General features: G+C 46.0%; 2 protein-coding genes across 5 annotated transcripts; both read right to left on the minus strand.

Moving 5' to 3' along the window:
- Nucleotides 1–1,516: 1,516 nt before the first annotated feature.
- On the minus strand, nt 1,517–8,416 carry LOC120602168 (protein TAMALIN). Of its 2 annotated transcripts, XM_039862176.1 has the most exons (8): nt 8,096–8,416; nt 5,977–6,026; nt 4,315–4,369; nt 4,130–4,232; nt 2,903–2,996; nt 2,733–2,799; nt 2,460–2,526; nt 1,517–2,001 (listed from the first exon to the last, which is right to left on the minus strand). In XM_039862176.1, exons 1-8 carry the CDS (start codon nt 8,336–8,338, stop codon nt 1,517–1,519), a joined length of 1,164 nt encoding a protein of 387 aa, XP_039718110.1. In that variant the 5' UTR covers nt 8,339–8,416. The 2 variants fall into 2 exon arrangements, with proteins under 2 accessions (XP_039718110.1, XP_039718111.1); XM_039862177.1 differs by lacking the exons at nt 5,977–6,026; nt 8,096–8,416 and adding an exon at nt 4,699–5,382.
- Nucleotides 8,417–15,555: 7,139 nt separating this feature from the next.
- On the minus strand, nt 15,556–47,748 carry ACVR1B (activin A receptor type 1B). 3 transcript variants are annotated; one of them, XM_039862079.1, is made up of 10 exons: nt 47,589–47,688; nt 44,315–44,422; nt 32,118–32,357; nt 31,037–31,285; nt 27,901–28,131; nt 25,258–25,425; nt 24,075–24,231; nt 22,758–22,882; nt 20,234–20,364; nt 15,556–18,717 (listed from the first exon to the last, which is right to left on the minus strand). In XM_039862079.1, the coding sequence occupies exons 3-10, from the start codon at nt 32,290–32,292 to the stop codon at nt 18,592–18,594; spliced, it is 1,362 nt and encodes a 453-aa protein (XP_039718013.1). In that variant the 5' UTR covers nt 32,293–32,357; nt 44,315–44,422; nt 47,589–47,688; the 3' UTR covers nt 15,556–18,591. The 3 variants fall into 3 exon arrangements, with proteins under 3 accessions (XP_039718013.1, XP_039718011.1, XP_039718012.1); XM_039862077.1 differs by lacking the exon at nt 44,315–44,422 and having other exon boundaries at nt 47,589–47,748; XM_039862078.1 differs by lacking the exon at nt 44,315–44,422 and having other exon boundaries at nt 31,037–31,157; nt 32,077–32,357; nt 47,589–47,748.
- Nucleotides 47,749–71,061: the final 23,313 nt, after the last annotated feature.

The raw sequence follows: 71,061 nt of genomic DNA on the forward strand, positions 1-71,061 counted from the left end.
GGGGCCAGGCAAAAAACAAAACCCATAAAAGTCCAGACTATTTCAGATGGTGATGAGTGGCATGATGAAATGAAACAAAGCTCTCTCACTGCATGGGTGTGACAGTATTTCGGACAGGGTGGCAAGGGCTTTGGGAGGCACAGTTGAGAACTGAAGGACAACCATGAGAAGAGCAAGTTTAGAGACCTCAGAAGTGGTGGATCTGAAGTGTATTGCGTACACCAAGGCCACCGGAGCAGGAGACAAGGAAATGAGTCAGGCAGGGGTCAGATATCCCAGCATAGGAGCTAGAATCTTGTTCTAGGGGTACTGGGAAACGATTGAGGAGTTCTGGAACAATGGAGTGGTCAGTAGATTTGGCCTGTCACAGATTCACTGGATGATGGCTAAGATCTCTACAGGAGACCCCAGACCCCAGGAAGAGAGGGTGCCAAATACGGTTATTTACACAAGGACAGTTAAGAACTTGAGATGAGACTTGTCCACCACCTGGTATGGGTATTTGGGGAGGGAGGCTCAAGATGCACTGAAACAAGAAGCCCAAGTTCTGAAGAGGCGTGGGGCCTCCAGTTCAGGCCCATACATGTATGTTAAAAATCCCCCAGACTATTTCCCCAGCTGCTGGCCCCAAGCAAATAAGATGTAAAATATAGCGTGTGTGTGTGTGTGTGTACACATGTGTGTTGGAGGTGGGGTGTGCATTGGAGTCAGAGCTTGTCTGATCCCAATCCTCCCCCTCAGGCAGTCACCACGCTGACACAGATGCAAAAAAAAATCCATCAATTTTATACAGTTTGTGGTTCAGAAGCAACGATATGCAAAACGGTAGAACAGTCTGCGCTGCCCCCACCCCACCTGGACATGCTCATTCCTACCCCTCAAAGGGCAGAGAACCCAAGACCCCTGCGTGGCAGGACCCGACTTAGTTGTGGACCCCTGGGAGGGGCCAAGCCCTTAGGGGTCAAGGCTGGGAGCAGGGGGACCAGCACCTTAGTCTCCCTCAGGGAACCACTGGTTAACTGGAACAGTGCGCGCGCGCGTGCGCGTGCGTGCGTGTGTGTGCAGGGTGGAAGAATGTCCCCACCATAGGCCATTTCTCCTCAAGGCCAAGGGTGGGGAGCAAATAAAGCTGAGAAGAGGGCTTCTGGAAGAGAGTCCCTCCCAAGAGGAGTTTTCCTGGACACCCCACAAGGCACTACTGACCAGATGTAGGATGGCACGCCCCATCTTTGGCCTCAAGACCCCTCCCAACCAGAGCTCGCCTGGTTTTCCCCTGCACCTGCTCCCACTGTGGTTTAGGGGAGGAATAAAGGGGTCTGAGGCCTGGGTTCCCACTGGGCAGAAATAAGCCAGGAACCTAGCAGGCCAGCTGGGCTGGCAAGGACCCTCACCCGCTGCTCTGGTCTCCTGGGGTCCCCCTAGGCCAGGCGCCTGCCCCGCCCTTCCCCCCGCCCCCTTTTTGCACTAGTTGGAACGAATAAATAAATAGTACCTCCCACCCCTGCCCACCCCTCCCCTACAACTGGCTCTCCTCCTCCTCCAGGGAGCGGTTGAGTCCAGGGATGAACTTGAGCAGCCGCCGGCGGAAGCTGCGGTACTTGGTTTTGCGCAGACCGGGGCCACACAGGGCCTGCTCTCTGGCCTCAGTCCAGAGCGCGCCCGGCGCGCCCCCGCCACCCCCGGGGCCTGCACACCGCACGCTGGCGCTACGGCTCAATCCCGCCCGAGGCCCGGAGATTAGAGCCTCTGCTGGGCCCAGGCCTGACACGCGGGCGGGGGGCGGCGGTGGAGGTACTGGAGGCTCGGCGCCCTCGAAGAAGCACGTGTGGTAGACGGCGTCATCGGGGTCTCCTCCAGACTGCCGCGCGACCCTGCGAGGGCCCCCGGGTGCAGCCAGCAGGGGTCCGAAGGGCAGCGAGTCTGGGAGCAGGCCAGCCCCGTAGAGGCAGGAGCGCACCGACTCCAACGTGTCATAGATACTTGGGTCCTTCACCACGAGGCCTGCCAGAGCGGAAGACACCAAGGAGGGCCATCAGAGGGTATGGCTAGAACTCCGCAACTTTCTATTGACCATCTGTGTGGCCCTGGGGAGGTCACAACCCCGAACCCCACTTCCCTCATCTGTAAAACAGGAATCACACACTCAGATCCTTATGAGGACCTCTTACTACACAAGAGCCACCGAAGGGATTTGAAACAAGCTCTCTGAGCCTTGGTGTTCCCATTTGTGCAACAGAGATGATACTATCTAATACTTACCTTCAGAGGGCTATTGTGAGAATAAACTAAAAATGTGTGTGCATCAGCCCAGGCGGTATTGTACCCCAAGTAGTAGCTCAGAAAACTTTTCTTTACTTTGGAGGGGGTAGTAACCCACTTGCTCTGAGGCGAAAGCATGGCTGAGGTTATGGGGGTATCAGTAGGGGCACAAGTTGCCCTTCATACCCCAATGTACTCACCATGCACCAGCCGCTGCTCCTGCACCATTAGGGACCTGTATTCTCCCCACTTCTCATACAGGGTTTGCTGCAAGAGACACCACCCGCCTCACTGTCAGGAGCCAGCAAGAAACTAGCAGGAGGTGGGTACAGATGGAAGGATAAGGGAGTACACAGAGGAAAACTTAAAGCTAAAAGGAGGTTCAGACAGATAAACGACCCCCCAAAAAAGAGTGGGGCCGGCAGGGGCTTGGGAAGAAGAGGGTGGAGGCTGGAAATTAATGGCTGCTTTACCTTCAGGTACTGCAGACGAGCCTCCAGTTCTGCCTTCCGAATTGATGTCCCATACAGAGTTTCCAGCCTGAGGATGTTGAGGAATCAAAGGCTAAGTGAGCCCCCAGGTGTGGAAACACTGAAACAGGCTGAGCTCATGAGTCTTCAGGGATCACAGCACCTGGACATACCTGAGAACGTTTCCAGATGCCTTAATGATATCAACGATCTCTCGATGCCGGATGCCTTCCACATTTAGGCCGTTGACACTGGCGATGGTGTCCCCTGCCAAGGATAACAGAATTCCAGCTCCTTATCTCAGACAGAAAGGGTAGGGGTAATAACCCCACAGAATACTCCTGAACCTCCTCCCCCCACCACACCGACACACACGCACACACACTCCTCCTGGTTCTGGAGAAACCTTGTCCAGGCCCAGCACCCTAGCTTAGGGAGCAGGGCCCTAATACACCCACACCTACACTCCACCATCACGAAGCTCTGTCCCCAAAGGCTAAGCCCTCACAGCAACCTTGAGCTGCCCCCATAGTTGGTTATTTCAGTCCAGCCCACAGGGTGTCATGAGTCCCAGTCAAGACAGGAAGAGGGCAGGGTCAGTGGCACCAAGCTAAGAACTAACACTGGCCCCAGGCATGAGAGGCCATGATATCCTGTGCCACTGCAGAGCATCCTGACCTCAGGCAGGGCAAGCCACCATCTCTGAGTGTTCATTTTCTATCTGTAAAAAGGAGGTGTGGATCCCAGCTATGGCTACCTTGGGGATCAAGAGGGAGAGTAGATAGGAAACAACTTTGCAAAGTTGCAACATACCACTTGGCTACCAGGGACTAGTGGTAAGTGGACAAGTTGTTGAGGGCTTAGGGAAGAAAATGGTGATAGAACTGGGGGAGTGTAAATTCATGTAGTCTCAGGCTGCCCCTTCCTGGGACTTAGAATTATAGATTTGGCCAATTCCGAAGGTCTCCTACTAGAGACACCATTTCCTCATTAGAGGAAGTAACACAGGTACGCAGAGTTGGGCCAGGTCAGGGCAAGATGGTCGCTGATCGCCAGTATCAGGCAGATCTAATGAAATTGCTCCTTCCCCAACTCCTGCCCATGCTGGATTGCCAGATTGCCAGGAGGAAGCAGAACAGCAGCAGCAACATCTGGCATTTATCAGGCCCTGGCTCTGTGTCCAGGGAACCCCTCATCACATTGTGGTATGAGGACATCTTATCATCCCCATTAACAGATGGGACTGCTCAAGATCACATAGAAAACGGCAAATGTGCCTGGATCCAAAGCCTATCCATTCTTCTTTCTGGCTTTCCCAAAATAAGACGAGAGTACCACTCTGTTTGGGAGGAAGGTCATACCCCCTTCCCAGAGCCTTATGTCCTGGACTCAGGCCCCACCTGGTGTGAGTCCGGCCAGCTGGGCAGGGCTAGACTCATGGACCCGGCAGACAAAAGTCACCATCTCCACGCGCTGCTCTTCTCGGTGGTGAAGGCCGTACGTCTGTAACAGACAAGGGGACTCTCAGCCCTGGGGTGGGGTGCCCTCCCAACCCTTTACTCGCTCTGCATCTAGCTTCTCCCACCTGGATCTCAAAGCCGAAGGTCTGGTTTTCCTCCTTCTCCAAAGTCAGCACTTTCCTGCAGGAGACACAGGAGCCATATTATCAAGGCTGTCAGAATTTAAAAGGGCTTGGCAGTCCCACAACAGCCCCTCCACTGATGCTGGGGTCGGCTCTAGAACATCCAGGCAGGGCTCACTGTCTCCAGTGACAACTCATTCTCATCACAAGTTGCTGAAAATGTCTCTCCCCATACCAAGCTGAAATCAGCTTTATCCAACCACACAGCATTAGTTAATTCAGCCTCCAGGCGAGGAAGGTGATGAGAATGTCTGGCCCCTAGAGCAGTGGGCTAGCTGAATTTTCAGTCAGTTCCTGCTTTGTAGTGGGCCCCAGAGTACCACTTACTGAGTAGCTGAGGCCCCAGATTCAGCCCCATCCTGGAGCCTCTACTCTACAGCCTTGGGGAGAGGGCTGGCCCCACCCCTAGAGGCCAGTCACGAGGCTCAGCCCAGACCACAGCAGCTCCTCCCAGCTGTGGTGGAGCCAGCCCACCAGATGTGAGGGCTGGGGGAGGGGAGCAGGGAGGCCGTTCCTTCCCGCACTGAAGGCCTGCCCACTGGACACAATGGTCTGGAGCTGCTCCAATTCCTCGCCTGCTGGGGGAGCCCAGAGTTTCCTCTGCTCGCCCCCACCCCCTTCCTTCCCTCCCAACCAGAGGCAGAGTTAAAGCAGCCATCAAAGTCCCCTTCAAGTCTCACAGCCTCATAAAGGCCCTGGAGACTCATGTCCCTGGAGTCTCAGCTTGACCCAGATACCCTCCAAATGCTGAGTGGTAACTCAGCCCCAACCTGAGCTCTTCCCTACTTTGAATGCAGGCCTTTCCCCCTGTGTATTGGGGCAGGGAGCAGAGTGATGAAAAATTCTGTCTACCCCAGTGCTTTCCGGTTTTCTGGAAGGGTTAGCAAACTTTTCTGCAAAAGGTCAGATAGTAAATATGTTAGGCTTTCTTCTTTTGGGGGCCCATTCAGCCTCTGTCATATATTGTTCTTTGTTTTTATTTGAACAACCCTTTAGAAATATAAAAACAACTCAGCTCAAGGGTCAAACAGGCCAACTTGGCCAGCAGGCTACAGTCTGCTGATTCATTTTAGAAGAAGCCAGGCCCAAATCAGGATGGGACACGGCAGAGTGAAGCCTAAGGTCAGCACCTGTGTCTGCCCCCACCTCAGATCCTTCCTAAGAGGGACGCCACAGGATTGGACCATGATAGGACTGAGGTTCTGGAGGCAGGGGCAGCCAGATTCAAGTAGCTGGACAGGGCCTGGCTATGGTCTGGGCCCTCAGAGCTTGCTAGGGCTGGGAGGGCTCAGGGCCCTGAAGACTTCTCTCACGTCCTCCACCTCCCAGATCCATATCTCCCCAGAAAGGGGTAACTGTCAGGGACTGGGAGTAGGATGAGGAGCACTTGATGACTCAAAAGTCCCTACCTCCTTTTTCTGCCACCCCCTTCATACAGTCCACACCCCCACGTGCCCCTCACTCCTAGTGAAGGAGACGTGCTAAAAGAGTGGGAGAATGACTCCCCCTGGACTGGGCTGAGATGCCGTGTCATGCCGCCCCTTACCCCCACCTGGGCACCTCACCCTTTAAACCAGGGCAGGGGCTGGGGTGGTGGTGACTCACCGCTGTTGTTCAGGACTCTGGCTGAGATTCTTCCAGCGGAATCCTGAGCCCTAAGTGGGAAGATGGAGAGTTAGGAAGAAGCAGGTGAGAAAGGGGTTGTCCTTGAGCAGATGCTGAGAGTTCTACTCTGGAAGGTCCGTCACCTGGGCTCCAGGCCTGGACCCAGCACTTCATTCCTTGTTGCCTGTCTGTCTGGTCCTAGTTCCACACCTGCTCAGTGCCACTATCAGTATCACTCCGTAGCTTTCTCCTTAGGCTTTATCTCCATAACTGGGTCTTCAGGAACACAAGGGTCCTCCTGGGTTCCAGATGCATGAACCTCTAAGCCCAGGCTGGGAGTGAGGGTGGGGGGTGGGTAGGGGAGTCATTAATCTAGATATAGTGGTAGTTTCCACTCCCAGGGCACATGACTGCAAGGTCTTAGGCCTCTCAGATCCCTAGAGCTGAGGCACAGGGCTCCTCCCAAACGTTCCCAGAGAGGGGCAGGGGCACTTCAGAGACCCCCTGCCGGTCAGGTCTCTCCTAATCTTTCAGCCACAGACAATGACTTGGGGCAGCTGAGGTCAGGGGCCCAGGTCTGGAGGGCTGGCAATTCCAGCCTAAATGTAGAAAGGCAGGGGTCAGAGGAGCCAAGCCACTGTCCCCAAAGTACAGCCTATTTCAGGGACAAACTGTGGGTCCCAGATGCAGGTGATCAGCTGTACCCAGCTCTACCTGGGTCTCTTGACATTACCATATATTTATTGCTTTCTGGGACAAAAAAAAATCTAGATCTCAAATGTGTGCTTAAGTCTCACTAGACTTAAGGAGAGAGATTGGGAGTTCTTTTTATTTTTTTAGGGGACAGGATATGTGACAGAGCTGAGGGTTCCTACCTTTTTAGGGCCTTTGAGAAACTAAGTCTCGCTCCCTAAATTTTGGTCCTGGAAGAAGGCTTGTCCATGTGCCCCAAAGAGCCCAGGGCCTTCCTGGTGGGCGCCCAACCCCTCCCCCGCCCACCACCCCACTCCCCGCCTCCCACCCCCACCCTCACCCCCAGACTGCCCAAGGCTGGGAAGAGAAGGGAACCCTCTTTCTCTAGAACCAAAGATTGGCCTTAGGGGTGGGGACAGCTCCCAAATGGGACCGGGCAGCATAGAGAGAGAGAGAGACCCCTTTGTCTTTCCAACCTATTTTCATAAAATGCAAATTCTCAACAAGCTGTTCATTGTGTGGGGGGGAGCCAAGGGCCAGGGGAGGAGGAGAGGGCTGAGTGAGGAAAGGCCACCAGCCCCCCTCTCTTTAACCTGGGTCTTGTGTTCCCCCTTCTGAGAGCTCGGATCTCCCTCGGGCCAGAGGAAGAGCCCTTGGAGGAAGGGGAGACTCAGAGGGCGGGCGCGGCCCGCATCCTTCCTGCCCTACGGGCGCCTTGCGACCCCTCCCACTGCGTCCGGTCGCGGCTAAAGTTTAGGGAGCGGTGGCCTCGCACTTCGTACCTCAGACGCAGGGCAAGGAGGCAGGCCCCCAGCCCAGGCATCCAAGTGTCCCCTCAGGGGGGCGAGCGATCTCTCCAATGCGGAGCGTCCACCGCCTTCCCTCTCCACCCTAGGCGCTCGGACCTTCCAGTGGTCTGGGCAAGCGGCGGGACCCCAGCCCTTCGCCTCCCGGCTCCAACTGGAAGAGCCCGAGCGAGGAATCCTGGGACCCTCAAGACACCTGGGCACAGGGAGGCGGGGCGCGGGGGCTGCCGGCCAGATGGGCGAGGAGGAGAAGAGGGTGCTGGGGGGTCAGGAGGGAGAGGAGCAGGATGGGGCTGCGGCGTGTGGGGAGCGGAGTGAGAGCCCCAAGACTTGGGTAGCGTGGAGGTGGGGGATGGCCCCGGGTGCAGGAGGCTGCCGCCTTCCGAGGAGAGGGCCGAGGGCACTCAGCAGGTTTCTCAACGTGGCCATGGAGATCAGTGGGCTGGGGAAGAACGAGGGGGACTCGGTGGACTCCGAGTAGAATGTTGTAGGGGTCAGCGGGGGATATTGGGAGTCCGCAGGCACAGGTCGGAGATGTTGCAGGGTTGAGCGGGTCTGGAGAAAGGGGCACCAGGGTACCGAGAGTGGGCGCCGCGGGATTTGGAGAGTGGGGTACTCACCTTTCGGCGAGGCAGGGTGCCCCCGGACACGGCAAGCGCGCGGTACAGCTCAGCGGGGTGATAGTCCTCCAGCGCCGCGTACAGCTCGTCGCCGGGGGGCCCAGGGCTGGCGGCAGCGGCAGGGGGACCCGAGGCCGGGGTCCCTGCCGGAGCGACTTCCGAGTCGGGAGCCCGGGTAGCGGGGTCCCGGGCGGCCGCCGCCTCCTCCTTCTGCTGCAGCTTCCTGAGTCGGCGGAGGGTCATGGCTCTGGCGCCCCTCGAAGGCGGCGATAGCTCCGCGCGGAGGGACTGGCAGTGGCTCGGGGATGCCAGCCGGGCGGGTGGCGGGTCGCCTCCTTTTATAGAATCGAAGAGCTGGGCGGACCCGGGAGGGCAAGAGGGGAGCGGCCTCCCGGGGGCCCCGCCCCAAAAGCGACAGGCCCCACCCCCAGAGGGTTGCTACCCGCCGAACCAGGCTGGGGAAAGCCTCAGGGACCCAGCGCTCCAGGAAGGGAAAACCTAGCGGCGGAGGAGGCAGCCCTGGACGGTGCAGGGGGCGGGGCGGGGGTCTCCGTGATATCTGGGGCTGGGGCGCGGGTGTAGGGTGGGGGGTAGTGTCTGTGAAGGGGCTTGTGCGCGAGATTTGGAAATTTGGTAATGGACAGCTTTGGAGACTCGTGTTGGCATCTGGTGGCAGAGGAACAGGTCATTATAGGCAGGTTTGGAGACCCAGGGGAAGATTCTAGGAGATCCTGGGGGCTGCAGGAGACTTTATGCAAGAGGGGAGAGGCAGCGGGGCAGTGCAGGGGGAGGGGGAGGCCCCTGGAGGGAAGAGATGCCCCTGAACTGAATGTGCAGAAGCCCCCAGGGACTGAGAGGGCCCAGGATTTCCCCTTTATACAGCTACCCTAGCAGAGGTGAAAAAGGCTGCCTCTTCTTCCCAAGTCAAGGGGAAAGGGAAGTGGCAGAAACCCAGAAGGCAGTGTGTTTACTGGCCTTTCCCCTCGGAGGGGCAGGAGTGGTCCCTCTGCGAAAACCCTCTCCTCAGCTCCTGATATTGGAGGTCAGATAACCCCTTTCCCAGAAGACAGATTCTTACCATGGGGTCGACTCATGGAGAAGGGGATATACCTGAGCTGAGAAGGTGCTCAGGGTTGGGGGGTGTGCTCAGCCATTCTTTGACCCTGTGTTAGGGCCCATCCCTAAGGCTGTGTTACTGTGGCTGCCAGGCCATGAGAGAGGTGGGGAAGGCCCAGCTGGAGTCTGTCATCAATGGTGCCTGAATAAGAAGTGAGAGGAGGAAGGGGAAGGCCAGGCCATGTGTCTGAAGAGTGGCTAGCCACCACAGGACGTCAGCACCACAACTGAGGGCTCCAAGTCCCGACATCAGCCACTAAACAGAGGCGTGGGATGCACTGTTCCCAACTGTCCCCTCCTCCCATCTTCCCAAATCTGTTATGCCTTTATAGCTAACATTCATTGAGCATTTACCATGTGCTGTGCACACTGTTCTGTGTGCACATTTACATACACTAATTAGCTCATTTGGTCCTCATAAAAGTATGAAATAGGAATCGTTATCATCTCTTACAGATGAGGAAATTGGGGCCCAGAGAAGTTAAGTAACTTGCTCTAGGCTACTCAGTGGCAGAACTGAGATTCAAACCCAGGCAGCCTGGTTCCAGCGCCTGCAATCTAACAGCGTGATGTTGTCTTCTTCAGTTCTTCATTCAACCGCATTTAAGCCCTGCTCTGTGCCGGGTTCTGGCTAGGCACTGGGGTTCCGGAGGCTCTTGGTCTGGTAGGGAGTAGTATATGTACATGTGCTGTATTAGACACCTGGCATGAAGAGTACAGAGGGGCAGGTGGCCACATCCACTTGGGGCAACCAGGAAAGGCTTTCTGTCTCCTGTCTATCTCATTCACTGGTCTCTCTGTTCCCTTGCTTCCTTGTCTCCTTGATTTTCTGTTTGTCTCTTCCCCACCCCCAGTCCCCCAGTGCTCTAGCCCTACAGGAGGTGTGGGTGGGAGGGGGTGCTTCTCCACCCCTCAGTGATTATACAAGTCCAGATGGCAGGATGCTTTGTTGGGTGGGGGCAGGGGGTGGATTGGGGACTGTTGGGAGAGAAGAGCTAACTCCCTCAGTGCTTTTCTCTCCTCCCACTTCTCCCCTTGGCACCACCAAGTGGCCATCAGCTGAAGGGCCGAGGGGGTGTCGGGTGGGGAAACATGGGACTCTATTGTGAAGCATGAGCACAGATGGACCCCTGGACCGTCTGCTGCCTGCTCCCGACAGACAGCATCTGTGCTGGGGTGGGGTGGGGGTGGGGAGACGAGCGAAGGCAGGAGAGGCACTGGTTTCTATCTTCACTCCCGAGCTGATCCCTGAAGGAACCCACAGAAGAGCATCTTGCACGACCTCTTCTGGGAAGGACCACCACCCTACCTATCCCAGAGGGCTACCTGACGTCTCCTTGCCTGAAACCTGGAGAAGTGGATGCCATGGGTGTCACAGCACCTGTGTTGAGACATTCCTCCTTCGGGCTGAAGTGGAGGCAGACTTGCCCCCAGTATACAGGTCAGTCTGCCTCCCTGCCTCTACCAGAGAAATGAGGGTCACACAAGTTTCTTCCTGCTGCCAAGCAGAGAGCCCCAGAGAGCCCCAGAGTAACGGAGGGCCCAGGAGATGCAATTTCTGTCAGGCTCACTGCATGATTTCCCCAATTACTGGAATTTCGGAGCTGGAAAGGGCCTTGTGGTCCGGAAGGTTACCTTGTAGCCCAAGCCCTCATTTAACGGAGGAGGCAAACTGACGCCAGGAAGGGAAAGATGGTGGCAGAATAGGAACTAGAACCCACTAGATCCCAGGTTTCCTGACTCCAGAAACTGTTTAATTCAGCTGCAGGTAGCTCCCCTGAGAGCCCAGAGACCTGTGCCTGATTCCTCCTCCTGCTCTCCCCAATTTCTCCAGGAAGATGTTGGGGAGCCCAGGATGCCATGGGATGGTGATGCCCTCTGGTGGTTATGAGTCTCTTGGTGGAAAATTTTCAAACCAGATTGAACGGCTGGTGCTGGACTCTACCTGGAATCCCAGCTGGTTTACAGATCTCCTACAACTCACTCCTCTCCTATCCCAGAGGGTCTGTGTGCCCTAGACGCCAAGCTCTCCTTTAATCACTGGGTTCTGGAATCGCACCCGTGTCACAGTTAGGAGGTTGTGTTCGGATCTCAGCCAGTGCTGCCCTGCTGAAGGTGAAATTCATCAGGAGGGCAGACAGGTGGGCTGCCTCAGTGCTGTGACCTCCACACAGCAGACAGTACATGAGGCCCCTAAAGCTTTGCCTTTTCCAACCCCCTCCATGACTTCCTCCTAAGACTGAATTTCGTCTAGCTTCTGTTTTCCTCATCCTATCTTCTGCAGTTCCTTAAAGTTCAGGAAGGTAGAGGGAGCATGCTGCATGTTGCCAGCAACTTCATACTGGGAGACCTCTCCCTCCTTTCTCCTCCCTCTGGGAAGCCTCCTTGCAAAAGCCCAATGGCTCTGGCTCCTTATACATCTACACTCAGCCTGTACCTTATTCCTGAGAGCAAGTCCTTGCCTTTCAGAATGAGCTCCCCAGGTTTGGCTTCCTTTCGCCTCAGCTGCCCTGGCTCCCAGCTCTCAGAATAGGGCTTGGCCGGTGCTGAAGGCACAGACAGCAGGGGCTCAGATAATGGACCAGGCCAAGGTAAATCCTCTTCTCTTTGGCACAAGCCCTTGCGCAGATACCTAACATTTAGCAGTCTCTCATGGAAGAAATGGGGGAGAGCTGGATCTTACCTCTACCGACCTCGTCAAGCTCTAAGGAAGTTGGGGTACTGGGGGAGAGAGTTCCAGAAGCTCAGGACCCTCTGGAATCTCGTTCAATGTCAGAACTCTAGCATAGTAATCTTTATCCCAGAACTGGAAGGAATGACTAGTCTGCCACCCAGGCTCCTCTCTGGGTATTGCAGGGGGAGGTGAGAGGGAGAGGGCCTGGGACTCAGCTGGCTCTCTGGTCAGGAATGAGGGGTTGGGCCCTCAGTTGCATGACACTGAGGGAGGCATGGACAGCCGGTGGGCAGCTGACAGGCAGGGAGTGGTTGTTTTTCTTAATGGCTCCTATTGCTCAATAGTTTCCATGGGATAGTGTCTGTGTGTGGTACTTGGGCCCGCAGGAGCCCAGCAGCAGGGGGAATCCATTACAGCCCAAAGACTGGATTCTAGGGGGTCTGGGAGTAGGAGCAAGGCAGATATGGCAGTTTATTTGTGTTTCACATGGGTGGCCTCTGAGTCTAGTCCCACCTAGAGGCCAGGGATTATCTTGTCTCTTGGGGTGGCAAGGTGTCTTCGGCTTGAACATGTTAGACTGGCGGAAGGAAGGGAGGATTACCTCTCCCCCTTTCCTTACAGCATCCACGCACCACTCCTAAGACAGAGGGTATGAATTACTTCACCCTGCCTCATTTCAGAACAGGTACAGATAGCTAGGACAGAAAAATGAAAGCTCTTAGGGCCCTAGACTCCCCAGATCTCCACCCTCTCAGCAAACACAGCTGCTCTAGTGGTTCATCCTTGGTTCCCTCTCCCAGGGGAGGGGCCGGCGTTGTACACAGGGCTAACATTCTCCCGTTTACTCCAAATTGGTCAGCTCCCCTCTTTCCCTCACCATTTGCATTTGCTCACACCCCAAACCTGTGCATTCCACCGTCTCTCCCTTTCTTCTAGCTGCTCCTACTACCACCATTGCAATTGCCTCCTAACGTGAGCACTGCGATCATCCCCAAATTCACAGGATCGCATCTCTCCCCTGCTTAAAACCCTGCTTTAAATGGACTATTCCCTACATCAGGAATGACAAAAAGGTTTTATGGGACAACTCCATCCACATAAACATGCTGTTGAGAAAATTTTGGGGACCAAGTCCAGACTCAAGAGGAAAAATGACTGTTAGATTAGCACCATCTGGGTTAGCTGTCACGGGGAACTGATGGCATTGGTGGCCCCCAGGATGAAGCCTTGCCTTCTCAGCACGTGACAGCTCCGACAGACTCCCTCGTTGCACCCCTGGCTCCCTTGCTTTAGCCATACTGAATATCTGTGGTTCCTGAATGGTGGCACATTCTTTTTGACTAAAACCCGCTCCTCTCCCCAATCAGCAGGCCAATGGCTACTCCAAAATAGATATCACCTGTCTTGATCCCAACCTCCTGTCTGTGCTGTGTTCCCAGGGCATTCTGTGTCTACCCCTCTCATAGCACCTTTCTCAACCCATTGTAGTTATCTCTTTACTAGTCCATTCCACCAGCTAGGGAACCCCTGGAGGACAGGGACCCATCCTTTATTTCCCTAGGCACCTCATCTGTGCTTCCATGACATGTTATGTATTGCTCTGTAATGGGACTTGCCAAACTCTGACTTGTCCTCTCTGTACTGAAGAGCAGGGACCAGATTGTTCAACTTTGTGTTCTGCCTACTGCTTTACACACTAAGGTTACTCAATAAGCACTTATTATTGAATAATAATCTATTTAGAGCCTAGTCTTTCCAATTGTTTCTTAAATCTTCCTACCCCATTAGCCCCTATCCTTGGCTTCCAAGGAGCATTCCCTGACAGACCCAGGTCTATATGCCATAGTCCTTAAATCCCATCCACCCTGACCATGGGATGCCCACCAACTTTCGGCTGGGTATGGTGCCAGTTGTTTGGTCAAACACCAATCTGGAGGTTGCTGTGAAGGTATGTTTTAGATGTGATTAACATTTAAATCAGCAGAGTTTGAGGAAAGCAGATTATCCTCCCTAACGTGGATGGGCTGGCTTCATCCAATCAGGTGAAAGATTTAAAAGACTGAGGTCCCCTGAGGAAGAAGGAAGTCTACCTCCAGACTGCCTTCAGACACAAGATGCAACATCAGTTCTTCCCTGGCTCTCTAGCTTGTCAGCCTGATTTCTACTTGCCAGCCCCCACAATTGAGTCAGTTCCTTAAAATATGTCTCTATCCACCCATTTTATTGGTTCTCTTTCTCTGGAGAACCCTAACACACCATTCTTGCCTTAATCCAAAGACTTCTCCCCTCCTGCCACCTTCATTCTGCATCCGACATGTTCCTGAGTGTCTCTTGAACACCGTTACTCTCTCTCTTAATTTTGTTTTGGCGATATTTAGCAAGTGTCTTCCAGACTGCAGAGATCAGAAGACACGGCCTAGGGTGACAGAAATTTAAAATGTGTGAAACAAAAACCCAAGTGATAACACCATTTAGATGAATTCAAGTATCCTGTCATGGGCCTTACAAAGGCGAAACACTGTTAGTAATCTTCAAGCAGAGAGCGACCAGCATGCGGGAAGTATGCGGAACCATAGAGACTGGACGCAGAGGCTAAAGACCCACAGTCTGTAATCAGACATCCCAAACCCAAGGTCTTTTCCACTCTTGAGCTACATTTATTTATTAGCAACTTACTTGACTTCTCAAACCCTCAATTTCCTAATCCATAAAGAGAGGATGGTAATGCCCACCTCGTACGCTGTTTTAGAATTAAAAGTTAAAATACGTAAAGCAAATTTTGGCACATTGCTTTAGCACACGGTAAGTTTTTGGTATTTGCTAATATTAACTGAAGAAACTCTAAGCTTTGCCAGATCCATGATAACATGACAGCTGCCTTCAAGTATTTTAAGGGACCTTATATGGAAGAGAGAAAGCGCTCTGAATCGCCTGTGGATAGAAGTCACATGGAGGTTGCCTGGTTCTACATAGGAGCTTTCTACAGAGCAGAGGGCCAGCAGGTGGAAGTTTGTAGTCTTGAGTGTCGCAGCACAGGCCTGCAACCTTGTGGCAGGAATCCTGCGTGGAGTCAAGTGCCTCATGGGTGGTAGATCAGGCGACCTCTAGGGTCCCATCTAAACACAAGATTCTAAGATTCTAGGACTTTAATCCCAGTTCCCTCAGCTTTGAGATTGAGAGGCATTCGCAGCTACCCCCCACAGTGAAAATACCAGAGGACCCACTGGAGACTCTCATATCAAAGTCACCTAAGCATCCCCAAATTCACATTTATACTCTGACATAGGAGGAAGCAAAAATCGAGGCAAGCAAAAACCTGGATAGTTAGGCTGCCTTTAAGACCAAGTGATTTGTGACTAAGCAGGATCAAGACCCTCCTTTGTATAAAGAGAACAATGCTAAAAGACAAAACAAAGCCCAAGAAAAGGTATTCAGTGTCTTCTGATCCCTCTCACATGCCAGGCCCTCCTCTATGAAACACAGAGGAACAGTCGGAGACCCAACTTGAGCAGATCAGCCCCCCTTCTGATGTGACCCGCTGCGTGTTGACAACACACCCCAGCAGGTGGGAGGGTAGAAACACTACCTTAGAACATCTGCCTGTGCCCAACTCCCCCTGACAACAGCTGGGAGCAGTCCACAGATAGAAAAGAGACAGCACCAGAACAGCTCTGTGAATAAAACTTTAATAATGTACAGCAGAAATTGGACAGGCTCATTCTTATATTAAAACAAAAGATTTCCTATATTACAACTTATTTACATTTGCATACTGAAGAGGTAAAGTGTCTAAGTGGCTATTTTACAGTCCTTTCTAATAAAATGTACAAAAACAAACAGAAGTACCGAGAATGCCGTTCGGGGGCCTTGATGGCGACAATAAGAACGGGCTTGGACTTGGTCTGTGAATCCAGAGGTGCAGGTAGCCCTAAGGATCAGGGTTGGCCTCAGGGCCAAACAGCACGCTTCAGGCTGTAGTTTCTCCCCAACTCTCTAACTCCTGGTGTTGAGTGGTGGGGGTGAAGGTGAGAGCTTCCCAAAAAACTGCTCAGTCTTCCCCTGGAGGAGCTGGACTTGTCCGTGGTGAGGACAGGAGGGCCACCTGGGGAGTGGCTAGTGGCTTGGGAATCCCTGGGTTGAGGAGTGTTGGCAGATCCCAGAGGCTGGTTGTGAAAGGGACACAGGAGTCTAATTCCTGTTACCACCTAGAACCCGCCAGGTTCTGCTGCAGGGTGGAGAGGTGGGGGGTCCACAGGGGTGGAGAAAGAAGGTCCCCCTGATGACAATTGGTATTCAAGGGAAAGTAATCAGTAGCCAGTAAATTGGCCCAAAAGGTTAGGGGAAGATCTCCTTTAACACAAGGAAAGAGGCAATACATCAGGAAAATAAATAGGAAGGCCAGGGCATAGGGGAAACATGTAAGCAGGGAGAGGGCTCTCCCCCTCCTCCACAAGCTTTGGCAGAGAATCGCTGGGCTGGAGGCAGGGGTGCTCTGAGGCTGCATCCATAACATGCTCCCCTGGGGGCAGGAGGGGCTCAGAATGAATGCAGTGATTGGGCTCTCATGCCCACCACCGGTCTCTTTGGTGTGTAGGAGGGGCATCCTTGCTCCTTGGTGGTCTTCTATAAGAGCAATCATTCCAGGCTCAAAAGGCTCTCAGAACCAACTACTGTATGAAAACTTCTGGTTCCAAAACAGGCATCCACTAACTTGGATCAGCTCCTTCTTCAGTGCTCCAAGAGTAGGACCCAAGCCTGTCTTGTTCGCAGCTGCACTGGCAGTGCCTGGCGCGACGCCTGGCACCCAGCAGGCACTCAACAAACATTTGTTGAATAAATGCCTGGGGGAGGAGAAGGTGCAACCAGCTGGACAATGCACAAAAAGCTAGGGCCCCAGCACAAAAACCGCTTATAGAATAGGCAGGGTCGGGGGACAAAGCTCAAGAGAGACTAACTCCCGGGGCAAGGAGGAGCTCTCACTGCTGGGTGGGGACAGGCTCAGGTATAAGGACAGACATTTCCAGTGTGATCGAGCTATGTGCGTATGATTGAAGCATTTTTTTGTGTGTGGTTATTTTTGTAGGGATTTCTTTAAAAACAAATAGATTGAGAGGTAATCATCACATAGAGATGGTTTTCCTTTTATAAAAACTTAATATTAAAAAAAGTTAAAATCCAGACCCTCCCAATAAAATTAAAAACAAAACAAAACAAAAACCTAAAACCACTCCAGTTAAAAGTTATGGCTTCAAAGTTATTATATACCTAAGATATGCTGACCAAACCACCACCCACAACCGTGCTTCTAGACATCGTTAAATACTACACTCAGGTTAAATATCAGGTTCAGCTCAGGCTGTTCCCTTTAGAAGGGCCCCTGAAGTGGGTGCAAGCCTTATATCTTCCCTCCACCGTAATCAGATAATCCAGTAAAAGACCCATGCAGATGCCTCCCTCCCACCCCTATTCCCTCCCCATTCTTTGCCCCCCTTTCCTTTCCCCACCCTAAACCTACCACCAAAAATATACACTGCTGTTTCCAGAATCTGGGATATGAAAGACAGATGTGACATTCCAATCTGAGTCCCAAGATCTGGGCTTCAAATTCCTTGGGCCTTCCTTGATGTTGCCGAGTCTGATGCCCTGGGCTGGCTCATTTCCCACGGTTGACACTGACTACAACACCCGAGACTTCCACTAAGATGCTTTCCCTGCCTGCCCTACCCCTCCTTCACATTTGGACCCAAAAGCCTCGCCTGCCATGGACAACTGGGCCAGCTTTGGTTCCGGTCTGAAATGGAGAGGGAGAGCTTTGCTGACATAAGGTGGGCAGAGCAGCCTGCTGGGAAGGGAGGACGACCGTGGCTCAGGGTTCCAGGGAGTGGGGGAAGAAAGGGAGACCTCCGAGAAGGGCACCAGGACACAAGACACTGCTCACTACTGAACAGAGGCACCAGCACGCAGAGACGGCATGACAACCACACCCCTGACCTGCACATGCACCAAAAGCTCAAGCAGGGAAGTACGCACCTATAGACACACACATACACACACATACACACACATACACACACACACACACACACACACACACACACACACGTTTAAGGGCATGGCACGAACCAGGCACAACAGAGGACGCACCTCGGCACATGCACACACGGCTGGACAGACAGGCGGCAGATTTTGCCTCCACTGGCAGTCCCTCCAGATGTCCGTGCGAGGGCGGAGCACGGGGCCCACAGCTGCCTGTGAGAGGGGCTGCACTTCTGGTTCCTCTGGGTCATCTCGATGTGCTGGAGTTGCTCCCTGGAGGAAAATCCTCAGTGCTAGCTAGCACTGGCAACATTCGGCTTCGCCTGGGCCCTCCCAGGCTTCCCCGGCACCACTCCTGGCTATCGGCCAGATGCACTGGGTTTTGCGGGACTTCCCACTACAACCAGTTTGAGTTGTGGCACTGAGTTCTCCATACCATTCGCTCTCAGAGTCTCCATGCCATCAGGAGGTAAATATAAAAGGTGTCTGTGTCTCAAACCCAACGTGAGAGTGAGCAGGTCTCCTGGGCTCTGTCCCTCTTGCAGGCCAGGGCTTCTGACCAGAGGGCTGGGCAGAAACGAGAGGTAGGCCTCCATCGTACGCTCAACATGGCAGCTCTGTGTATAGTCCTTGCTGCGCAGGGTTGTTGTGTAGGGGGAGTGGAACAGGGTTAGATCTTCACATCTTCCTGCACGCTGAGCTGGGAAAGGGTTTTCTTAATACGCAGAGCAGTCAGGCGGGCCGCGCCGTTGGCATACCAACACTCCCGCATCATCTTCCCCATCACTCGTAACGCCTGCACAGAGACCAGAGGGTGTCAATTTGACCCTGCCCTGTGGAAGCCTTTCTGGTCCCTAGGTTCTTCCTCATTTCTCAGTGCAGTCCATCAAAATCTCCTCTCCCCCTAGGAAAATGCTCTGCAACATACTTCTCCCCTTGGCGCACCCTTCCTTAAGGGACAGGTTGTGCAGGCAAAAGGAGAAAGCTGCATCCTGAAGAGGGGAGACCCTCTCTGCAAGAACAGTCGGCCATTCCCCATCATCTGGGTAATCTTGAAAGAAATATCCACAACAGACTGCGATCTGAAAATCATTTCTGTCAGGTTTGATTGTTTACTCATTGTTCTTTTAAAAAGCAGCATATGAACCAGGGATACACCTTGGCAGGTGCACACACTGGCTGTAATCCCACGGTTCGTATGCAGAGACTGGGGGAGGGGCATGGTGAAGAAGTAGGAAAGCAGCCCCTGAAAGCCTGAAAGCATCTTGTCAGGGGCAGAACGCTACACTGCCATTGCCAGGACGACATAGGCGACCACTATGGTAGGGCCAAGAGGTGACATGGAAGGTCACCTATGGACTGTGCTGATTGTTGAGGGCTATAAAGTTCCTCAATTGCTGCCCTAGGCCGGTGGTTTTCAAAATTCTGTGTAACAGTGGAACCTATTTGTCTAAGTTGAATCCCAACATGTAAACAGCACTGACTGAAGAGGGAGTGGGGGAGGGCAGTAAAACCAGCTCTTCCAGTTTCGCACTCATCCTCTGAAGTATACCTAACCTGGGGATTCCAAGGAACATTTTGGAAAGTGCTGCTCTACTAAGCAATGAGAAGGCATCCCCTAAAATGTGAACTAAGTAATTTTGCTCTTCAATGCAGAAACGCCCTCTAGTGGTTATACTCCTTAAAAGCAGAACCCTGAGGGAAAAGGAGGCCCACGTGCACTTAGCCAGGCAAACCCTCTGAAGACTTTAAGAACAATGTTTATTAGGAACCTGTATCATAAATTAGTCCTCATATCAATTCTTTCTACCAAATGTTGTCCCCTTCCCACTTCATCTGCCATCTCTTCCAAATTCAAATTCTCTCCACCCTCCTCTCTTCTGAGTTGTTAGAAAGGCCACCTCTCTCACAGACATGTTCTCGCTAAGTCCAATCCCTTATTCTGTACCCTTCATGGAGGCTTCTTCTTCACTCAGCCATAGTGCTTGGCTCACCCTTGTGGCTCCACAGCCACTTTTCTAGTTAGACAGGTCTATTTGCTCCTGCTCGCTTTTTGTTTCTGTCTCTTGCCCACCTCTCTCATCTGTGCCTGGAGACCAACTCTTTTTCTTCCACTAGTCTGTCCATTCCAAAGGAGACCAGACAGTGCCCAGGACAAGGGACTGTGGCCCCTCAGGGCTTAGTGTGTAACAGCACATAGTGGAATATCATAAGTGACACTCGGCAGTACCCTTGGAGTTGGACCTACTGTCAAGTAAGATAGAGAAATCAGGCAAATGGAAAAGCAGCACCAGGCAGGGGGAGCTTCCTACCTCATAACTCTGCCACCAGTTGGGGATGTTGGGACGTAGCTTCTGGTCGCAAACGACCTTTCGCATTTCCTCAATAGAAGGGTCAGAGGGCACTAAGTCATAATATGGCAGCTGATATTCTTCATGGACTCCTAGGAGAAAAAAAAGTTCACCTGAGTTGCCAATAGAAGGAAGAGATTACTCAAAAGCCAGTGAGAACCACCACACTGTGATCTGCAAATACTACTTCCCACTAAGAGGATCTAGGGCTCTCTGGAGAGCTTGGCTGATCTGGATATAGAGCAAGAAGTACACGAGATTAGCCAGGGACATCTTTTTCATACCAAAACACAAGAAAACTATCAAAGACCACTGAGGTTAAGTCAAAAGGCACTAACTTGAAAAGCTGCCAACTAGCCAAAGATGAGAATATTTAAGCAACAGTAAGACTAACTAATAACTTCAATGAAAATATTTAAAACCCACCAGTTCATAATGATACTAAACAACATCAACAACAAAGAAACCCCCAAAACCTCAGTCACTTTTGTAGGATAACAGAGAACAAACTCATTATTTTGAAAAATAGTAAATAAATAAAAGTCAAGTATTTTTCCTGTCTTTCTTATTTAAATTATACATCTTGGTAACCAGAGACAATTAAGGATAAGTTTCTCTTTCAAGAAATCTAGCTAATACATGAAGATTGACAGAATCATAATATTGGCATTTCTCAATCTTAATAAATTTGGATTTGGACAATGATCATCGATGGCTGTTAACTTCACAAAAAGAGAGACCATTATGCGCCTTGTAACAGAAGGATTGTTTTGGTGGGGTGGGAATATATATACTAGTCTTAAATCTAACTATTATAGGAAACAAGAGAACATATGAACTCCATGAAAAGGCAATCAGCAAAATCTAGACAGGAAAACTTTATAAGACAAATGACTGGATTCTCTAATTAAAAACCGTGGAAGAAAAAAATGGAGGTGAAACTTACAGATTATGAGACTTAAGAGGTACATCAATCAACTGCAATGGATGAACATTATTTGAACTCTGATTCAAACAAACTGTTTTTAAAAAATTTAGGAAAAAATTGGGGAATTCTTAACACTGATGTTAAATGACATCAAGAATTAATGTTCATTTTTTAGTGTGATACGAGTATATTTTTGAGGTCCTTATCTTTTAGACCTACCAAACTGAAATATTTTCCATAATAAAAAGTTAATTTAAAAAATCCAATATAGCTTTCTCATGGCCTTTTCCAGGAAAAACTTGAGCTAATAGGAGAGATTTTTAAACAGAATCTGACTTAGTAATTATCTAAGGGGTAGTTAAGAGCTTAAGCTCTGGCCTCAGTCTGCCAAAGTTTGAATCCTAGTTTCATTAGCTGTGTGACCTTGGACGAACTACCTAATCTCTCTGTGATAAATTTTCTTCAACTGCAAAATGGTGACAGTTATAGAACCCACTTTCCGGGTATAAGTTTGTAACAAAGATTAAATAAGTTTATATATAACAAGTGGTGTTAGCATTATTAATATACACTTAGCCTAAATTTATAATTGATATGAGGAAGAAAAAAATTAACTCATTCAGTTTAAGACCTGTGTGACTAGATTTTTTAAAATCTGTTTTTATATAATGATCAAAATTTAAGATGTATAATTCCATGAATAATACCTGGGTGCCCTCTCCCTAAGTTGGGTCTTTCCAAAAATACCATAAATGGAAAAAGGCAATAATACAGAAAAGGGTTCTGCTGGAAGACTAACCAGTTCTTTTTAATTAATTTAATTTAATCACCTTCCACTGACATGGAATCACTTACATCTACGATAAATGGCTGAGGGCAGGGTTCTTGAACTTGATCACGTGGCAGAATACTTGAAAGTCATTGTAAAATACTGATGTACTAAGCTGATGAAAAAAAATGTTTTCTGCTATATCTGATACTACCTTTCACTGGATTCTGACATGGATGAGCAATTGCAAATTTGGAATTAAATCTTTGGAAGATTTAAGAAAAAAATACAGGAGAAAAAAACTCATTTTGAGAAAATTCTATGCATTAAGCTTTCTCCTAAAAATTGAGAAATTACCACTATTATCCTATCAAGGAAACCCTATGTTCCCCAGGAATGTAGCTTGAGAGCCAGTATGTTAGCATATACTGCCTCCTATGTAAAGGAGACTCCTGTATTAGTCCTGTGCTATTCCCACTCAGGCTTTCTCAACCTCCACAAACCAATAAAAACAATGTGTTAAAAAAAAAAAGCCAACTGAACCTCCAAAATGGTTATCGCAATGTACAACACTATTTTAGAAACTGGTCTAAAGAGTAAACACACCCTTTGCATAACTGCCTCCAAGGTTCCCTTATCTTTGATGAGAACCCTAAGTGTCATGTGCTCTGACACTAGGCATCCAACAGGTTGCAAAAAGAAAGAAGGCAGTAGAACACCAACACCCTCGGTAATCCAGCATCCTGAACTGGGAGGCAGGAGCAAGAGAAGGCAGAAAAGAAAGGTACCTCCAGAATTGCATCTTCGGGCAATCTCCCAATATACAAGTCCAAGGGCATAGATATCAGCACATTTAAAGGAGTCAAAGTGCTTCATGTTAATGGTTTCATCAAGTACTTCAGGGGCCATGTATCTACAACAGCAAAGGAAACATGATCGTGCACAGAAAAAGATGACTTCTCTACTTATTGATTCAGGGGCCCTCTGAATATTGGCAAGCATCACCCCAAGATAGCCCCTTGGCGAGGAGGAAGAGATCAATTCTCTTTATTGCAACTCCCATGTGTTTTGGATTTGAATCTAAATACTTCAGAGTAAGTTTGATGATACTAGGCTACTCTTATTTGTATTGCTACTTTTTAACCATCAAGATTTACTTTTAGCATGTTTTGATTTCTTGGCAAAGGTACTTGTACTGTGGGCCATAGGGCAGTTAGTAGTACATAAAATCTGATTGCTACAAAGGTCTTGGACTTTGTTAAATGTAACCACAGGAATGGGCTGACATTAAATGTCCTTCTGCACTTCTGTTATCTAACCTGATTACAGATATGTGAAAATTCATTCCAGATAGTCATCAATGTACCCCTCAGCTAATTAGTACTACTCTAGCCACTCCCCTCCACGTACACAGTAAGGAAAATCAGGGGATCACCTCAGGCCTCACACTTTGGGGCTTAGGTCATTCATTCAGGTCAAAGGGAAAAAACATGATTCAGTGAAATGCACTGAGATTCAGCAGAAAAACAGACCTCCTGTTCCATCCTATTAAAAGACAATTCCGTTCACAACTCATGAAGTCAATCTGCAATCACAATTCCTTAGTCCTTATTTCACTTCTGTATGAAGTGGGAAGCAGGCCTATAATCCTGGGGGTGCCCTAATCTCCACTCTAGATTACCTCTGCTCTGGCTTGGCAAACCTGCTCTCTAAACCCCAAGCAAAACATGCTTCCTGCCTCCCCGGGGGTCTCTACACAAGCCATCCCTTTGGACAGCAACATTTCCCTCTCCCCACAGGCAAGTCCGGTGCCTATGCGCCCTCCAAATCTTGTTCCAGATTCTCTTTCTCTGCTGCTCTCCACTACCCAACACCACCAACAACTATGTGTATACAGTTCTATGGAGCTGTGCTCTTGGCACTTATATCTGTTAGATGTAACTGTGTAGCTTTCCAGTGTGGGGAGTGGGTGTTCTACTTTCTGCTGTCTTAGAGCAAGGATTACACCTCTTTTTTCTACACCTTCTCCTGTGCAACGGGAAGGGCCACACGTCGACTGCTCGGAACAAGTGTAGGGCACGGACAGAGGCCTAGGGCCTTCCTACCGTTTGGTTCCCACTCTCTGATTTGGAGCAATGTCAATGGTATCAGTGACGGCATCATGACGGACAGCCAGGCCCAGGTCTGCAATGGCGCACATGCCGTTTTTCTTCACCAGGATATTCTTTGACTTTAAGTCTCGATGAGCAATTCCAGGTTTCCCTGGGAGAGAAAAAACAGAGATCTTTAAAGAAAGATAGTAAAATGTGTTAAAAACACAGACTCTGCAGCCTGACTGGGTGGGTTCGAGTGTTGCCTTTGCCACCCACTAACCCTGGAAAAGTGACTTAACCCCTCTGTACTTCGGTCCCCTCAACCATAAAACAAGACTAATGCCAGTACTTACTTCTTGGGAATGCTGTGAGGATTAAATGCACTCATGTAGGTAAGTAAAGAGCTTAGAAAAGCATAGTATTAGCTAATATTACTATTAATACTACTACTACTTGCCTTTCCAGAACTAATATGCTCTAGTATTGAATTGTTGAGGAATTCAAAGAAAAGTTGCTGCCTTGGCAATTAATAGGGATTGCTAATATCACCACAGAGGCTGGGAACAGGCCCAAACTTTAATGGCTGGTTTTCTGTCATGACCAGCAAGTGCTGTTGCCCTGGTCAGCCAGGCATCAGGGAGCACACCTGCTACTGCGACAAGATCCAGGGTTTCCCCAAGAGCTGCTGTTACAGTCAACCAGCAGGGATGCCCGAGGTCTTCTTCTTCCCACAAACCTTCCTAGATTAGCAAAGCCCAGTGTATAATCCACCCAGCAGTCTTTAAGTCAGCTGTCCCCAAAAATGAATGTGTGAAATTACTGAACTGATGCTTCTGTTCCATGAGTCTGTTCAATCTTCTTAGTTCCATTCTCTTACATGTGCACTACGGGCTTCTGAGATGATCACTCAATGATCAATGAGATGATCACCAACCAACATCTAACGTGTCAGGCCATGGAATGAAAAATAACTGAACATTTGCATTAGAGTCCCTGAGGGAATTCTGAAGACAGGTGGGAAAAAAACCCATGAGGTTTTTTTACCTTTCATACAAGTAAAGCTCAAACCTCTTTCCTTTAGATTACAGTTCTTAGGTCCACTTTTCTCAGTTAAGGAGTTTTGGGAACTAAATCAGGGTGGTACAAACTTTTAAAGTCTATCCAACTATACTGTCTCTCGGCTGGGTCCACTCACCTTGGGTGCCCACGATCTCCATGTGCAGGTGTGCCAGCCCGCTGGCAGCAGACAAGGCCAGCTTAATCATCCCCTCAATCGTCACGGTGTACCGGTTGAGATAATCAAACAGGGAGCCATGCTCATGATAGTCCGAGACAAGCCACAGCTGGGTCCAGGTGCCATTATCTGCAGAGAACCACAGAGGAGTTCCAGAAAAGACACAACCACAGAGGTTAAGGCAGGAAAGGAAGACTGTGTACCAGACAGACTCCAGTAGATTCCTGAATTCCTGCTTCTTCCTTGCACACCTCCTGCAGCCCCCTCTATGCCCATTTCATCTACAGGTGTCTACCAGTTCTAGGCTCCAGGAAGGTCAGAAGAACATTTCTTTCTTAGACTTGCTCCCTTATTTCTTGCAGGTGGCTACAGGATTCTTTACAGTGCTCCATTGTTACACCAAATTTGAAATATAAGGCATCCAGGAGAAGAGGAAGCATGTGCTTAGGGAAAGTAACAGGTAACACCTGCAACACTGCTTTTGATTCTGAAGAGACCTGCTCATCCACACGTTAGCAACCACGACTGGCTGTATCCACCACTGCCAAAGAGAAAGGCTTCGCAGGTCCTCCTCGGTGCTCGAAGACCCTTTGAGCACAGCCTACCCTAGTCTCATTTGTAGCATTTCTTTCCTAAGTGCATTGTTCCAACCAGGCTATGAGCTCTCTGTGAGAGCAGGAAAGGGCTCCTTTGTGCATTAATGTATTCCAGGCCAAAAAACCACTTTTTGATACATGAAGAGCACACGTCCAAGTATTCCAGAGAGGTCATCTTAGCCTCAGAAGAGCAATGGAAGGTGGACAGCATACACTTTTATAAATGGTGTGGGTGTATAAGAGAGCACAGTGGGAAAGAGGAGGGGGAAGAAGAGAGAGAGAAAAAAAACCCCAAAAGCTGGCAATCTAATTAGGTTATGCTGCTGTCAACAGGAAAATTGGAAAGTAAATTGAGATCGCCTAAATTCCGGGCTGGTGCTAGTTCCAGGACTCTACACTATACATATCATGTTAAAAAGGCAAGAATGAAACAGTCTGATTTTCTCCTCCCCTGGCCCTAATGTGGGTTTCAACAGCCAGATCCCTTCTCGCACAGCTGCCAGAATCAATAAAGGGAGTGGCTCCTGGAAAAACACCAATCTTGACTTCTCTGATTACAAACAAGGGGTCCACCCAACATACCCCTATTATACTACAACCAGCCCCAAGTCTTGAGGGCCCTGCCAGTATGTTAAAAAGGAAGACTATGTTGATCCTTTAAAATATATGTAAGGTTTAAATCTTATCAAAAGGTGAAGCTGTTTTTTAAAAAAGGAACAGCTTATTCATAAAGAGTAAAAAAATTCTCTCTTCCTCTTCTTCGTGTAGAGTCTAACACTTTTCAGCTCAGGAGCAGATGAGGTCACTATAAACCCCCATAGCAATGTGGGGAATGAGCAGTTGTTTTAGGAAGGAAAAATAAACACTTAGCATCTTCCATAGGCTTTGTAGACACTAACTTCTAAAAATCGCTGTGGGAGCAAACTGTCACAACTGCCAGAGAGACTCTTCCAAACTATAAAACCATCACTGCATGGTCTATGACTTTAAGCGTACTTCCTGCCTATGTGTCTGTTGTCCCCTCTTCCTGGGAGCTGTGAAGGCAGGAACTGTCTTGTTCTTATGTGTGATAATGCAAGCAGCTGGCAGAGGTCCTGGCCCGTAGTCATCAATAGATGTTACTGAACTGATAAATGAAATTTCAGTTACTACCCACTATCTCAGAATACAATCCTCTCAAAAAGGCCCTCGCAGTCTGGCCTTCATTACCTCTCCACCATCTTTTGCTATATCATAACCATCCCAAGTCACCTGCAGGTTTCCAAACACACTTCACCTCTGCACATGCGTCGGGAGTGCCTTTCTATTGGTTTTCCTTCCTGACCGACTCCTGCCACCTTCGCCTCAATCAAGCTTGTGTGACCTCCCTGACCCCCACCTCACTCCCAATTTTGCTCACCAGAACAGCCTGTTGTTTTATTACTTCCTATAATCAATCATTACTTTGTCTCTTTGCTAGTCAGTGAGGTCCTCAAAAATGAGGACATGCCTGGCCAAACAAGAGAGACTCAAAAATTAAAGCAAAAATGAAAGTGAGAAAGGAGAAAATAAGAGACCTTGGGTACAAGTGGACTCAAAGCTGGGCCTGAAGGCCATGAGGTAACACTTTAGGGCAGAGAGGTCATCACCAGGCTGTGCTCACTCCACCACAAACATATGCTGCTGGTATGCCACAGAATGTGGCCTACACACTTTTCTGGGGCCATCCTCTCCTAGGGCCCCTCAGGGACTACCCTGGGGGTGGGTTTGGGAGTGTCGTGGAAGGGAAACTGAGTAGGCAGGACAAGAGATTTACTTGTTCATCTGTTTAATAACTACTTATTTACTTGTTTAGTGATCTGGGTTTCTATACAAGCTTTTTGTAGACGTTTGAAAACTATTACCTTATTTAGATTCTTTCTATGGGTAATAACTAAGAAGGCAAACAGAGCTGTGCTATCCCCGGTCACCTCCTCCATCTGGGGCCATGGTCGGCTTTAGGACACTGTATCCAAACCCAGCTCTTTACCTTTATTGTCAGCAGCAATAAATCCAAGAATGTTTTCATGGCGCAGCATGACGGTCTGGTATATCTCTGCTTCTCGGAACCAAGACCGTTCTTCACGAGAAGAGAAAATTTTCACAGCCACATCGCCACCTCTCCAGCGGCCACGCCACACTTCTCCAAACCGGCCCTTGCCAATAATCTCCTGTAAAACGATGGTTCGGGCCACTGTGCGCTGGACGAAAAGGGGTAATCCTATGGACAAAAGAATAGAAAGAAAGCTGACACTGTAAATTTGCTAAACTTAGTAACGCTCTCTTATTGCCATACTGGAAAAGCCTTCCCACACTACCTCATGCTACACTGGTCCACTGACCATGGAGAACTGCGACTGCCCCTGCACCATGTCCAGGTAATCCACCAGGGAGCTAAGCCAGGACGCGACAGAGTGAGTGAACACAGAAAGGGAAATGCATAGGATTATCTATTCCTTATCTAAGCAATTTGTCCTCTCAGTGAGTGTAGATGACAGATTTAAATATAAATGTCTGACCAGATTTACCAACTCTACAGCCAGCCTCTTGTGGGCCAATCCACCCACATCTGCCTTATGTTAATGGAAGAAGAGGGCAAAAAAAATGAAAGTGAGAGCTTGAGCACTGGAGTGCCTTCAGGCTGCTCTGTTCCTTGGCCACTAGAGGGCAGTGCTGTGTGGACCATGAACGCCAAATTGTGGTGAGGGCATTTAAGGTTCCCCCCTTTTCTGGAGATCAAAGTTCGGCTCGAGTGTGATGCTCAAAATGTAAAATGGGAAACTATCATGCTTATTCTAAGATTAATTTTACTGTCTTTACAAGACTCATTTATCAACTCTCTCACAGCCCCTCCCGACAGATAAATACATAAATGTTATTAATCCCTAACTCTTGTGGATGTGAACTACCATTTACTGTATGCATACTATGCATTAGGCACTATGCTAAGGGCTTTACATAAATTATCTCATTTCCTCTCAACCACCTATAAGGCAGGTGTTGTTATCTCCATCTTACTGATGAGAAAACTAAGGCTCAAAGGGGACGATTAAGTAGTTCATTCAAATTCATACAAACAATAAGTGGCAATGCAGGGATTGAAATATAGAACTGTGTAACTCCAAGATTCATGTTTTTAACTACGACAGTATAGAACCAGCAAAATGTTTCTCAAACTGCATCCCTTTTCCCCATCCCCTCTGTGCCTTATCCTAGTTCTGGCCCTTCTTTAAAACACTTCTAACTGGTCTTTCTGCCTCCCCTCTCACCCTGCTCCTGCCTTGCAGCCCACACACAGCCCCGCCTCACCCTGCCCATCCTCACAGGAAGGTAGTAAATGAATGAACTCACCCTCCACACCACTGCCAGAACGCTTTCCCCAGAAAAATATGGACATTTCTTTTCCCACACGAAAACTTTCAGGAGATGCCTCTCGCCTTGCCAGACAAAAGCACAGCACTCAAGGTCCTTTCTGCCTTCATCAGTCTGATGCCACCACCCCCAGCATGGGTGCACCATGCCGGTCTTTCTACCATTCCCTAAACACTCGGTGAACTTTATGCCTTTCTGTCCTTTTACTCAAGGGATTTTCCTTGGCCTGGAAAGTTCTCTGCCCTCCCATCTCTCTTAAAACTTTGAACTCAATCTTCAAAATCCTCTAAAATAGTCCTCCTCTGTGAGACCCTTCCCAACAATCCCTGTCTCTTCTATCTAACCCTCATTGGGCCTCTTTCTCATCGTTTTACCCTATATCACCCAGAGGGTAGTCAATTCATATATTGTTGATATGAACTGAACATCACATAAACAACAAGGACTTATTTATTTTAAATCTACAGTATTAAAACTCCAACACTTTGGAAGCTCTGCATATTCTGGATTAAGAATGGACTAAACCATCCAGAGAGAAATAGTTATTAATCATTTTACTCCAGCTGACTAAGTAACTGCATGGACCTTCCTGAGCCTCTCAGCCGGTCCTGATCTTAAAAAAGACTCCAGAAAACCCAAGCTAACCTCTTCTAGCAGAAAATTCAATCACAGAGTCAGTCAGGCAGTTCTAACCACTGCCCTACCTCTTTCAGCAAAGAACAAGCCATATATTTTCTCTCTTCCTAAAAATATGCAGCTTTTAAATATATCCATCATTTTGGCACTCTCTACTGCAGAGCTTAATAAAGGCAAAACACTAAAATTCAAGAGATGTCACAGCTCAAAGTATTCCTTGTGCTCAAGGAGAAATGTCTGGTCATGACTGATGGCATAATTTCCCTACAGAAGTCTTGTCACATGGCAAAGAAACATACATAAGCACAAAATTCTCACAAATGTGATTCTATATGTTTTAGCTAGAATGGCAACAGTGACCTTTGTGGATCTTTTTACAAGGACAGACTACCACCATCACTAAAATAACTGTTTATCTTCATAAGATGACTCTTTTGCAATTAATATTCGCATCTGATAGCCAGCTGAGCTATATACCCTGGGCCCTGAACAACCCAATTCCCCTTATCCTAAAATCTGGTCTCACATCAAGGTCCAGTGTTCGTCTAAGAAAGACGTGGTTACCAACAGGCAGTACAGAAAATAGTGCTAATGCCCTGCTGAAAGCCTAAGCTGCCTTTATTTAACCCCCGCCCAAAAAGCCCTGGGCAACTGATACAAGTCAATGATTCACCAAACTCCAGCTTTCAGCTTTACTCAATGTCCTTAAACTCCCCTTGTGGTTGCTCAGAGATCAATGATTAGCTGTCACCACCTAACAGGAAAGTGGCACACTCCTGTCTTTCAAAAGGGGCCCTTAAATTGAGCACTCCATTGCTCAGGTGGAACCAGGTGAATTTTAATAGATGTATGGTTACAGGACTTGAAGAGAGGCAGAATTTCTGAAATGGAGAGTTTTACATTTGACCTTTGGAATCCCAGGGAGTGAAAGATTTTCTGTGAACTCATTATCTTATCTTATTACTGTCAGACACCAAAAGAAGGGGAAGTATGAAACTAAATGACTCAGTGCTGCTAGAAACAAGTGCAAAAGCCCAGCCCTTTTCACAAACACTCTATCCTGCTGGGAAGCAGTAATGAAGGCCAACAACAGACACGAGGCCTGAAGAACTCAGTACCTGAGCCAGACCCCGACGTGGAGAGATCGTAGACAAGATCCTGGAGCGTCTTGTCTTTGGAAAGACACATCTCACATGAGGGATCCTCCATGTCCAGCCTCTGGCGGTTGTGATAGACACGCTGATGATAGTTAATGACAAGGAAAACAATGATGATGATGAGAAACAGGAGGAACACTGGGCCGGCAATAATGCCGACCAGCTCCACAGGGCCCCACATGGAAGGATGCTCAGGCTCCTTGAGGTGACCTGGGTTAAGTGAGAGAAGAGAGGGAAAGAACAAAGAGTAAAAAAAAAAAGAGAATGTGTTGGCCTTATTTATCCCTGACACAACCCTCCAAGTGCAAATTTCCTTTCCTTTGCCTCATGTACAAGGTGTCCTTGACCTCTCTGCTCTTACTGGGCTACTCTGTTTGCCTGGATGCTCTCAAGTGCAAACCTCTCTGGTTAAGAAGCCCTTTGCAGCAGTCTAACCCATAACTCATTTTATAATTTCAGAGCATTTCATGGTACTATTCCCACCTCAGCGCCCCGGACAGATGCCAAGTTCTACTCTTCAACTTGTAACAGCTTCTTTAAGCTCTGCTCCAGTCTTTCTCCTCCTGTTCTGATCTCTCTAGTAATACTTCTAAATGGCACACTTGCGAAGGGGTGGGATCTATTACTTTTCGGCTTTGTTCAAAGTCCTTGCCCAATTCTAGCCCTTCTTCCCATTTTGCCCTCATCCCCACCCCAGCAGTTCCCTGCACACAGCTCTGGGGCTGCCTCCTTCAGCATCAGTCTCATACGATCCCCTAGGATCCCTGCCTAGCTCTCCCACTCCTCAATGGCTGCCTATGGCTGTTCGGCCACTATCCAAAATTCAGCTTTCACCTCTGGGACCAACTTGACAATGTCTCCTTCATCTTCTAATCTATGAACCTGACGTGAAAGGAATCCTATTCCCTGCCACCTTGGGGAACATCAAAAAGAATCCTTTACCAATCATCAAAGAGAGTGGGGAAAGAGTAGAGAAGGATGAAATGACAGGGGTGCCCTACCTCCGAGATGAGCCAATAGTCCAACAAGGGTGTCCACTCACCACTGGGCACCCTCAGGTCAATCTTGTTGCAGAAGTCAGTGTAGCAGCAGTGGGTGTTGCGAAGATCCTCCGAGCTCAGGCAGTAGAAGGGCTTCCCAGCGGGGACCAGCTCCACTTTGGGGATGCAGGTGCGCACATGGTGCTCCATCCCATCCAGGTTGAAAATGGAAACCATGCAGGCCCCATCTGTTTCACATGTGTAGTTGGCCTGTAGGCAGCTGGTGCATGTACACAGCAGAGCTGCAGGAAATTTGGGAGTAGACACTGACATCAATGATCAGATCTTACCCTAGGTCCTTCTCCAGATTTAGAATATAATCCCTTAGCATGCTTGTTCCAAAATGAAGAGCTATTATAAAGACGGGGCCAGAAAGATATCTTCAATGAGGGCACAACCTTTTCACCTGTTTATTCAGCTCACAAGTAAAGCTTTCTAAGCTTCACCATTTTCCTCTAAGTGCTCTACTTTATGCCTATGAAGCACAGAGAAACTACCTTTTGAACTTTGCCTTAGACTTATTACAAATTATTTTGTGGCTGGGAAAGGTTTTCCTTTAAATTTAAATGAGAGGAAGGCACCTTCCCTTTGGAGAATATAAGTCTCCACGCCCAATACACACACACTCCATCCAAAACTACCTATGGTTCCTTGGTGCCATCATCACCCCCATCTCCTTTCTCCAACACTAGGTATGCCCAGTTTCCTGAAGGCAGTATGAATGCTCTCACACATTCTCTTCCTTCAATGCTTTTTTTCCTAGCTAATTCTTACAAATCCTTTAAATTCAGCTTTAAAGTCACTCCCTTTGAAAAGCTTCCCCTGACTAGTCCAACGCCCTCTTCCTGCAGTCCATGGCAGGTGTCCCTCTCATGAGGGACAAAAACAGTATACTCCAAAGAGGATAATATTAGTGGCTACCTCTTAAAGTTATTGTGAGGATTAAATAAGCTCAGGCATAAAAAGTGCTCAATAAATTTAAACCACTCTGAAAGGACTCTGAAAACACTTTAAAGGGTGTGTGTGTGTGTGTGTGTGTATAAAATCTTTTTTTTTTTTCAAATAGGTAGTATATGCAATCATTTCTGAGACTAGTGAGTCTTGCTGGGTGTGTATTATACATAAGTGTGCACTGTTGACAGGAAATTACTGTAAATGAATTTGGTACCTCTGAAAGTAAATTCAGCAGCCCTGGAGTCGGAAATCCTTTATCAGTCTAACAAGAATAGCACAGACAGCAGCAGTTGGTTCTCCCCAACACTGTCTCCCAAGAACCTAACCTAGCCCTGACCTCTCTGGATGGGCAGGAGTGTGGCTTTAGCCACTAGAATACTTAAGTTGGGACTCACATCCCTGAATGAAAAAGCTGTCAATCACAGTATGAAGGTGGTAGGACTCACCCAGTCCTCAGTTGGACACTAAGTGGATGCTACTTGGATACCAAGTGGGAATATGTTCAAACTAAGGCCTCTGGACAAGAGATGTATATGATCAGTTCCATGAAAAACTAGCCTGTCATAACTCACCCCTTTAGGCTGTAAACAGTCTATCTTTGTCTCTTCCTCCAAAACACTAGAAGACAACTCTTGGCTTTTCAAATCCAAAGACAGATTCTAAATATCTGTGTGTCCAACCCCTCCTTCCTTCAGCTTTCTATAAATGACATGATCCCTTGCCATTCCCACACAAGGAAATAAAGGAGAGACAGCTCTGACAGGTAAACAGGCAGTGTAGATCTTCACTGTATGGCCTGTAGTATTTTTTCCACAGTATCTGATCAGATCCTTTTCTTCTGGGAGAAATTACAAAACATGCAGCTACCTGCTGAAGCATTTGGGTAGTGTTACGTTTTAAAGGCAGGAAGTTTAAAGCAGGTATCCTTTAGAACTAGGATCCAAATCATAAAAGGAATTTTAAAAGTAAATTCTTCCTTAATTTCAATTCCAACCCTTTTAGACATGAAAAAGAATAAGGAAACTCATTTATTTGCTCCCTCTTTCACTCCTCTAGCTAATTTAAAAGTTACTTCTGCGACCTTCCAAATACTTAATCCAAACCTCTTTTACTCATGCTGAAGCCCTGACTGTTAATTCAGGAACGCTAATGCCCACTCCTCTTTGTGTCAGTGAGAACATTCAGGCATGAAAGGGGTTGCCCATGGAACACACACCTCTCAATACATGCACCAAAACGTCCAGCAAAGAGAACAGCATTGGGTCTATTTTGGGAAGCGAGAAGGGAAAGTGAACAACTCCAAGAGGGCTATTCTGAGCACAGTGGGACACACAGGCCAGACCCACAGCCGCCTTTTGAAAAAAAGCTCACTTCGGAGTCTGTCAATTAGCAGGCAGGAGAGCCAGGAGTCTGAATCCAGACACTTCTTCTCCTTTCATTGGTTCACAGCCCCTTTCACAGTGATTCATTCTGGAGAATGAACACACCCACACGTGGCTCATTATTTTTGGGAAGTACTTAAACAATCCTGGTGTAAGACAGGAAAGAACAAAAGTGGTGAAATCTATGCTAGACGGGACTAAGAACGGAACTGGGAGCAGGGCCATGTGCGTTTGTGATAAGGAATTGAGCAAGCCCCTGAATTTATCTGGGCCTCAGCTGCCCAACCAGAAAATACCATTTATCTTACAGAAATGGTATAAAGATTAGCCAAACATCCAGTAAGTGCTCTGGGTACTCTGAGAAAGACTCTCTCTGCACCCATCTGTGTACGTCTATATATTTTACAATGAGTGAAATGTCTGAAAAAGATCTATTTTTAAGATAACTATCACTACTGCCTACACCCCTGAAAAGGTTTCAGTTACTATCACTAGAGCTGCAGATGGGTATCACAGCAGGAATAGGTCAGAAAGACCTAAGGCTCAAATACCAGCTCTAATATTAATCACATGACCTTGAGCAAGTTAGGGAACTTCCTGCACCCGGTTTCCTAATCTGTAAAGTGGGACTGTTAATAATTACATCACAGGACTATGCAAGACTTACATGAAATAAAAAGTGCTCAGCAAATAGGTGCTCAATAAATTTATTCTCTCAATGTAAAACTCACACACACACTCATTAACAACTCTCTTTAACTACTAATTATTAGGAAGTGGCAAGTTACAGCAAGACCACAGCAAAAAACTGCTGTCTAGGTCTCAGCTCTGCCAGTAACCACTCGCGTAGCTCTGGGCAAGTCATTTAACCTCCCTGAGCCTCATTTTCCTCATGATTAACCAGAAAGAAGGGACTGAACTAGATGACCTCTAAAATCCTACAACTGAAATTTGAATCTAGTCTGTTTCTAAATTCACATTGTTTGGATCACCGATCCAAAACTAGGGACTTCTGCTTTAAATTGTATGTACCTTTCTCTGAATTTTAAAGATAGACATATGGCTAGTCTTCTATTAATATTCATTTTTCATTGAAACAAAGTAAGTGATAATAAAATTATAAAAACATCTGAATTTACCATAAATTTACTAGTACACTAAATCACAAACCTAATTTCGATGTCTCTGAAAAGCTAAATGTGGACTAATGATAACAGCCCTTTAGAATCTATTTCATAGTGACTCATCAAGTTAAATCAGTCCACACATGTGTATATAAACAATACACACCTGAGAGTTACGTAGTAGAAACAACACAAGTAGGAAAACCAATCACAAAGGAGTAATAAAAACACTATGCATACAAGCAAGTTAAAAATGGCGAGAACAAAATTCCCACTAGCGCAGCACTTTGTTATTAACAAGCTAGTCAAACCTGAACTAAAGACAAAACCACTTTGGCAGGATTTGAACATAGTTCCAAAGTATAATTAGAGGGCGGGATGTAAATGTAAATTTGATTCTCCTGAGAGAGGCTGTGTTTTCTGGAAGGCTGACAAGTCCTAACTTCAGCAGACTCAGTCTAGCTGCATGTTAAGGAGGCACTAACATAGCCAGGTCTCAGTAAAACGATTTCACTCCAGGCAGGGTGCTGGTTAGGTCCCCACTCTTACCCACTGGCAGACACTGGGAGTACACTCGGCAAGGATGTGGCTCACTGGGAATGCTTAGGAACGACCTTATAGGATAGACTCACACCACAGCCCAACATTAAGCCTTAGACCACATCACCAGGGAAGGGTATGGGAAAGTGCAGGGTGGTGGCACCAATCTCAAAAGGTAAGAGGCATGCTGCAAAACACACATTTGTCCTGGTAGATAAAAGTCCATGAACGTTCCAAAACATTTTAAAGCTACAGTACTTATGATTTTTAGCTTATATTAAGTGCTCCTTGGGGATAATAAGTTTCATTAATTTAGTACTTGTGTGAAGCACTGTCCTGTTTAGACACAATAAACTTGCCACTTCCAAACTTTACCGGGCAACCTTCCAGTTCTAGAGTATCCAAGATTCGGTGCCCAAATCAGCCTGTGCTGCCTTTACTCTTCATGATTTTACAAGTTGATCATAAACTGCCTCTAAGGTCTCATCCTTCTAGATAACAGCATCCATCAGACAGGCCAAACTGATAAGAATAGCCTATTCCAACCTATGATTATTTTAATTATTCTTCCCTGGATCTTATCCAAACCCCCTACAGCTTCCTTAGGATAGAACAAAGACCACAGCGCTACATAATTCTGTGACCTCAAATAGCCAAAATGATCTTGAAAACGACAAAACAAAACAAAGTTGGAAGACTCACATTTCCCAATTACAAAACTTACTACTGGCATAAATATAGCCATATAAATCAATGGAATAGAAATGAGAGTCCAGAAACAAACCTATACATCTGTGATCAACTTATTTGTGACAAGAATGTCTAGAACTTTCAGGGAGAATGACTAGTCTCCAATAAATGGTGCCAGGCAACTGGATATCCACATGCAAAAGAATGAAATTGAACTCTTACTTCCCATCATGTACAAAAATTAACTCGAAATGGATCAAAGACCTAACTATAAGAGCTCAAACTCATATTCCAAAACTTCTAAAACTTTAAAAAAGAAAATGGGCAAATCTTCAGGACCTTGGATTTGGCAATGGTCCCTTACAGATATCACACCAAAAGCACAAAAGTAGATGAATTGGCCTTCATCAAAATTAAAACCTACAGAATGAGAGAAAACAGTTGCAAATCATTTATCTAATAATAGTCTAGTTTAGAGGATATATAAAGAACTCTTACAACTCAACAACAAAAAAAAACAATTAAAAAATGGGCAAAGGACCTGAACAGACATTTCTCCAAAAAAAAAAATACAAATAGCCAACACATGAAAAGATGTTCACCATCATCTCAAACGCAAATGAAGTTCAAATTCAAATAAAACCCACAATGAGATACCACTTCCTACCCACTAGAAAGGCCACAAAAAATGAAAAAGAAAATAACAAGTATTGGTGAAGACTCAGAGAGACTGAATCCTCATACACTGCTGGCAGGATCGCTGTGGAAAACATTTTGATATTTCCTCGGTAAGTTAAACACTGAATTACCATATAACCCAGCAATTCCACTCCTGGTATATCTCCAAAAGATTGAAAACAAGTGTTCAGACAAAAACCTGTACATTGATATTCATAACGGCACTATTCACAATAGTCAAAAGGTGGAAACAACCCGCATATCTGTTAAATAATGAATGGATAAACAAAATTTGGTATATTCATACAATGGAGTGTTATTCAGCCATAAAAATGAATAAACTACTGACATACACTACAATATGGATAAACTTTGAAAACACTATGTTAAGTGAAAGAAACCGTATATTGTATGATTCCATTTATAGTAAATATCCAGAAAGCAAATTAGTGGTCGTCGTCGGCTGGGGAGCGGGGCGGGATGGGAAGCGACTGCTTAACTGGGTTTCTGGGTTTCCTCTGGGGTAAAGAAGACGTTCTGGACTGATAGTTTTCTTAACATTATGAAGGTACTTAACACCACTGAATTGCACACTTTAAAATGGTGAAAAATGGTAAATTTTCTGTTACACGTGTTTTACCATAATTTAAAAAATACCATAAATCTTTGTAAAACAGTTTGTATGCTATAATCTCAATTATAAAACAAAAACACCAAAAACCTAACACGTGGAGGGAAAAAAAAACTGGAGGCACAGTGTTCTTCAGATTGTGCTCTTCCTCAAGCCTTAGACTCCCCAAAATGTCCCAGGAACCTCTGAACTCCACAAGGAGGGAACCGGTGTTCTCCTCCTCTTCACCATTTTCTCACTGGTGTCCAACATAGTGCCTAGCCAATAGCGCCATGCTTAATAAATCTCCAATAAATCTCAGCCTAGTAACTGAAGAAGAAAGGGGGCTCCACCCAAGTGGCTCAGGTTTAATCCACTTTATACATGTTTCTACATTTTCATTTTTAAAAGGGTTCCACTGCTTTAAAAAGAAAGAAAAAAGAAAAAAAGTTGTTCAGTCATTACTAATCTAGACAACTGCCAATATGTTTATGAAAATCCCGAATCGGATTAAAAAATGGAGGTGTCTGGCACTAAACTGTCACAAAATAGAGGAAATGGTTTAGTTCTCCTGGGAGGACAGCAGTGTAGGGGGACAATACCTGGGAACTGACACTGCACCAGGAGCCAACTAACTAAATTACGTAGAAAAATCTTGCGGCATTAAAGTAAAGCAATCGGATGCTAATGGTAAAAGAGACCCAAGTTACACCCTCACCTTTCAAAATCATCAAAATTAGATTACAGAGCAACACAAAACAAAAACTCTCAAGTGTCCAAGAACCATAATAAAGTCAAATTTTACATGTGTAGTTCATGGTACCTAAAACCTCCCAAAAAATATACTGGTAAAAAGCACTTATGAAAAAAATATAACTGACTTAATAAAGGAAGTTACTTGTATGAAGAAGGAAAAAACCCACAGATTTAACAATAAGACACTTGATAAGCTTGGTATTTAATTCTGATCTGGGAAAAGGTCTCGGAATGGGGTTTGCAAAAGAGAAAGGTGTTAGAAAAGCCAGCTTCACACTATATCTATTCTACAAACTGCCTTTCTGACATTCTACTTGGAGACAAACCCAACCCTAGAGAGCTGTTTAAACAAGTTCACCCCTAAGCCTCAGGTCTAGAGAATGAAAGCTTTGTTCTCAATCAAAAGAGATGTTTGATGTTTATGCTAAGGAGACCTGTCACTGTAACTTATTTATGACTGACTATAAATACCTGAACATCTAGCAATGGCCCACCTGCTGCCCAGGAGAATGTCAAGGTAAGAATGAGTGGCATCACTATGACAAAATGTATCTGATGAACCTAAGTGTACAGACTCGGCCACCATATTTAGACTATCTACTAGTAACTTGGTATTTCTCTTTTGCTTAGTTTATTATAATTAGTTTATTATAATTTATTATAATGAACATGTAAAAGCACTCTGTTTTCTTTTATTGTATTTAAATAGACATATCTGTTGCTCGTTAGAGCAGGGGAAGATATTTATCAGTGGCATTTTGTATTTGCTTCCTGACCTATTTCCTATACTATGGATGAGTGGAGAGGAGATGGTATATATCAGTTTTGAGTGAGAAGAGGGAAAGAAATGGTTGTTTCAGGCAACTGGGACAATGAAAAAAAAAAAATTTCAACCAGGACTGAGAATAAAACTAATGGGTTGAGGTAAAGTTCATTTGGCTGGAATAAAATGGGTGGGTGGTAGAAGAAACAGAGATGGAAGACAGGAGGTAGGAAAAGAGATTATGATGTTCCAAGTAACTCACAAATGTCTGTAGCATTTTTGAGTGACGGATAAACACTGGATATACAGGAGATAATAAAATTATAGCAGAACAGAATTGGAATTATTTATCTTGGATTTTGCTGAGAGGACAGAAATGAAGGAATTCAATTAAATGAAGTTATTAAGTACTTAAAATATGCAAGGCTCTGTGACAGAACAAAGCCATGTAAAAAAGAATAAGTCAGTTTCTAGCATCAATTTTCAAGGGCTACAAGGTAGGAGAATGGAAGGAGTAGACAACTATAAACCAGTGTGAACCTCTACACTATCAACAGGGACCAAGGAGAAAAGGAGAGAGGATGGAATCATTGACTGAGGGTAAGACAGAAAGACAAAGAAGATCCCACATTAGAGGATGCTGGATTTGGCTAAGAAGAGAAAGCCAAGGCCAAGAAAAGCACAAGGCATGTTAGGTCCTCAGTGAATGGACAGATGCAACAGTACCAAGGTTCCAGCCAGAGACGGGGCAGTAAAGGAGACTAGGCCAGATTGGACAGATTGTGATGCCAGGCTAAGGGGTCTGGGGTTGATTCTGGAGGCTGCACAAAAGTGGTGGAACTATCAGACTAAGAATGTGTATTTTCCAAAGTTAAATCCAGCAGTAGGATGGAGGAAAAGTGGGAGACTGTAGGCAGAGATCAGTTATAAAATTGTCTGAACAGGCATCATAGTATATAGTGGAGTGCAGTATTTAGAGCACATGCTTTGGAATTAGACAGACCTCGGGCCTACTGCTGAACCTCTGCATGCCCCAGTTTCTTATTTGTAAAATGGGGATAAGAGAGCCTCAGAGAAGACCTGTATAGAGTAAATGATGTAACAGCGCTTAGCATAATGCTTGAATATATAGTAAACATTCAGTCAGTAAGAAGCTTTTATTACTACTGTCATCCCAGTCAATGAGAAGCATTTGAACTCTGCAGTTCTGTGGTTGCTCCAACAAGCAGAAGAAAAGTCAATTTGTGTGTAAACTTCTAAAGGGCAAGGACAGACTATTTCCTCAGTATCCCTCTCAACATTCGGCTTGGTCCTGGATATTAGAAACGAACATTGATTGAATCTGATTTAATCCTACCTACTACAAGTGCAGAATGTAATATACGAACATATACCAAGATAATAAATAAAGATTTGGGGTAAGACAGGTTCACCACAAATACTAAAGAAAAAAAAAATGCTTCAATTCAGATTCCTCAACTCAAACATCACGATCATCTAAAAAAACTATCTCCAAAGCATCCCAAATCTCCTCTCTTCTCCAAACACTCACAAGTATCTAGGAAAAGGTAACAGACAGATGAAAACCACATGTAGTCAAAGGACTTTTCATATCCAAGGTCCATCGATGGGATGGCTAAGTACCAGGTCTCAAGTACCTTCAAGCCTACCTTGAGATATTTCTTATTCTCCTCTCCTGCTTTCCTTCTCACCACATCACCATCCAACTCCACACACACACACACACAGTTTTAAAACAGCATCTATTTACTATCTCACCGTTTCTATAGGTCAGAAGTCCAGGCACAATACGACTGGTATCGGCCACGGTTGCTTTCTCATACAAGGCTGGGACCTCTTTCAAGCTCACTGGTTGTTGGCAAACCCCACTGCCTTATGGATGAAGGACTGAGGTCCCCACTTCCTTCCTAACAGCCAGAGACTGCTCTAGTCACCCTGCAGTTCCTGACCACATGGCCTCATGGGCAGTTCACACATGGGTGTGTGCTTTTTTCTAAGCCAGTTGGAGCATCTCTGCCCTCTTCTGCAATCAGCTGAGAAAACTCTGCTTTCAAAGGGCTAGCATGATTAGACCCTGTCCACCATGATAGTCTCTCTATCTGAAGGTCAAATGACTTGGGACCTTAATTAATTACATCTACAAGTCCCTTCACAGTAGTACCAACATTCATGTTTAACTGGAAGAGGTGTGTATATACCAAAGGCCAGGAATCTTGGTTTATGGTTGGGCTATGGTTGGTAGAATCACCTATTGTCTATCTCACCTGCCAGAAGGTAAGTTTCGTGAAGAAAGGCATTTTTGTCCCTTTTTTTTCACTGTTGTATCCCTAGCATTTACAATAGTGCCTGGCAATACGATAGGTGCTCAATAAACATGTGTTAAAGAAATCTTTATATCACTACAATAGTGTTTCCCTCTCCTGCCATATAGACAGACGTATATTTATAAATATATGTATTTAGTTTATTTACAGGCTTGAAATGGAATTTCTAACTGTATATATTAAAATTCTGGTTCAGTGAAACCATTTAGGAGTCCTTGGAATTTCATATAATTTTCTCTCTGCCACAATTATTTGAACGGCTTTAACGAAATATGGTTGATTCTTATTATTCATGGATTCCACATTTGTGAATCTGCCTACTTGCGAAAATTTATTTGTAACCCCAAAATCAATACTCTCGGTGCTCTCGCGGTCATTTGCGGACATACAGAGTGGTGAAAAGTCTGAATCACCTAATGCACACGTTCCAGCTTAGGCAGAACAAGGCAACACTCTACTTTCTTGTTTCAGCTCTCATACTGTAAATGTGTGTCCTTTTCATGGTCTATTCAGGGCCATGCTTTTTGCCTTTTTGTGGTTTTTTAACTGATTTCTCTGTATGTTAGTTAAGCTTCGTTCAGGTATGCATTATCATACTATTGGCCTTGAGTTCAATGTTAAATAATCGACAATGTATATTAAATGAGGAGTCTTTAAACAAGGAGTCATAACACAAGAGTATGTACTGATCCGTTGATGAAAATGTTGTGAACAGTAACTCACAAGACCCGAACCCTGTATTTTTCCTAGAAGCAATGGTTCGGTATTCGCTAATTGTGTTCAAGTTGACTTTATGGAACATAACCGCCACAAATGAGATGACTGTTTTAGCCCCCTTTTACAGATGAAACAATGAAGTTAAGAGAGAGGTGAAATGGCAGCTCCTGGCAAACTCTAGCACATCATCTTGGGTTATTTTCTTCATAACACTCATGACTGATAATTGTGTATACTTATCTTCAGTGTAAGCCGCTGCAATTTTAAGTTCCACGAAAGTTAGGCATTTAGGGATCTTTGTCTATCTTGTTCTCTGTTATTTCCCCATGCCAAGAACTATTCCAAGCACATACCCAACCAAATGAATAAAGAATTCTCCGATATGTAATTGTGTAAATATTAGGAGTGAGTGATACTTTAAAGGGAAAGGCAGTTACTTTCCTTGTGTTAAATTCAAAATATTTAGCAACACAACTGCAGGCTTAAGGTTAAGTGGAGAGAGAAGAAAACCAAAAAGAACCGCAGAGCTGCATGAAGTGACAATGTCTCTGAAACCCAGAGCGTAGGTGATATCACCTGGGATGGAAACTTCACAGCTAAACTCTGGCAGCTCTATGGAGTAAGGGAAGGAAAGATTCACTCTGCAATAGTAGTTTTGTGTGGTGTTATATTTATCTATGATGGAGAAGCCAAGCAGGCAGAGCAACTAGACATGGGTAGAGATGGTGCCTCTGGAACTCAAGCTCGGATTAAACTGTGTGAGAGAGAAACTGAAGCCAGCAAAAACCAAGAGCATGTACTCGAACCTGGCCCGGAGGCAGTGCCTACAGAGTGAGAAATGCAAGTTAGACTGTGGGGTACTGTCAGGTTTGAGGAGCTGATTCCTTAAAAAGGTTTCGGCAATCCAAGCCCAGGAAGAACTGATAGGCTATGGATGCCTGCAGTACTTGTAGCAGCAGCAAGGCTGATGAGAAAGAAGACTCTAGGATTTTCTTTGTATAAATACAGAGAGGAAAAATGAGATAAGACCCTCTTACATCAACCCCTATTATAACAGACAAATAACACAAGAATTAAAGACAAAAAGGCGGGATTCCAGAATTAATGTTCACTGTTGCTCTGAGCAAAAACTGAACAGTAAATAATAAGAATTTCAAAATTGAAACAAAAGCCACTTCAGTATTTTAATTTAACCTTCAAAAATAAAGTAGATCTAAAGTGCCATTAACTGAGAATTCCATTCCACCTCAACACCCTGTACTCCTGAGTTATTATGAGAACAGGCTGCACCACAATTCAACTCATGTTCCAAAATGCAACAAGCAGCTTCAACAGGACATGCTGAAAGCAGCAGCACGTTCCCTCACTTTCTGATTCATATTTTGGTAGCAAGGTTACAATTAGCTCACCGGTGGAGAATAAAACTATTTATAACACAGCAGTCCACCTGAAAGACACAATCATCTAAAAAGGTTTTCAGAGGAAAATGAAGTACCGCTTCTTCCTGTACTGACTGTAGGTTCCCAAGGTCCTTTTGGATGAAGTCCTCAGTCTAACCTTCCTGTGTTCACAGGCACCATTCTGGCCACCTCTCAGCCTCCATGTTCTTATGTAACATTTACATAGAGCCATAAACATACCCAGAGTTGCGTAAGAATTAAAACATTGCCAAACCAATAAAACAGGTCACTCCTTCCAGACTGTCTTTGATTAGCACAGGTATGTTGCCCAGTCTACGATGTAAGAGCCTGTCAAAAGACAGAAATTAACTTGAGGAAATCTGACAGTCTACAAAAATGCACAAATAAGAAGAAATCAATCTTCTTCTATCAATCCTGAGAGTATGTTATTCTGCCCCATAAGATAAAAAGTAACCGAACAATGCTTGTTCACTGAAGTCAGAAACTATGTCTAAAAATACCTCCCAGCCAACTGGCTATCAGTAAGTCATTCTCACAAATGTCCCAATAAGAGTGACAGGGACTATGCCTTACTTTACAGAGGGAAAACTGAGGCAGTCACAGAAAGGTTAAGTGATTGTTCAAGGACAACCTGTAAGGGATCGAAGTTCTGGGGCTATAAACCAGCCTCTTCCTACTACCTGGCTCTAACCTTTAACCAGAGTGGCCATTTTATTACATTTTAATCACATCTATTATTGCAAGAGCTCTTCTGACAAAACTAGTCAGAAATTCCCTTTTTCATTGCAAGAGTTCACTTTCACTGTACTTCAAATACACGTCTACGCAACAAAATTATAAGACTTGGCCTGAAATGAGTTTTTTAGTCTGCTCACAGAAATTCAAAATGTTCCTATCAGAACTTCACATGTCTCTCTTGTTGCTTTTGTCATAAGAAATGAATGTCATGTTCTCCTGGTACTAATGCAATTTTACATTTTTAAATACTAATGTGAAAATTCCAAAGCTAGGCCTTAAAACACAGTACACCTATCAACTGCATGCTATTTAAAACCTGGAACTCATTCTCCTTATCACTGGCCTTTTACAAAGTCACGGTTAATTCACTAATTAACAGAAACACCTATTCCCTTGCTGTAGTCATGTCATGTCCAAGTACCGGGCATCACGGGCTGCCTGGCTCCGCCACTCTTCCAACTCACCTAGGGGAGCATGACAGAGGAAGTGCAGAGGAGGAAAGCAATCAACTTCTTGTTATCCCACAGCCTTTATTTTCCCAGAACTGACGTTTTACTTTAAGCCTTTTGCAACAGTGGTCTCTGTAGCATGCACCATTGGCAACTAGATGTGTCCCGGAAAAAACTGTAGCATCTGGCCAAAAAGTTTAAAGGCCTTCGAGAATGTTTGCTGGACACACAATCTAATTTCCAATTTACCAAAAAAAGAAACTAATTCCCTATTATGACCACCCATCCTCACCCCAACAAACATCCGTTTTAGGAAAGTTACAAAAAAATGAACTCTGCCCCATTCAGAATCAGTTGGATTATCAATTAAACATTTTTAACTAGGCACACAACAACAAGAAAAGCCCCACAGACACTACACCAAATCAACAGAGAAATGACTGTTAAAAATCCTGGATATAGTACAGACAGGATAAAAATTTCTATGGAAGGAATTTAAAGATTATTCATACACATATCAAATGACTACCTGAAGGCCAAGTCTCCTTATTGACTACCCCACTAGAGAAATAACATTACATGACACTTTCCAAAAAACATGACCCACAATAAGACCCAGCAAATGTTATTTACAAAAACCACAGTGTTACCACAAATGTTAGGCTGTGTTCATCCACCTTCACCGTGTTGATCAGACCCACAGGCACCTTACCCGTGCACAGGACAGCGAGACCCAAGAACACACACGAGGTGCTTAACAGAAGCATTAACTAGTGAACAAAGACCCCACTGCACAGGCTACACCACTGGGAACAAATATCAAAGCTGGAGAAAATGAACTTGTTTTTGAGACTCCAAAGTGGGATGATGTCTTTTCTTGATTGTCTGGTTTATTAAAGAAGCCTGAACCCACCTGAGAATTATTATTTTTAGTGGCAAGGAGAGCCACAGAACACACACTTGATCTCCCATTGCTGGAAGGCTAGGGGCTGCTGAGAAGTCAAAGCAGCAGGCTTTGTACATCGGAGTGAATACAATCCTGATAGTCTCATCTCCCAGATCTATCCATGGGTCAATAATCACTTCAATATAACTGCCAAATATAACCTTCATCTATTACCCCAATGCCAAAACACATTTGAGACAGCTCTCTTAAATTAATTATTTTAGGTTTTCATCAGCTCTTCTCAGCCCTCCAAAGCCTCATAAACAACACACCCAGTTGAGGGTCCTACAGAAGGCACCCACCTCTATAGTGGGCAGGGAGGGGGTGGCATCAGGGAGCAGAAGGCTGTGGAGGTTGTAAGGTGAGAGGTGTGTGAGGGAGCAGGGACAGGGCTAGGAAGCGGGATGGTGTGGGAAGGTAAGTAAATACTGACCAGAGGCCCGTCCAGTGGTGGGATCTTTAAATCTTGGGGGTTGGAGGCGGGTTCTAGGATTTCACCTGAAAGGCATCCGCGAAGTGGGTAACTGAATGGCCTGGGGTGGGGGCGGGGGGGGGAGGCGAGATGGAAAGCAAATACAACTAAATGCAGATTAACCATTCCGGAACTAGGTTTCCTAGGGTTAGAGAGATTCCAAAGGCAAGCTCCAAAACGGCTGAGGGGCCTGTTCGTCCCACTTCCTTCAAAGGGCTTCCACGGGGCATGTGTATTGGAGGTGGGGGGTTTGCCCCACTGAACTCAAGGGACCGCGCGAAGGGGAAATGTGACTCCCTTCCCCAAAACATGAGGGAGGAAGGAGAGGGAGGAAAAGAGAGGCCCCAAAGAGCAGGATCTAAAGGAAAGGTTAGAGACCCCTTCCCCTATCATTTGAGATGCGCAAGGACTCTCAGCATCAGGATACCTCGGAGAAGCAAAAATCCAATCGCCCGGGCCCTACAATCTTGGCGGGAGAAAAGGTGTCCCCCCAGGAGCATCTAGAGAGAAGGAATGATGACCCTCCCGCCTCTGGACAAGCAAAGGGAAAGAAACATGATCTTCAAATTTAGAGGAAGGAAACCTGCGTTCCCCTATACAGAACATGGGGGTGCTAGGAGCGCGACCCCAGAGAGCTCCATGAATCCAGCTCCGCCTGGAAGACGACTCGGATCCCCAGGGGCCCGGCGTGAGCTCGGTCGCGGCTGAGCGGCCGAGCCTCGGGGTCGGAAGAAACCACTGGGGGTCATCCCGACTCCTCCGCGCCCCCCGCCCGGCCATATTGTGCGCGTGGGGAGGGGGCGCGCTGTAGCCAAGGCGCCGCGGCGCGAGGCCTCGCCCTCGCCCAGCCCTCTCCATCCCGGCCCCCGCCTCCCGCCCGGGACTCACCCTGGATTCCCCGGGGCCCGGACCCGCCGCTGCCGGCGAGCAGGAGGACGACAAGGGGTAAGAAGGAGGAGGCTCCGGCCGACTCCGCCATAGTAACCACCACCGCCGCCGCCGCCGCCGCCGCCGCAGCCCAGCAGCGCCCAGCGCGCGCGCGCGCCCCCGGCGCCTCCCCTCCTCCCGCGGCCCCGCTCCCGCCTCCCGCTCCTCCGCCCGGCGCCTGCACGTGCGCTCCCGGCGGAGCCGGCGCCGCAGCCGCCGCGCGCGCCCCCGAAGGGCGGGGCCGGGTGCGCGCGGGCGCCCGCCTTAAAGGGGAGTGTCCCTGTTAAAGGGGTGGGAAGGGTACGTTCCTGGGCCCCCCTCACGGGTGGGGTGCAAGCGCGACGCGGAGGAGGCCGAGTGGAGCGCGCAGCCTCAGTCCTCCCCTGTACCCCACCCAGCGCAGGTTATCTTATCTGCACTGACCCCCTCCCCCGCATCGAATGTTCTACGAATGCCGTGCGTTTTCTCGTTCCCTTCATCCCTGCTGCCTAGCCTCAAGCCCCGTCACGTCCCACTCAGATCATCGCAAGCGTCCGCTAACTGGTCTCCTCAGTGCAATCTTCTGGACGGCCAGCAACCTGTGTGATCAATCATAGGATGCCCCTTTTCAGAACAACCTGTGTGATCAATCATGGGATGCCCCTTTTCAGAACATATTTTAATGATAGTACTCAATCTTGGTAAGGGTTCCTATGAGGCACTCCCATTCTGGTAGGTAGAACTCTTTCGGTAAACAATTCGGCATTATGTATCAAATGCCCTAAAACATGCGTACCTGGTATATCCCCTGTCTTCAAGAAATAATAGAGATGAAGACAAATGTTTACTAAAAGTGTGTTAATTGTTGCATGCTTATCATTGTAAAAAGCTAGAAACTTAAGTAGGCAATAATAGAAGACAACTTATGGCCCATCCGTGTAATGGAGTATTATTTAGTAATTTAAAATGTTTATAAAAAGTAATGACATGAGAAAATGTTAAATGACTGATAATGGTAAGTGAGATCATTTAAATGAAAAAGCAAAATACAAAACTGTTTACAATAGTCAGTCTAATTTTAATATATATCCATATGGGAGAAAGACCGGAAGGAAATTACCCAATATTATCAGTAGTTATTGCCAAAATAATTTTCTACTTTTTCTTTAAACATTTCTGTATTTTCTAAATACTTTACAAATAAATAAGTGCTACTTTCAAATTTAGAAAAAATGCTTATGAAAGAAAAGCTGAATCACCATATCTTTCTGAAAAGTTCACTTTCTTAAGCTTGAGAAAGAGCTTGAGATGGTGAGAAGGTCAGGGTCTTTGGAGTCAGAGTTGTCAATCTGAATTCTCCTTTTCTTATTAACTGACTGAAAACTTAGGCAAGTTTTCTTCACCTCTCTAAGCCCAGTTTCAAGCTCTAAGATCTAGGGAGGGAGATGATGACCAAAGGGTGGAAGGAGTTTCTTAAATGGAGTCCTCACCTTCTAAGTTGTCACCAACCTGAAGAATGCCCATCCTCACCAGAAAAAAAACGACTGCAGACATACTCCTCAGCTAAAACTCTCCCCCCTGCCACACACACACACACTCACACATGCAAAGTCATGCAGAGGCGCTCTCTACAAGTGGGTCAGTATAGCTGGATGAGTAAACACCTTATTTTTATACTGCTCTCCTTCACCCCCAAATGAGCACCTCCCCCGCCCCCCAGTCCATTTAACTGGTCTCCCAGACTCTGCTCCACCGACCCCTAGAGTTCCCAGCTGTGATGGGCACAGCTCTAGGTGACTGTGTTAGTTCCTAGGGCTGCTGTAACACCACAAATTGAGTGGCTTAAAATAACAGAAATTTATTCTCTCTCAGTTCTGGAGGCTAGAAATCTGAAACCAGGGTGTCAGCAGGCCCATGTTCTCTCTAAATAGGCTCTAGGGAAGAATCCTTTCTTAGCTCTTCTAGTTTCTGGTGTTTCCCAGAATCCATGGTGTTCCTTGGCTTGTGGAAACGTAACTTCAATCTCTGCCTGTATCTTCACATGGTTGTCTTCCCTCTGTGTCTGTATCTCCTTCCAGATTTCTCTTACGAAGAAGACACCAGTCATTGGATTAGGACCGAAGTTCAAGTAATTTAACTTGATGACATATGCAGAGATCCTATTTCCAAGTAAGATTACTTTCACAGTTTCCAGGTGGACATGAATTTTGGGAAGACGCTATTCAACACAATATATTCACCAACCCCTGTGGTTGGGAAGGGAAAGCTGACCCCTCAGAAACACGCCTGTGGCCAAGGGGAAGGGACTATTCTCCCCTAAACCTTGCTAACTGCTGCCACTGTGGCTGCAGGACCAAAAGTCCCAGTGGGGACCTGTGGTAGGTTTACTCCTCAATAGCAAGATCTGCTACATACCTGAATATACAGCCCAGGAAACCAGAACGCTGGATCCACAGACAAAATGCCACCTCGATCAGCCCACTTGATAGCATTTGACTTTAGCAAGGTATTTTACCTCCCTAAACCTTGATTCACTCATCTGTAAAATGAAGCTGATAATAATTCTATCTCAGGGAGATGTCGTGAGGATGGATGAAGATATTTTATGTAAAGCACCTAGCATAGTCTCTGACACATAGGAAGTGATATAAAAAGAATCACTATTCTTGTTATGATGATTAGACCTTTACTACTATCCCGTGAAGTGGTTGAGGCATGTCAGGGTGTGCTCAGTTTATGGGCGAGGCAACTGAGACCTGGGGAAGGTAAGCAACTTGCCCAGGCTCAGGTGTAATTAAGTGTTGAAGCCATAGCCTGCTGGTCCTGTGCTTCTTCAACATCATAGCATCTCATGCTTTCCCAGAGTCTGGTCTTCAGGAGCCCTTCAGGAAATTAGACTTGATGGGGTTGGGAAGGGAGGTTAGTTATATCTGTCACACCCCATTCCTCAGAGTTTGGGGCATCTGCTCAAGTCAGAGCTTTCCTAGGTGATGCATCAACCTTGCCTTTTAGGTCCCAAGCTGCATGGGGCAGACTGCCCAATCTACCTGTGCTCCCAGCTGCAACCTGGCTCTCTTACCATCCATGAAGGCCTCAGCAAAGTGCCCGTTTCTGTAAGCCTCTTTAGTCTTAGAGCTGGACCCACTTTGTAATCTATGAACTTCTCATCAGCCCTGCTGTGTCCCTTTGTCATGAGATTCCCCAGACCTGCCAGGATTCACTTTTCTAGGAAAAAGTCTCCCTCCCCAATCTCCATTGACTAAACCACTTGGTGCTACAGCTGCCATCTTGGTTGCAGCGCACCAAGACACCCTGCCTCCTAGGGGATTCAGCACAGTTTGTCTTGGTAAGCAAGCAGCAGGGTCATTAATCCCAAGAAGGCAACAGTTCATCTTCAGTTATTCATTCTGCAAGCACTTATTAAACACCTACAGTATACCAGGCACAACATATAAATGTAGATAAGACATGGTCCTCGCCATCATGGAACTGACAATCTAACAGAGACAAGCATCAGGGGAGGGGGAAGCAACAATGTGCTATATATGGTATAGCATGCACCTGTAAAGGAGTCAGTGGGGGCACTTAGGAGGGCATGGGTGGTTCAATTCTTCAGGGACAAGCTGAGGAGGTGGGAAAGGTTTCACAAACAGGCCATGCTACAGCTGACTCTTGGAAAATCAAAAAGTGTGCCCTAAGTAGGTAGATAGGCTTGTATGGGGCAAGGGAAGGTAGGAGATCATACCTGGCAGTGGGAGCAGTATGAGCAAGATACTGAGGTGAAATTGCCTGGCATTTAGGGGAACTGTGAGCAGCATGGCAGCACACCCAGGGAGTGCAGAGTGAAGGGGGCTGGTGGTGATGAAAGATAGTGTTGGAGAGACAGACAGACATGGAAGTACACTTGGAAGTATACTTTTCTCCAGTATACTCGGAAGGGTTCTAAGCAAGGGGGTAAAGTGATCATATTTGTATTTTAGGAAGACCACTTTGCTGAACCAAATGAATTTGAACTTTGTGTAGATGGTTGGAGGAAGGCAAGACTGGTGGTAGGAAACCAAACAGGAGGCAATTCTAGTATCCCAGACAAGCTGGAGGAGGACCTGACTCTAGGCAGCAGGAATAGAAATGGGAAAGAGAAATAGATTCAGGAGATTCTAACAAGGTAGAAACTACCAGATTGATTAGATGGGGGAAGTGAAGAGGAAATGGGATGACCCCAAGTGATTCCAGGATAATCTGACTTGGGTGACTGGCTGCTTGGTGGCTCTGTTTAGCAAATTAGCAAAAGCAGGTTTGGGAGGAAGATAATAAGCTCCGCATTGGGCATACTAGGTTTGAAGGGCCTCCTGTAGGTACCTGGAGTCATGGAGATACGGCTCCATATAATAGCTATTCGAACAACTCAGAGGAGTGAGAGAATTCTGTACAGCAATACTGCAGGAAAGAGGAGAAGGAAGGAACAGTCAGAGAAATAGGAAGAGAACCTGGAAAGAACAAAAACATGAAAACCAAGAGAGGAGAGGGTTTCAAGAGATCAGTAGTATCTAATGTTGAGAAGAGGTCAAATAAGATGAGGAACAAAGAATGTCTAGGATTTGATAACTTGAAGCCCATCAATGACATTTACCTGAGCAGATTCAGTGGAAGATGGCATGGAGGCCTAACTTCGGGGGGCTATAAGTGGATGGGAGGTGAAGGCTTAGAAAGACTGAGCATCATCATCTATTCTTGAAAAGAGATTGACTGTGATAGGAAGAGATTTTCTTCAGAATGATGGACCAGATTCCCTGAGCAAATCTTCTGCCAAAGAAACAACTCAAAATGCTCAGTAAACTAGCAGGAAACTGAAGAATGCTCAAGTCGAAACTAAGGAACAAATTGAGGAAAGCGGAGCACCAAAGCTGGCTTTCCCCTTGAGGATATTTGCAGACCAGGTGAACTTGAACTTTGGTTTGCTAAGATGAGCAGAATACAGGGGACAGGATGTAAAACCCAGGCCTGCCCAAGGTGGACAGTCTAATAAGAGACCCTCCATACAATGCTGTGTCCCACAAGGGGTAGTAATATACTCAGTCAAAGGATGAACTAGGAATAATTCACTCCTCCAGGAGATTGCAAGGGAAATTGCCTGACTTTAACCTTGGTTCTGAGTGACAATGGGGAAAGATCTCCCCTGAGAATTCATAACCCCAAGCTGGCCTTCATGATGTAATTTCATTCCAAATTCATCCTACCTAGGTAGTGTGAAAAACCACACATTATTTATATTCAAGTGGTCCTGGGCTGGTAGGACCCCCTGGTAGTACCTGGAAGGAAGAAGAGCAAATCAACTCAGTCTGCAAGGACTTCTCACAGACAAAATTCCCAAAAATATACTCTAAATAGTCAAAAATCCAAACAAAAAAATAACTTACGATTGCATGCTCATAGAAATGTTTTCTAAAAGTGAGGGCTAAATTAAAAAATGTGTAAGTTATGTATGAATTCACGTGTACTTTACTAATTGTCAGATATTCACTAATAGGAGAGAAACAGAGTACATAACTTCCAGAATAAGAGAAAGAAGGAAGTAGAATGAGATAAAAATAATCCAAAAAAGGGCCAAAAAAGGAAGAAAAAAGGACATTAAGGTGGGATAAATATAAAGCACAAAATGAGATGGTGAAAATAAATTCAAATACATCCATGATATAGTAAATATAAATAAGCTAAATAATCCAATTTTAAAATACAAATTTCCAGACTGGACAAGAGAAAGAAAAGGGGATTTCCAGGAAGACACGAGATCACAGAAGTGTTTCCTTTGTTTTGCTGCCTTAGTAAAAAGGACAGACTGCAACTCAGATGGCTATAAGAGAGCCAAGAGTTGCTCAAAAGATACAGGAAGAAGGAGGAATAAGTGATGGCGCCAGAACCCAGAAGGGACGGGGGCACCGGGTCAACATCCAGAGGTACAGAGAAGAGCCTTAGCCTGGAGGAGAATATTACCTTCTCAGAGGCTGGAGAAAGGTGGTGAACAAAACATGAGAGAATCAACTGGATGTTCTCGTCAAGTTAGAGTTATGGCCATCTGTTTTGGTGCAATATGGTCAGGAGGTAGGATGGCACGTGATGGTGGATGTGCTTGAAGAGAGAGTGGTGAGAATTTGTAAAAGCCACTGGTGGAGCACAGAAGGGATGTCCAGGGACATAGAAAAGCAAAAGGGGATTGTCAGAGTGGCGCTAGGCCAGAGCTCCAAAGCACAAAGTAGAGGTCATAACATATACTTTGATAGTACAGCAGCCCAGGGTGGGAGCAGAAGAGAGGATGTTTGGAGGCTGAAGGGGTGGGGGTGGGATGTAGGGGCCGGTGGGATAACAGATGGGCTACGAAGCTGAGGGAAGCAAAGGGAGCGCAACTTAGGCAATGGAAGAATCTTGAATGTGGTGTGTCTGGTGACTGAAGATGGGAGGCTGGTTAGAGGGGCTGCTGCAGGCCTGAAAAGCCCGAAGGCCTTCGTCAGCATCAGGGACCTGATGTGGTCAGCACCATGCAGTCTGTGCTCAGTGGTTCCATGGGATGGTGCGGAGCTGTGGTGGTCCCAAAGAAAACCTTCCTCAGGCTTTTCTCACTCATTTTCTACTCCAGAGGCCATTTCATGATTTTAGAGGATAGACTTTTTTATTTTCTTTAACCCTCACACTGACCTTGTTCTACCCTAGTGCCTCCTCGGTAAACAGGCTTGGTGCCCTCAGCCTTGATGATTCATACTTCATTTTCTATCCAGGCATGCCCAGAGACCAAGCAGAATGGCTTCCTGCTCATTCTCCTTTTGTTGTGGACCTCTAAGCTTTTGCCTGTCTGGCTCCCCTCTTCTCCATGTCCTCGACAAAACCACAGTCCAGAACCTCATATTACACATTTCTGGTGCTGCTACTGCTACAACCTCCCTACCTCCTGGCCATACCTCCCTGCAGTCACCAGGCACACTCCTGCATACCTGTGTTCAGGGACGTTTCCTTTCATTTTGTTATCTGACTTCTTGAGAACACACAGGGTCCCTATTGCCCCATAACAACCAGCCAAACATATGGCATGCTAAATCTAAATTATTTAGTCTGATCTCATTGTTTTGCAAGTAGAAAAACTGAGGTCCAGAGATGATAAGTGACTTATCCAGGACAGAACCAAAACGGGCAGTCAAGACCTCTATATGAAATCCATCCAAACTTACTTCCCTTACACATAAAAATGGTGTTCAGAGACTGACCATTTACTTTCCTAAGAGCTTAATGTGGATTATTTATTTAATCTTCACAACCAGCCCATTTGAGAGGTACTACTATTCACCCCATTGTAGAGATGAGGAACTGAGGCATAGAGAGATTAAGTAATTTACCCATGATCACCCAGCTAATCCCAGTCTTGACAGCTCCCCTATTGTCCGGCTGTGCTATCTATCTATCTATCTATCTATCTATCTATCTATCTATCTATCTATCTATTTATCTATCTATCTCTGTCTCTGTGTCTCTCTCTCTCTTACACACACACACACAAACACACACATGCGTGCACACATATTTACATCAAGTCCTCACTCATAGTCTTCCCCATCCCCTGCTCCCTCTTTTCTATCTGGATCACAAGAGTCTATGGCTCTCACCTGCCTACACCCCCTTCTCCTAGGTGAGTGCACAGTCTGCCCTCTGGCCACAGATGATTGCACCAGGGTTAGGCATCACAGCCAAGGCAAAGCAATAAATAGATTGGCTGAACTATTCAGCTGCTCTTTCATAAGCATTTGAACTAACAAGGCATAGAAATCAAGTTACTTAGATGGTAGCAGGTGCTACAGAGTAGTACCTGGAAGCCATTCAGGGCCGTGTGGCAGCAGGAGAGGCAAGGGAACAGAGGCAGGGAAAAGGGAAGCGAGAAAGAGGGATAGAGAAGATTACCCAGGTGTGTCTGCGGGTGTGTATGTGTGCACCATGCCCTCCATCCTCACCCACTCTAACAGTCAAATTGTCCTCAACCCACACTCAGCCCAGTGCCTTCTCAGATCCCATGAGATCTGCCTATATTTTCCACTACCGGTTCCTTCGAAATTCCCATGCATCTTTCCAGGAAATCCTCTTTTTCCTTCCACTGGTTTGAATGTGTTTGTCTTACAGCCTAGGAGCTCTGGCTAGAAGACCAGCTCAAGGAACTCTACCCATCCTTCAGAACAAGCTCAGGGTCTGACTCCTCCAGGAAGTGCCCCGCCTCACTGGGTGTGTTCATCTCTTCTTCCTCAGACAGATCAACTCCACCGCTTCCATTTCTCTATCGACATTCAGTGAATACTTGTTCATTGATGGAATCTTCTAACTTTCGGGCACCCATTTCTAATTTTACCGTCTGAAGTTGGACTATCTTTATTTCTGTCATTTTATGTTCCGGCAGATCCATGCTTCCATCCATCATTTCTTTATCCTGGGAAATGTCTATTTGCCAGGCACTGGGCTGGGCCCTGGGAATGGTTCGGATGAAGTTCTTAATTCTTGCCCTCTAGGAGTTCGAGAGGGAAATCCAGATTCCCATCAACAAACTGGTCACACCAACACAGCCTTTGGTTTCATGGTCCCAGACACACACACACACACACTCCTCACTCCAGACATGACTATTAGCCCTGTCATGTCACACACACACACAGACACACAGACTCTATTTCGATTTCTCCTCCGCATTCCTTTATCCCCTTCCTCACACCAAGTGCTCACCCCTGTCTCCCTCCTGTCCTCATACTCACCCTGCTCTCTGTTTAGGAAGATGCTCTGCAGTTCTCACTCTACCCTCCACTCTCCCTCTTTTTTGATCATTCTGTGGTACAAGAATTGACACTATAGCCTGAGTATGTCTGTGTGCATTTATGCTATTTTAAGACCCCAGCTCTTTGCAAAAACCAGGTGGAGAATACTGCCAAAGCCAAAGGGTGGGGGAGGGGAGGCTGAGCAACCTGAGCCTGGGGCCGACTGGGCGTCTGGGAGCCAGGTTATCAGAGCCAGCTGCAGTGCCAGCTGGAACCTACGCTGTTAACTGCTGCTTGCCTGACCTAGTCTGGCCCAATCGGCCTCCACCTTCTCTTTGCTGTGCCCCGCCCTCATCCCCCCCATGAGTTGCTTAGGAGTTTGCACACCAGGCAGCATGTAAAATTGTTGTGTTTCTGGAAACACACACACACGCAGAGAAGCCTTGAAATTCTTCTTGGAACAGGTCCAGAGATTTATTTATGAAATTCCCAGGGGGTGGGAGAGACAGAAGTCTGGACTTTGCAGACTGAGTGCTGTGCCGTCATCTCATCAACATAACCACCAGCTCAAGTGTGCACCTACTGAATGCCCACTGCGTGACTGGACCAGGCTGGGAGGGGGGGTTCAGTGGAGGCTGGTGCATGCAAGATGCTCAATACTCAAGACAGCAGGGATGCCCTCCCCGACACCCCTGTCCCCACCAGAGGAGAAAGCAAACATGATGCTGACATATTTTGACCACGATCCCCTCTGCTCTCTCTCTCGCCAGCCCCCACTTCTTCACTTTCTGGCTCTTCTCTTCCCTGAGTCTGCAGCCTCTCTCCTCCTTGTCCACTCCACTTTAGTCCAAGATGTCCTGCAGAAAAATGTCTAGATCATCTAAAGAAAGACTTCATGACTGGTTGTAGAAACTGTGTAGACAAGTGGGAAACTGGAAGCTGGCTGCAGTGTGCCGATCCTTTGCAGTTGGGCATGGAAGAGAAACGGGGTTTATGCCGAGGCATGGCGGGGTCTGCTGGAGAAAGCTGGGCATCCAAGCCTCTTAAGATGGTTTAAAATCCTCCCCAGGGACATACTTAGGGCGCTTAAGAGGGAACTGGATAGAGGCAGAGAGTCAGGCTGTGGAGTTGGAAGAGGACCTTAACTCGGCTTCCAGTGGGAAAGTGTGTAGAAACTGCCTGCTGCAAGACAGGACTTCAGGTCTCGCCCTTTATCAGCTCTCTGCCCCTTATCTAGCTCACCATCTGAGAGGCAACTTGGCATGACTTGAGGCTTCTGTGCTTCCCTTGACTTTGTAGAGGGGGAAAGGCGTGGGTCCAAATGTGTCTTTAGTTTCCCAGGTATACCCTGCCTTTGAGGGGAAAGGCATAGGATGAATATCTCTGCAATATCTTATGGAAATGTTGCGATTTTCCTTTAAGACCTTAGAGATAAGCTATCAGTTAAAAATATGGAATAGTCTGTCAGAGATGAGACAGAAAGATAGACAGAAGGCCACTGCATTTACCACAAGAGTTGTGGGACTTTTAAAAATCAAAGGCCACCATCTAGAAAAGAATCAAATCAGGGACAAGTAATTAAATATATTAAATAAAAAATGGACACTGGAAGAACAACAGGGACAGTGTCCTTTAGGACCTTCCCTACCCTAAGCAGCCTAGGCACCAAGCGCTGGAGTTTAGGGTCCCTGCTCTGTTAAGGGAAAAATCCCAAAAGTTCCAGTAGCCTCACAGACCTCTGGAAGTTCCCTTTGAGAAGCCGGAGCCTGGTTATGCAGAATGAGTTGAGGTGGAGAGATGTACCTTCTAACAGCCTCTCCCAGGTGAGCAAGCAGGTGTGGGCAGGCTCACCTGCCTGGGAAGCCTGCTGTGAGTAGGCGGGCCATTGCTGGCTGGGAGGAGAACAGTGTCAGCCTGCCAGGGCCTGTGTGTGTGCATGTGTGGATATGTTGGGGAAAAGTTGGCACAATGCTTAAGGCACAGAAACACGCCCGCCACACACACACTCCTAAAGCTATATTAAGCAATTATGACCTGCTTCTCCAGGCTTATGGGCATATGTACCCATGTGAACACATGAAGGTCCAGATTTATTTCTAGGCATCTTAGTAAAAGAAAGACCATGGACTTTGGGTTCAGACAGACCTGAGTTCAAATCCCAGCTCTGTTACTTACTAGCTGTGTGATTTGTGGCCCATCACTTAACCTCTCTGAACTTTGGGTTCCTCATTTATAATATGGGAATGATAATTTTTATCTTGCAAAATTTTTATGATAGAATGAAACTGTCCTTTATCAATTGCCAAAGGCTGTGGACAGGAGAGTTATGACTTCCTGGAGGTCCATAATGCAAACTACCAGTTTTTAACCTTACTATACCTGTCTCCTCACCTGTAAAGTAGAGATAATAATGGTCCTACCTCATAGGTTTGTCATGAGGATCAAACGAGTCAATACATACGAAGCGCATTTAATGATGCCTGTCCATAGTAAGTACTCAAACCATGTCAGGTGTTACTCTACAGATCACCTAATACAGAACCCGCACTCACATCTCTTTGTCTCAGGACCAGCCATACTATAGAACCCCTGTCCCAGCTTGCCCTGTCTGTGGCTTCTGGCCAGTTTTCCTTACAGTAAAATCTGGTTTTTCCCAAGCTGGTCTTCCCAGGCGTGCTGTTGCCATGGGAACCTCCAGGGGCCTCCTGGGTTTGGGGGAGGAAGGGGTTGCGGATTAAAGCCAAGGAATCCCACCATGGCTGTTCCAGCCACTACAATAGTGGGCCAGCCACCATGCTAGCCCCAAGAACAGATACAGACAGTGGGGGCCAGAGGGAGGAGTTTATGGGGGTCACTCCTGACCCAGCCCACTGCTGGCCAGGTGAGTGAGATCCCATGGTTCAGCACTTTCCACCACCACCCTCCATCATCTTTTCAGAAACAGATCCTGGTACTGAACACATTTCCTTGTGAGGCTGAACAAATGCATGGCTTAGAATAGGGATCTATAATTGATGTATTACTCTTCTTTACCTTTGAGACAAACTACTCAAGTCCAAGAGTAGTTATATGAGCTTCACTTAGATGGGAAAACCGAGGCCTCAGAACACCCAAGGGACTTGCCAGAGTCCAAGTCTTTTGATCTTTGCCAGTACCCCGAAATGCCTGGGACTATAAGGGGAGCCTGCCTTGGAGGGTGCAGGGGAGGAAGAGATGAGGGCCAAGAGCTGGTCCCCATAACCCAGTGCACACCATCTGTCTCTCCTCTGGCAGGTGATTCTGAGAGGACAAAAAAAAATCCGCTCTCCTTTCCTCCTTCACTAAAATTCCAGTCTTGAAAATTAAGGCAGCCGTTCTAAAAGAGCAAAATAGCAATACATCAAGAGCCTTAAAGAATTTCTAAACTTGGACTTCACAATTGCAGTCCTAGAAATTGTCCCAAGCATATCCATATACTTCTCGACCCTACAATTCCAGTTATAGGAACCCATCCTAAATGAATACTGTAATTAAACATATGCATAAAGATTTGACTTAGGAATGTCATCGTAGTTTCAGCTGAGATAGTGAAATATTGGCAACAAATGACTATTCAAATATAGAGCATTGTTCATGTAAAGTTCTTACATAAAGGGTTGTAGAAAGTATTTAATGACACAAAAAGATGTTGATGATCTACAGTTAAAGTGGGGGAAAAGCAGATTATTAAATATGTATAGTATAATCTAATATTTATTTTTAAATTATACATGAAAAAGAGCTGGAAGGATATTTAGTAAAATGTTTACAAGAGTTATCTCCAGGTGGTGAAATTGCAAATATTTTCCTGGTGATTATCTATGTCATCAACATTTTCAAAGATGACTATATATTACTTTTGTCATTAAAACAATCCATGTAAGCTAATTTAAAAGAGCCTCATCACAAAAATATACATTGCAGCATGATTTATGAGAGAGAAAAACAGAATATATATGCTTAATAAATTACATAATATACTGTATTAAATATTATGCAATCGTTACAATGATTGTGAAGTCTGTGTAGAAATATTAAAATGTTTATGATATGTTAAGTGAAAAATACCAGACACAAAATGGAATGTACACCATGATTATAAGTATGTAAAGTATGTATGCAAAGAAAATAATTGCTTCAATTTTGTAGGGCGAGATTCTGTGTAATTTTTTTCCTTTCTTTCAAAATTACCAAACTATGATACTTTACTTTTCAATTAAAAAAAAAAAAATACTCATGGGATGATAACAGTGCTAAGCACTGAGGCTTATTTTGGAAACTATTCTAGAGAAATTAGTTCAGAGAGTTCTGACATCACTTCCTCAGTCCTCACCTCATTCATCCATTGAATGTGTTAATAATAATGTTATTGTTATTATTTATTGAATACCTACCATATGAATACATACTTCATTTCTAACTTTCACTATAACTCTTCAAGATAGGCATATAACTTCAGACTTTGTTGGTTCTAAGTAAGAAAAATCCAATCTAGCTATTTAAGAATTTTTTTTTTTTTTTTCCAGTTTAAGAACGCAAAGGTTTCTGCCAAGCTCAGGGCAGCTGGTCTCAGTCAGTCACTGGAAGCAGGATGTCGAATGTACAAAATTCTTTCTCTGTTTCTACCCTCTCTTCCTCTCCAGGCCTTTGCTTCATCTGTGCATCCGCTTTCATCCTCTTTGATGCAGACCAGCTTTCCCTGCTTCCCATCCACACAGGAATATATGGCTCCTGGCAGCCATTGGGTCTCTGCTCAGTCCAGCTGCACAGGAAAGTCTCCAGTGTGACTCTCTCTGGATCCCCATTTCTCATCCAGGAGGTAGGGACTGATGGTTCAGCTTGAGTCAGGTGCCACCTCTGTCAGGAGTGAATCATTTTGTAAGAACATGGCTACCCAGAACTGCCATCATTCTTACATACATAGAGAAGAAGGGGCAATTTCCAGAAAAAGTATGTGAGAATAGATAGGTGGAAGTGGGTCAGGTAGTTGACAAGAAAAATCAATATATGACTGACAAGCAGGTATTATTATTCCTCTTTCTACAGATGAAGACATAGAGTCTCAGAGAGGTTAGTCACTAGGTATAAGGTCACACTTACAGCTCAAAAACAACAGAGCTAGAATTCAAACCTAGGTCTGCCTCTCTCCAGAGTTTACCCCATCACACCGCTGTACACTTTTACTAATAAAAGCAAGTTTGTCGGACTAAAAGTGTTCTAGACAGAAGGACAGTATTTGCAAAAGCCCAGAGACAAAAATGAACTATGAGTCTAAGAAGCTGAAAGGAAGCCGTCAAGTGTGGTTGGAACATGAAGAGGAAGGAATGCTGTGGAAAGAGTTGTGGGCCTGACCAGATCCAGCAAGAAGTGTCTGTTGATAAGGAGTTTAGAATTTAATCTGAGGGCAGTGACATTCAGAGGAGAGCGTTATAGAATATTAATTTGTATTTTAGAGGCACTACTCCAGCTTCAGTGTGAAGGATGTACTGGAGGGGCTGGCTGGATGCAGGAGAGTAGAAGGGTGTTCCACTAACTTAGGTGAGAGATACAGGTAGCAAGGACCAGGGTAGGGATGGAGAGAGGTGGCCAAAGTCGGAGAGATAATTTGGAAGTAGACTAGATAAGACTTCGAGTTTGATTGATTGATTGATTGATCGATTGGTGGGGAGTGATAGGGAAGTAGGTCATGAATGAATATCATATGTTTGCTTGGATAGCAATACTATTCTCTGAACATCAGAAATGGAGCAGATTTGGAGTGACAGATAACGAGTCTGTTATGGACATGATGAATTTGGGGTTCCTGGGAGCCAACCAAGGAGCCTTCCAGAAGCAGCTGGGTCTTGAGGTCTGGAGCTCAGGAGGGAGGTGTGGGCTGGAGACACAAATGTGAAACTCATCAGTGAGCATTAAAGCCAAGGTGTGATGAGCTCACCCAGGAGGTGTGTGTAGATGGAGAGGAGGACCTGGGACAGAATACTGGGAATACCAGCATTTATGGGCGAGGTAATGGAAAGAAGCCTGCAAAGAAGTCTGAGAAAGTGCCCCCCAGAAAGGAAGGAGGGAGACCACCAGCGAGTGGCAGGAAAGCCAAGAGGCGGGGGTGGCCAGCAGTCAAATGTTGCCCAGAGGTTGAGTTAGATAAGGAAGGACTGTTAAGGACTGGAATCCTCAACAAGGAGGCCAGTGGTAACCTCCAAGAGATCAGTTTCCATGGCAGAGCCAGAAGGTAGTGGGCTGAGGAGTGAGTGGGAGGTGAGGAAGCAGAGACTTTTCCAATAAATGTGACCATGAAAGGGAGGGGAGAGAGATTGGGGTGGTTGGCAGGGGGATGGAGTGGAGAGTTTTTTGTTTGCAGCAAGTTTATGCCCGGGTGGGAAGGACCTGATAAAGAAGGACAAGTTGAGGATTCATTCAGAAGAATGAAAGGTCATTTAGACGGAGAAACCTGAAAGGGGGACCTGAGGAGGGAGTTTGTAGGTTTGGTGTCAGCAGTTGAGAGCAGCCTGGGGCTTCCATTTTCTCTATGAAGCAAAAAGCAAAATCAGTGGAGATTTAAGAGTCACAACCCTCTCATGCAGACAACTGTGATAAATCTGTTTTTGTGTTTTTACCTCAATATATTATGGGATCAAATTCTCAAATTCTGAAATACAACACAAGTGCAAATCTGGAAGAACTGTGGAAAGGTCAGTCTGAATTAGTGAACACTGGTTAAAAAAAGAAAAAGAAGGAATTTTATTCATTTCAAGTACATACAATAGCACAAAATATTACCTAGTGGTTGGGGAAGAATCATTTGTAATTAGCATAAAAATTGTTTGGAATGTAAATTAGTTTTTCTGAAGTACTTGACTATGCTTAAAAACAGTACTTTAGTATTTTAAGAATTCCCTTTGTGGGGTGAAACCACTTTATATCTATTTTAAGACCTTGTTAAGTCTGCTTAAATGTAGTTAATTTTTTATTTTTTCGAAAAGATACCGGCTACATTAGAAAACAGTTTCTGGCAAAGGTAAAATTGTGCACTGCACAGGCGCTTTCCAAAGGCCATTTCCACCAGAGAGCAGATCTGATTGCCAGAGATTGTTACTAAGGGAACAGTGGGGCGTGAATATAAATTTCATTTCACAAAAGACCTAAGTAAAGTATTGATCCAAAGGGAGCAGCCAGAGAGTCCAGAATAAGGAGGCTTTTTCTAATTGGAATAAACACACACGTATACATATACATATGAATGTACATATACATGTACATATATGTGCACATATGCAGTCAGCAGCTTTCACCTTGCCCTGCAAATCTCTCCTTTCTAGCTGCTGCCCAGGTGAGGAGACCAGGGAGATTAGAGAGCCAGAGGCTGGAGGTAGGTACCACCTTTCTCTCCTCTCATTTGACAGAGGAACAAAGTGACAGTATTGACACCAAACCAGCCTGTAGCTCTGCACAACTGAAGCTATGAACACACTTGGAAAGGATAGCACATTACCTTTATTGTCGTTGTTGTTGTAATTTATGACACAACAATTCCGGCCAGGCCCTTCACCCCACATGAACACTATTCCTCACTACCACCTTCTGTCTTATTCCCACCTCAGGGTGAGGAAGCTAGTATTCTGTGCTCTTTCATGCCCAGGATCACAAGCTAGTGAGTGGCTGAGTCAGGACTCAAACTCTGCAGTCCTTGGTTTTTTTTATTCTTTCCCCGAATGGGCCTCGGGTTAATCAGGTTGTAGCATGTTATCATCATTGGCCTATGCAAGGTGGCAAGGCCCTTCTCAGATTTGATTTTATACCTCCTTTCCAGTCCCCTTTTCAATCTCCATCCACCTTGCCCCACTTATCCCACAGGCACTCTAGTGAGCTTGCTCATGTCCTTAAATACATGCATATCCTTATTAAGAATGTAGTGTTGTTTTGAATATGCATGTATTCTATTATTAGTTCGTGTGTGTGTGTGTGTATGTGTTAAGAACACTTGACATAAGGTCTACCCTCAGCATATTTTGCAGCATATAATACAATATTGTTAACTCTAGGCTCTATGCTGTATAGTAGATCTCTAGGATTTATTCATCTTGTAGAACTGAAACTTTGTACCTTTTAACTAAGACCACCCCATTTCCACCTCCCCCTAGCCCTGGCAACCACCATTCTACTCTCTGCCTCTACAGGTTTGACTATTTTAGATTCCTTATGTGATATCATGTAATATTTGTCCTTCTGTACTTGGCTTATTTCACTTAGTATGATGTCCCCCAGGTTCATCCGTGTTGTCACAAATGGTGGGATTTTCTTCTTTTTAAATATTAATATTAAAACTAATTAATGGCTGAATAATATCCCATTGTGTGTCAGTCATTGTCGATGGGCATTTAGTTTACTTCCATATCTTGGTTATTGTGAATAATGCTGCAATGAACATGAGATTGCAGATATTTTCTTAGGATCTTGATTTCAATTTCTTTGGATATATACCCAGAAGTGGAATTGCTGGGTCATATGGCAGTTATATTATGCATTCTAAATTTATATAAAAGGAATTATGCTATGAGCCTCATTCTCTTTTTGCCAATCAATTATATATTTTTAAGATTTATCCATGTTGCTATATGTATATGTGGTTCATTGCTTCTGATGGAACATAGTATTCTGAAATATTCATCCACAACACTTTATTTGTCTAACCCCCCAGGGATGGACCCCAAAGTTGGCTCCGGCTCCCTGCTATCACAAGCAGTGTTGTGTTGAACTTTCTTATGAGTGTCTCCTCGTGGACTTGTGTGAGAATTTCTCTGAGATTTGGACCCATAAATGGTATCAGGAGGTCAAATAGCATAAGCATACCCACTTTACTAGTATAGTAAAATGCTATACTAGTTTATACTTCTACAAGGACTGTTCACAAAGGTTCCTGTGCCACACACCCTTACCAATATTGGACATTGCTCACTTTTCTTATTTTGCCATTTTGATAGATTTTAGTTATGTCATCTAATGTGCATTTCTCAATCAATAATGAGTTTGAACATTCCTTTCTATACTTGTTAGTCATTTGAGCTTCCATGTTTTGAATTGACTCTTCATGTCTTTTGTCCATTTTTTAAATTGGGTTTTGCTGATTTGCAGGAGTTTCTCATATATTGTAGATATTAATGCCTTAACAGCTTTAAGGATTGCAAATCTATCCTTTTGGTCTACTGCTTATTTTTTAATTTTATTCATTTATTAATGTTAAATTTATTTATGGTGTATAGTTGAAGAGTGAATAGATATCATCACATCCATATATTTATTTTGCAGTTTGTGTTTTAAGGATATTATTTAAGTCTTTCCCCATCCCTAAGTCAAGAATGTTCTCTTATATTTTCTTTTATCGGCCTTATAGTTTTGCCTTTCACATTTTGGTCCTTAATCCATTTGGAATCCATCTCGTATATGATGTAAGGTAGAGACCCAACTGCATTTTCCCTCAAAACAATGATCCAGTGTTCTCAACACTGTCTAAACAACATAGCCTTTTTTTCTCACTAATATTTAAATAGCTTTAGTGAGATATAATTCATATGCCATACAATTCACCCATTTAAAGTGGCTTTTAGTATATTCAGAGTTTTGCAACCATTATCACAATTAATTTAGAAGATTTTCATCACTCCCCTCAGAAAAAAAATAACCACCATACCCTTCACTAATTTTTGATGCTACCTTTATCATATTTCAGTTCTCAGGTATATACAGATCTGTTTCTGAGCTCTGTATTATGTTCCACTTGTTCATTTGTCTATTTGTCAATTTGTCTGGAATTATTCTATTTCTATTACTATTACTTGTCTTATGTCTTATTATCTGCTAGGGCAAGTTTCCCCTCTTCTTACTTTTTCAAAATTGATTTGGCCAAATTCACATATCCTTGGACCCCAGAATTCCACTTTTTAGAATTTATCCTATAGATACACTTGAATTAAGCAAAATTAGTACACACAAGTTTAGTTATTGCAGCATTATTTGTCATAGCCCCAAATTGGAAACAACCAAAACTTCCAAAAATAGGGGACTAGTTTAATTAAGGTACATTCAAATAGTGGAATACTATGCTGTTGTTAGAAGGAAGGAAAGAAAGAGAAAAGGAGAGAGAGAGAGAGAGAAGGAAAGAAGGAAGGAAAAAGGGAAGGAAGGAAGGAAGGAAGGAAGGAAGGAAGGAAGAAGGAAGGAAGGAAGGAAGAAGAAGAAGTGAAGGAAGGATAGAAAAGAGAAAGAAAGAGAAAGAAAGAGCAGAAGAAAGAAAGCAGAAAGTAGAAAGAAAGCAGGAAAGAAAGAAAGAAAGAAAGAAAGATAGATATGGAGGGAGAGAGGAAGAAAGAAAGAAAAAGAAAGAAAGATATGGAGGGAGGGAGGAATAGGCTCTTTTTATATAAAAAGTAAGAGAGACAAGGACCATATTCGAATCTACTTACATACATATAAAGAAGGTCTGAAGGGACAGAAGCATAAGAAACTAAGACTAGTGATTTCTTTGTGGGTCAGGGAACTTGGATAGATGGGAGACAAGGATGGGAGGGAAACATTTTATTGTCTACTTTTTGTCATATTTATTTTTGAATTATGTGAATGTATATCCTATTCAAAAAGTAACCTAAAGCCCTTATACACTGCTGGTGGGACTGCAAATTGGTATAGCCACTATGGAAAACAGTATGGAGGTTCCTCAAAAGACTAAGAATTGATCTACCATATGATCCAGCAATCCTTCTGCTGGGTATTTACCCCAAAGACTTGAAAACCCGTATCCAAAAAGATATTTGTTGAATTACCAACAAAAATCCAACTGGAATCTTGACTAGGATGAATGAAACCCTTTGCTCTTCACTACTCTGTTCCTTTCATCAAGTGTCAGAAGTACAATGACAGGTATGAGGGCCTGAAGCCAGGAGAAGGCCCTGGTGGTAACCAGGACTGGAAGAAGTTAAGAATTCAGGAGAAAGTCTCCAAGTTGTATATGGCTGTTGGTTTTCTTTGAAACAATGGTCATTTAGAACCATCTATTCTACTTCTTTATGTTTGCCTAACTATTTTATTAAGGGATTACATTTCTGAGGAAGAGGGAAGAAGGGGTATTGAATATAAACCTCTGAATGCCCCTGTCTGTGAGCAAAGACTATTGTACTTGAACCCCAAGTGTTGGGCAAAGCCTCATCACTCACCTGGTGGCAGGTTATCTTTACTGCAGGCTGAGCACTTGAGAAGAACTAACTGCCTTTGTTGAGCTGAGCTTACAAATCCAAATTGAAGAAAGGCTGTCGGACATACTTTGCAAGCTGGTTTGCTTTCTTTATTTTTCTAAACATCAGTCTAGCTTCTTGTCCTGAAGGATCATAGATTCCAAATTAGAAGTCACAATTAATGAGATTTTCCAGTAATGAGCCTAAGAATAAAATTATAGAAAATCCACTAATTAGAGACTATGCAGCCACCTTCACAATTTGGATCCAGGCCTCTGGGAGGAGGAAGGAGGAGGGAAGGTCCTAGATGCAACCTATGCCTGACCGTCCTTCCTTCCTGCTGCCACTGCCCTTTCCCCTGGGCTTGGGGGACTCATAGCACCCAGTACTTCCTGCCTCTGAGCTCCTACCTCCTACCCGGGTCAAGCTAGGCTCTGCTTCTAAGGGCTAAGTAAGGCTAAATTCCTGGAAACTGCAAAATAGGGACCACGTGGAGGTGGGGGGTATGTTTTCTCCTCAGTTCAGGGAAGCAGTGGGGGAAGGGTGCTGGGAGAAGGAAGAGGGTAGAAAATCAGACAAAAATGCCCATTATACCCACGCCAGTCAATTTCCTTTTTTCATCTCTTTATCAGTGTTTGTGACTGAGGTTCTTATCAACAGGAAACGCCTGCCTAAGGGGATGAGGCAGGTCCAGGGGGACTGAACGCCAGGGACTGAGAATTCTGGGTAGTACGTTGTTGCTGCTGTCCAGCCAGACCAAGTGACCTCCTGATTCCCAGAACCCAGTAAGGTTCCCAGACTCTTTGCCTTGGCATCTAGTGAATCCTTAGGTCTACATAGGATGATAGCACCAAACAGGCCCCGAGGCCAAAGGGTCTATAGGAAGAAGCCCTGGGTAGGGCTCCAGCCCTAGCCCTCTGTGACCAAGGACAGGTCACCAAAAGCTCAAACTACAAAATGAGAATTGCCTTAGCCCCTAAAACACACCAAATCTCCAACTTTTTAGCTGAGGTGAGGCTAAGTGACATGACAAGGTCACAGATGACTTAGTGACAGTCACTCCTACTGGCCTTTCCAGTGTGTTTGCCTTTAAGCCCTCCGAGGATAGTGCCAGTGCCGGGCATCCAAGCCTGGGACAATTAGGCCTTTGGCACAGACTTCTGAATGAAGGAGAAGAGAGGGACTCTACCACTGATTGACCTCCTATTGTGTGTCTGGTGCTTTAACAATAATGATCATCGGACTAGGAGACCAGTCTCCCAGATGGGGCTCCCAGGAGAGGGACAAATGGAGGGTCAGATTTCCCCTCAGGCTAAAATCAAATCTTAGTGCTGAAAATAAATGCCCACGAGGGATCTCTGGGCCACACAAGGCTTTATGGGTGGCTTAGAGGAACAGGTTTATCTAGACATCTTTCTTCAAACTGGCAGAAAACTGAATGGAAAGTACGGGAACTGGCTGTTCTGGGAGGACAGGTGTGAAAGGTTTGTGTAGAACAGAAGACAGGCCCCCGTGCTTTCTGTTCTTTGCCTTCTGCCTATCAGTTGTCCTTGAGCAGCCACACTCTGCTCTTGGTCGTGGCGGTAATAAAGGAAATTCCAGTGTGCCTTTTGCCCGGCCCCCGTGTCTCCCTGGACAACCCTACTCTCCCCCAACCTCACCACTTGCTCCTACAGCTGGAGATCTAGGTCAGTAAGAGTGGGTGGGTGAGAAAGAGCAGAGAAAAGACTCATCCAGACGTGACACCCCGCAGGGCAGCAGTGACAACACTTTAACCTGAAAACTGCCTGAAAATAGACTGTGTGTCTATGACATTATGCAAATCATATGCAAAGTCAAGAAGCCCTCTGTCTCTATTTCTAGCAAACTGAATGTGGACCTGGTGGAAGCAGCTCGTTCCAAGAGTCGCCCACCCAGAGTGACGGCTGCACAGTTAGCATCAGTCTCCACCCTGGGAGAATAGACTCAGGACATGCACCCTTCCACTCCACCCCCAGGGCTGGGTCTTTTAGGCGTGAGGACTTCACCATCTCTAGGTCTGTTAATTTTGATGCTAGCGAGGGCACGGAAGAAGCAGAGCACCCTTCCTGAAGGCTAATATGAGGCAGGACTGAGGGAGACTAGTGACTGGGAGGGTAGAGAGAACTGTCCTTGGTGGCCTGGGTACCACAAGGCCTTGGCAGGGGAAGGTTCTCAGCATCAAAGCTCATGCTCCAGGGACCACCTTCACCCCTTATTTGGGCACGTCATAGACAGTCATCATTCCTCCAGTAGGGTCTATACCACACAGATGATACTCTCTTTGGAGAAGTATGAAAATTGGAGCCTGGGATCCCCCAGGAAACAGAGCAAAGCTGCGAAGTCAATGAGTTTTCTTCTTTCAAAGAAAGGCAACTTCCCTGAGGCTCTACGTGGAGACAGAGCCTTGGACACGTGAGCTCCCAAGAATGCTTCTAACCCTGGAGGGCAATGAGCCCATTCTCCTATCCCAGATCCCATCCAAGCTTCTGGTAACTCCTTTTCTGCCATTTCCCTACTGCCCTCCTGCCCACTCTCCAACCACAGTGTGGACATCAGGTTGGGGATCTAAGGACCAGGGTCTGGGAAGTACAGGGGAAGGAAGGGGGAAGGCCGTCGTTGTGGGATGCCAGGGAACGTCCTCATTTCCCCAAAGCCGGTCTAACAGGTCGTCTGGGAAGGAAGGCACTGCTCTTTATGGGAGGAGGGGGCTTCCACAGGCAGGTATGAGGCCGACTTGTGGACTGCGGGGAGTAGAGGTGGGCCTCCGTGGTAAAAAGAATTGGGGCACCCTTTCTGTGGACTTAGGCAAGGTGGGGGTCCCATTTGAGGAGGGAATGGAGAGGGAATTGAGGCGGGCAGGGCCAAGCCGCCTCTGAGTGTGGACACAGAAAGCTCCTTCCTAGGTGTTGTTTTCAGGGGACAGTCCCTGCAAACCAGAAACACCGGGGTGTTCACCCACGCTGGCGCCTGCGGCGGGGTGAGGAGAGTCCCACTGTCGGAGAAGGCCCACGGTTCCGGCGCCGGGGCTGGCGGGCAGCGGCCGCTGGGCAGCCTTTCGGCCAGCAGAGGGCGATGTGGCGGGCACCGCAAGCAGCCTGCTCCCAGCCAAGTGTCAGAACTGAGATTTAGGCCGCCACGGGAAGTGGGGAGGGTGTCTAAACAGAGGTCTGCGCTATGACCTGTCCATTAAGGGCAAAGGCCGCGCAGGTTACCCCGGGACCCTCTCCTTCCCCGTCCCCTCAGGTTCCCTCTGCGACGGGCCACTGCAGAGGCACCAGCCTAGGAAAACTCAACAGGATCTCGGGATTCAACCATGGTTTATTGAGGGCCTACTATGTGCTAAGCACGAGCTAAGTGCTCTCATAAACAGTATCTCCAGGTAAGAAACTGCAGTTTCGTTCGACCCTGGAACATCTT

Source organism: Pteropus medius, unplaced genomic scaffold, assembly GCF_902729225.1.
Source record: "Pteropus medius unplaced genomic scaffold, Ma_sr-lr_union100, whole genome shotgun sequence".
Classification (NCBI taxonomy): domain Eukaryota; kingdom Metazoa; phylum Chordata; class Mammalia; order Chiroptera; family Pteropodidae; genus Pteropus; species Pteropus medius.

What these genes read in the sequence shown, in the direction of transcription:
- LOC120602168 (XM_039862176.1), bottom strand. Translation starts at nt 8,338, where the DNA reads ATGACCCTCCGCCGACTCAGGAAGCTGCAGCAGAAGGAGGAGGCGGCG. An exon ending in CCTTCGGCTTTGAGATCCAG is followed by an intron (nt 4,233 to 4,314) that starts GTGGGAGAAGCT and finishes TGTCTGTTACAG; the next exon opens with ACGTACGGCCTTCACCACCG. An exon ending in GGAGCAGCGGCTGGTGCATG is followed by an intron (nt 2,002 to 2,459) that starts GTGAGTACATTG and finishes CCGCTCTGGCAG; the next exon opens with GCCTCGTGGTGAAGGACCCA.
- ACVR1B (XM_039862077.1), bottom strand. Translation starts at nt 47,679, where the DNA reads ATGGCGGAGTCGGCCGGAGCCTCCTCCTTCTTACCCCTTGTCGTCCTC. An exon ending in GGAGATCGTGGGCACCCAAG is followed by an intron (nt 24,232 to 25,257) that starts GTGAGTGGACCC and finishes TTTCTCTCCCAG; the next exon opens with GGAAACCTGGAATTGCTCAT. An exon ending in CAGAGAGTGGGAACCAAACG is followed by an intron (nt 22,883 to 24,074) that starts GTAGGAAGGCCC and finishes TTGCTGTTGTAG; the next exon opens with ATACATGGCCCCTGAAGTAC.